The 64716-nt window shown below is 39.5% G+C and overlaps 7 protein-coding genes and 1 non-coding gene across 14 annotated transcripts; 6 read left to right on the top strand and 2 right to left on the bottom strand.

Moving 5' to 3' along the window:
- Window positions 1-10310: 10310 nt before the first annotated feature.
- LOC111783627 (zinc finger CCCH domain-containing protein 40-like) lies at window positions 10311-15142 on the top strand. Its single transcript, XM_023664544.1, has 4 exons — window positions 10311-10595; window positions 10898-11167; window positions 11346-11569; window positions 13963-15142. Exons 1-4 carry the CDS (start codon window positions 10491-10493, stop codon window positions 14879-14881), a joined length of 1518 nt encoding a protein of 505 aa, XP_023520312.1. The 5' UTR covers window positions 10311-10490; the 3' UTR covers window positions 14882-15142.
- A 2131-nt stretch (window positions 15143-17273) lies between these two features.
- Window positions 17274-18916, top strand: LOC111782951 (serine/arginine-rich splicing factor SR45a-like). The gene is made up of 3 exons (XM_023663809.1): window positions 17274-17373; window positions 17572-17638; window positions 17716-18916. Exons 1-3 carry the CDS (start codon window positions 17350-17352, stop codon window positions 18498-18500), a joined length of 876 nt encoding a protein of 291 aa, XP_023519577.1. The 5' UTR covers window positions 17274-17349; the 3' UTR covers window positions 18501-18916.
- A 230-nt stretch (window positions 18917-19146) lies between these two features.
- On the bottom strand, window positions 19147-23783 carry LOC111782950 (probable anion transporter 4, chloroplastic). The gene is made up of 8 exons (XM_023663808.1): window positions 23267-23783; window positions 22595-22821; window positions 22083-22446; window positions 21001-21045; window positions 20766-20912; window positions 19763-19900; window positions 19650-19683; window positions 19147-19492 (listed from the first exon to the last, which is right to left on the bottom strand). The coding sequence occupies exons 1-8, from the start codon at window positions 23717-23719 to the stop codon at window positions 19305-19307; spliced, it is 1596 nt and encodes a 531-aa protein (XP_023519576.1). The 5' UTR covers window positions 23720-23783; the 3' UTR covers window positions 19147-19304.
- Window positions 23784-24214: 431 nt separating this feature from the next.
- LOC111783736 lies at window positions 24215-24410 on the top strand. The gene has a single exon (XR_002813418.1). It is a non-coding gene; the product is annotated as a U2 spliceosomal RNA (small nuclear RNA).
- Window positions 24411-26012: 1602 nt separating this feature from the next.
- LOC111782637 lies at window positions 26013-28292 on the bottom strand. Of its 3 annotated transcripts, none has more exons than XM_023663421.1 (5): window positions 28093-28292; window positions 27495-27554; window positions 27230-27400; window positions 26871-27110; window positions 26013-26423 (listed from the first exon to the last, which is right to left on the bottom strand). In XM_023663421.1, exons 3-5 carry the CDS (start codon window positions 27261-27263, stop codon window positions 26209-26211), a joined length of 489 nt encoding a protein of 162 aa, XP_023519189.1. In that variant the 5' UTR covers window positions 27264-27400; window positions 27495-27554; window positions 28093-28292; the 3' UTR covers window positions 26013-26208. The 3 variants fall into 3 exon arrangements, with proteins under 3 accessions (XP_023519189.1, XP_023519190.1, XP_023519188.1); XM_023663422.1 differs by having other exon boundaries at window positions 27509-27554; XM_023663420.1 differs by lacking the exon at window positions 27495-27554.
- A 610-nt stretch (window positions 28293-28902) lies between these two features.
- On the top strand, window positions 28903-37035 carry LOC111782907 (AT-rich interactive domain-containing protein 1A-like). 4 transcript variants are annotated; one of them, XR_002813223.1, is made up of 8 exons: window positions 28903-29225; window positions 29639-29893; window positions 29983-30198; window positions 30319-30396; window positions 30504-34301; window positions 34393-34577; window positions 34669-34831; window positions 36792-37035. XR_002813223.1 is itself a non-coding variant. In XM_023663747.1 (7 exons), the coding sequence occupies exons 2-7, from the start codon at window positions 29687-29689 to the stop codon at window positions 34742-34744; spliced, it is 4560 nt and encodes a 1519-aa protein (XP_023519515.1). In that variant the 5' UTR covers window positions 28903-29225; window positions 29639-29686; the 3' UTR covers window positions 34745-35061. The 4 variants fall into 4 exon arrangements, 3 of the variants coding, with proteins under 3 accessions (XP_023519515.1, XP_023519517.1, XP_023519516.1); XM_023663747.1 differs by lacking the exon at window positions 36792-37035 and having other exon boundaries at window positions 34669-35061; XM_023663749.1 differs by lacking the exon at window positions 36792-37035 and having other exon boundaries at window positions 30319-30483; window positions 30591-34301; window positions 34669-35061.
- A 5687-nt stretch (window positions 37036-42722) lies between these two features.
- LOC111782910 (neutral ceramidase 2-like) lies at window positions 42723-51749 on the top strand. The gene is made up of 11 exons (XM_023663752.1): window positions 42723-42892; window positions 44326-44720; window positions 45829-46037; window positions 46672-47016; window positions 47711-47917; window positions 47953-48010; window positions 48280-48550; window positions 48643-48749; window positions 49461-49543; window positions 50348-50517; window positions 51087-51749. Exons 2-11 carry the CDS (start codon window positions 44377-44379, stop codon window positions 51633-51635), a joined length of 2343 nt encoding a protein of 780 aa, XP_023519520.1. The 5' UTR covers window positions 42723-42892; window positions 44326-44376; the 3' UTR covers window positions 51636-51749.
- Window positions 51750-52691: 942 nt separating this feature from the next.
- LOC111782909 lies at window positions 52692-59360 on the top strand. 2 transcript variants are annotated; one of them, XM_023663750.1, is made up of 5 exons: window positions 52692-52849; window positions 53044-53173; window positions 54147-54271; window positions 57428-57895; window positions 59007-59360. In XM_023663750.1, the coding sequence occupies exons 2-5, from the start codon at window positions 53108-53110 to the stop codon at window positions 59242-59244; spliced, it is 897 nt and encodes a 298-aa protein (XP_023519518.1). In that variant the 5' UTR covers window positions 52692-52849; window positions 53044-53107; the 3' UTR covers window positions 59245-59360. The 2 variants fall into 2 exon arrangements, with proteins under 2 accessions (XP_023519518.1, XP_023519519.1); XM_023663751.1 differs by lacking the exons at window positions 52692-52849; window positions 53044-53173; window positions 54147-54271 and adding an exon at window positions 57031-57240.
- The last annotated feature ends 5356 nt before the right edge of the window (window positions 59361-64716 follow it).

The raw sequence follows: 64716 nt of genomic DNA, 5'->3' as shown, positions 1-64716 counted from the left end.
ACCAGAGGTTTGATGAACACCTCAACAAAGTGTGGAGTCAGAAAGAAGTGAAGAGACCAACTGGGTATTCTATCTCCTCATATGGGGGCCTGCGGTGGCAAGATCGCCTGTGCGTTCCTCGAGACTAGAGAATCCTAAAGGATATTATGACCGAAGCCCATGATACATCTCTTATACATTTCACCTGGAAGTACTAAGATGTATGAGGATTTGAAAGGATGTAAGTTGATTTCGTAATAGCAGATTTCATAAGTTGAAGTTTAACCTGCTAGCAGGTAAAGGCCCCGAGACAACGTCCAGCAGGATTGCTATAGCCCTTGAATGTTCCTCAATGGAAATGGGAAGCAGTTTGTATGGACTTCATCTCAGGGTTGCCCAAGACTAAGCAGGGATATAATGTAATCTGGGTGGTTGTAGATTGACTAAGCAAGACAGATCACTTCATTTCAGGCAAGTCCACATATCGAGTGGATCGGTGGGCTCAGTTATATATCAGGGAGATAGTACGCCTACACGGGGTACCAGTGTCCATAGTCTCAGACTGGGGCATCAGGTTCACCTCTAGTTTTGTAAAAGTCTCCAAAAGCACTAGGAACCCAGTTGAGATTCAGTACAACATTCCACCCTCAAACAGACGGACAGACCAAAAGGCTAAATCTGATGTTAGAATATATTATGCGAGCCTGTGTCATAGATTTCTCTGGGAGCTGGGACGAACATTTGCCTTTGAGAGATTTTGCCTACAATAACAGTTACCAATCTGTTACGTTTTATGTTCTAAAACTCATAGTTTGTAAACAAAAACATATTTTATTTTCAATAAAGTTATTATTGATGTTTATTTAGTAAAGATCGTTATTGAATAAAGTACGATCATTAATCTAAATCTATTAAACTAAGAATACTCTGGCTATAGTATGATTACTTGAACTATATGTAAAGACATCAGAGTAATCAAGTTCAAGTATATANTGGGAGCCACCTTAAGGAATACTTTGTCTCCCACCTCAAACTCCAAATCCCATCGTCTCACATAGGCATAACTCTTTTGCCTGCTTTGGATCGTACGCATTCTAGTCCTTATTTTCTAGATAGTCTCATTAGTTGCTTGCACTAAGTCGGGGCCCAACAACTTGCGTTCTCCTACTTCATCCCAACACACTGGGGATCTACACTTCTTCCCGTATAAGGCCTCAAAATGTGTCATACCCAACGTCGCTTGATAACTGTTGTTATATGCGAACTCTATGAGATGTAAGTGTATGTCCCAGCTACTGGCAAAGTCCAACATACAGGCTCATAACATGTCTTCTAGAATTTGGTTTAAGCGTTCAGTTTGCCCATCCGTCTTTGGGTGGAATGCTGTACTAAACTTTAGCCATGTACCCAATGCTTGCTGAAGGCTTTTCCAAAACTTTGATGTGAAATGGGGATCCCTGTCTGACACAATGGATACCGGTACCCTGTGAAATCTTGTTACTTCCTTCAAGTACAACTGATCCCATTTATCCACGGAATAAGTGGATTTCCCTGGCAGGAAGTGAGCTGACTTGGTGAGCCTATCAACCACAACCCATATAACTCTGTAGCCTCTGGGCTTCCTCAGTAATCCCACGATAAAGCCCATGGCGATGTTCTCCCACTTTCATTCACGTACGCTAAGTGGTTGTAATAACCCCACTTTTTNATGGCGATGTTCTCCCACTTTCATTCACGTACGCTAAGTGGTTGTAATAACCCCACTTTTTTCTGCCTTGGGGCTTTGACTTGTTGACAAACCAGACACTTGCTCACAAACTCGACTACATCAAGTTTCATATTCCGCCACCAATAATGTCATTTTAAATCGTGATACATATTGGTACTGCCCGGATGTAGGGCGAATGGCGAGTGGTGAGCATCAGTTAGGATTTCTACCTTCAGCTCTTCATCATTTGGCACGCACAACCGTCCATGGTACAAGAGCCCCCCATCGACTATCAATGAAAACTCCTCTATCTGATTGACATCTATCAAACGTCTTTTTCCAACCAAATTTGGATCACCATGTTGTTTATCAATAATATGTTGCCTCAAGGTCGGTTGTACCGTTAACTGGGCCAATTGAGCTGCGACCTCCCCTACGGCCACCGCTACACCGGTGCGTTCCAGATCCTGCTGGATAGCTTTTTGTGTGGTAAATTAGAGGAGACGTGTATGCTGATTTTTGGCACAATGCATCAGCTACCACGTTCGCCTTTCTCGAGTGATAGAGTATATCCACGTCATAGTCTTTAACCAACTCCAACCACCGATGTTGTCTCATGTTTAACTCCTTCTGAGTAAAGAAGTATTTAAGGCTCTTGTGGCCAGTAAAAATTTGGGTCCTTTCTCCATAAAGGTAGTGTCTCCAAATCTTCAGTGCAAATACCACTGTTGTGAGCTCAAGGTCGTGGGTGGGATAGTTTCACTCGTATTCTTTTAGTTGACGTGAAGCATAGGCGATAACCTTCCCATGTTGCATGAGGACACACCCTAACCCCTTTTTTGAAGCATCATTATATACTACAAAAGTCTCCATCTCCTGACGACATAGTAAGTATCGGGGCTGTTACTAACCACTGTTTAAGTTCTTGGAAACTATCCTCGCACTGATCATTCCAGGTGAACGACTTTCCTTTCTTGGTCAACTCGGTGAGGGGGGTGGCGATCTTGGAGAAACCCTGCACAAACCGCCGATAATACCCTGCTAGACCAAGGAAACTTTGTACCTCCGTCACTGTGGTCGGGCGAGGCCAATTCGTCACCGCTTCAATCTTTGCTGGGTCTACGGTGATTCCCATATGTGAAACTACATGCCTAAGAAATCCTACCTGTTTTGCCCAAAATTCACACTTGCAGAACTTTGCAAACAACTTGTTCATTCTTAGAGTGGTCAACACCTACCTGAGATGTTTCTTGTGTTGTTCCCTAGTCTTGTAGTATACAAGGATATCATCGATGAAGACGATCATGAAGCTGTCTAAGAATTCTCTGAACACTTTGTTCATCAACCCCATAAATGCTGCTGAAGCGTTGGTCAAGCCAAACGACATTACCCTAAACTCGTAATGTCCATACCTTGTGCGAAAAGCTATTTTTGGGATATCACTCTCCTTAATCCTCAACTGATGGTAGCCTAATCGTAAGTTAATCTTTGAGAACACAATTGCTCCTTGCAAATGATCGAATAGGTCGTCGATGCGGGGTAAAGGATACTTGTTCTTAATTGTCACTTTGTTAAGCTCCCGATAGTCCATGCATAAGCGCATAGAGCCGTCCTTCTTTTTCACAAATATCACTTGGGTCCCCAAGGGGACACACTTGGACGTATAAAGCCTTTGTTTAGTAGCTCTTGGAGCTGCAAATTTCTTTCAGTTCAGCAGGGGTCATTCTGTACGGGCCTCTTGAAATAGAGTTTGTTCCTGGCTCAAGTACAATTTTGAATTTCACCTCCCACTCCGGGGGTAGGCTGGGGAGATCTTCTAGGAACACGTCGGTGAATTCTCTCACTACTGGCACTGAGTTAATGCTTGCCTTGGTTCGTACGAATTCCACCACATGAGCTAATATCCCCCAAGCACCCTGGGATAACATTCTCCTTGCCTTTAATGCCGAGATTATCTTCGGGACCATTTCTACCCTGGTCCCCTTGAATTCTAAACTTGGCTGACCAGGGGGTCTGAACACAACCTCCTTATTGAAGCAATCAATGGAAGCATGGTTTTTCGCTAACCACTTCATCCCTAAGATGACATCAAAATTGGTCATATCTAGGACTATCAACATCACATTCATCGTGTGGTTCAACACACACAACTGACTGTCCTTTACCCTCTCGAAGGCTTCCATACTTACCCCTGCCGGGGTACCCACAGACAACTCGTACCCTAGCGGTTCAACTTCTACTCTTGCATGTTTTACAAGGTTAGTAGAGATAAAGGTGTGGGTTGTCCCAGAATCAAACAAGACCCATGCGTAGTACCCAAGAATAGAGAGTGTACTTGTGACTGCCGTGTTGGAGTTTTCTGTCTCCTAGCGAGTGGTAGCATACATTTGCCCCTGTTGCGGAGCTGGCCTCGGGTTTGAGGTCGGTTGGTTACCAGGGGTTCTATTGGTACTAGTTGCTCTCTCTTGAGTGCAATGCGCGACAACGTGGCATTCTTGGTGACAGTTGAAACATACCCTATTCTTAAACTTGCACTGTCCTGCGTGACGTCTCCCACAGTTTGTGCAACGTGGTCTATCACGTGGCGTGTTCTGTGAGCGAGCCTTTGGTTGCCTACGCTCTTGGTTTAAATTTGTCTTGGCCTGGTGCCAAGGTACCTTTGAGGAGGTATGTGACGTCTGTTCTCTCTTTCTCTTCTGGTCAACCGTCGTGTTTAAGTGGGATTGGGTGTCTTCTGTCGGATACTCCCTATCGTCGAGCATCTCGACAAGTTAGAGTGTTGTTGCATAATCAGGTTGTAGGTGAGCTGACACCGCCGCTCGGACATCGGGCCTCAAGCCCATAACAAAACATTCTACTTTCAGCTCTTCTATTGAGACCATTATTGGGGCGAAACGGGACAGGCGGGACAAACTCTTATTCATATTCCTCTATTGACGTGTTTCCTTGCTCAATGCTTAGGAATTCACGTTGCTTCTTGTTTTGCACCACTGGTTTGAAGTATTTTCAGAGGAACGTTGCTCTAAACTGTGTCCAAGTGATATCTTCTTCGTCCGTAGCAATCGCCCTGGAGGCTGATTGCCACCACAGTTTAGCATTTTCGCGTAACAGGTAAGTCACGCAACTCAGTCTATGCTCCTCCGGAAACTTCATGCGTCGAAAAATTTCAACAATAGCCGACAACCATAATTCAGCTACGACAGGGTCCTGGGATTTTTCCTAGAATACTTCGGGATCACAACGTTTGAAAGCTCGAAAATACTTGCTTTCTTCTGTTGCGTCAGCGTCCCCCCGGTTGTGATGGGTCGTCTGCCTGGCACTTTACACTAAGGTCGGGATCAGTTATGCCAATTGCCAATTTGTCTATGCCATGGATTGCATTAGTCCCATCATCGCAGTCATATTAGGTACTTCCGGAGTATCAAGGTTTGCTCTCGGTAGATCAGATGGGGGAACTCCTATTCCCAGATTTGGGTTCGCATTTACTGACTGTTCTTGAAGTGGGGCCTCTAAAGGTGGCTTCTCCTGTACCCCTTGTCGGTCCGCTTCGAGCACGTTTACCTCCCCAATTTGTTACTTGGCCAGACATCCTTTTACTTGTTTCGTTCCTAATCCACAATTAATTACCTCGTAAAATTTCATTTTTTCAGCCGGGTATTATGCAATGTGTATTATCCACTACTTTATGACTTGCGAGTACATAAAACCACACATGATAGTCAATAAAAATATCAATATTTAACACGACATATTCACATATTATGCAACATGCATTATCCACTATTTTCGACTTACAAGTGTGCATAAAATCACCCATAATAGCCAATCAAAATATCAATACTCGACAATACATATTCGTACATTAAGCAACATGCATTATCCACTAATTTTGATTTACAAGCGTACATAAAATCATCCATGATAACCAACGTAATTTCAATATTCAACAATACATATTCCTCCATTTTATGGCCAAGCATACCTGGAAGTGACGAGGGTTTGCCGTTCAGTCATGGGCGACTCTTTGGCTTACGATGTAAGCAGTCTACAGAATCCCATAATTAGACTCTGATACCAACTGTAACAACCCGACTTATCATATGAGTAGCGGTCAGAGCCGTTACAAAAAATAATGTGATTTATTTGAAGATGATGAAAACCATGCAAAAACGATCATTTATTATAAATTAGGTGCGTGGTACCCCTTTAAAAAGCTAAAAATATGCCGCCTAAAGATATTCAAAACAAAGGAAATTAAAATCAAAAGGAAATATGGTGTGACCGCCTAGTTCCCATAAACTAGGCGTCCACAACATAGTTTAAATTAATAACAAAAGTGCGGAAACGTCTCCAACAAAATGAGACTACAAAAAGACATAAAAATTCTTGAATCGCCCCATGACTGACTTTGGCATCCTACTTGTCACCTCCGTGCCATAGCTTCGCGTCAAAAATCATTTTTAAAACAGGGTGAGTATTAAAATACTCAATAAGGAACTCCCTATTGGGGTCAAACATACAAATCGTCATAAGGCGATCAACCAAAACACGCAGCAGGTGATTATTGCCACTAGAACATCAACGCCACCTTTACTCCTTAAAATGTTTATTCCTGGCTGGTTACCCGAAACACACAGTGTGTAACTGTTACCACAAGAACATCACCTCCCTCCTTATTTCCTCTAAATGACTATTGAAGGCTGGTTACCCGAAACACACAGCGTGTAACCCTTACCTTGATAGTCATTTTCTACAATCACCCCAAAGGTGACTATTGGTGGCTAGTTACCTGAAACACACAACATGTAACTATTACCACAAGCCCCTTAACCGCTGCTACCTACAAGCATAATATGCAGGCAATAGGCCCCGCGTATATTGTGTCATACAACTCGCATCAAACTCAATCACCAAATACCACTAACCACAACACACAACCTAAACCAGATTACACAACAACACACAACCTAACCAGATTACACAACAGCACACAACCTAATCAGATTACACAACAACACACAACCTAATCAGATTACACACCCTAATCAGATTACACAACAGCACACAACCTAATCAAATTACACAGCACATAGCCTAATCAGATTACACAGCAGCACACAACCTAATCAAATTACACGGCACACAGCAATCAGATTACATGGCACACAACAATCAGATTACACAGCCTAATTAGATTACACAGCAGCACATAACCTAATCAAATTACACGGAAGACAGCAATCAGATTACATACCACATAGCCATATGACAAATTTGTTCGGCCCATTTTTAAAAAACAAAACGCTTAGTTTCAATAGGCGTGTCCCTTACCTGGGTAGCTGCTTTCTTAGCCTTTCCTAATCCACAATGGTCCAAATCCACTCAAGCCTTCTTCCTACATAAGGGTTGATTCCAATCCTACCATCCTAGAGGAAACCGCGTTGAATCTTTGTTGCGTTTACTCCTCTTGTTGTCGGTTCTGGCGACGACGATGGTGTTCCCTCATGGCAGCAATGTGGGTGTTGGGCGGCTGTTTTTCTGATGTGCGAAGGGCATGGGGTGGTGTGGGAAATATTCGGCTGCGGGACGGCGTGAGCATTGGGTGGTAGCGGTCTAAAGAAGAAAATGACGAAAAGGAGGAAGAAAGGCAACTGGCTTAAGGGTTTGGCCCCAATGGTTGAACCCTAGGGCTTATTTTTATAATTATTAAATTGTATTGGGCCATGGGCCCAAAACGTGGGCCTTACAGAGGGGACAGCCATACCAGCCGTCGCGAGGGGAGTAACTGGTGCTACAGTAGTCGGTCGACCAGCGACCGAAGATCCGACCAGGCATTGCGCAAATATTATCTGCTGGCGGAGGATCCGAGGCCCTAATCATTGACAGAACAACCAACGTCGATTCGCGCGGTAGTGACATGGAAGATTGTGGCGGCAATTCTGAAGCTGATGTGGGCACCAGGTTTTCTGCATCCAAAGAGTTAGTAGGCATAGATATATGCATGTGATCATTCTCCAAATTAGTATTGCTATTACCCAAACGCAAGGTGCACAAATGAGGGGCATTGTGCATTGGCTGCAAGGTTGGGGAAGAATTGGGTGGGGTTCTCTTGAACGGAAAAACATTCTCATCAAATATGATGTCTCTAGAAATATAGACACGACCAGAATCGGTGTCAAGACACTTATACCCTTTATGTAAAGAAATGAAGCCTAGAAAGACACATTCCTTGGATCGAAAAGAGAGCTTTTGTTTGTTATAAGGGCGAAGATGAGGCCAACAAGCACACCCAAAAACTTTTAATAAAGAGTAATTTGGTGGGGTGTGAAAAAGAAGCTCTAAGGGGCATTTGTTATCGATGACACGAGTAGAAAGACGATTGATGAAATATGTGGCTGTAAGAAACGCGTCATCCCAAAATTTAATAGGTACATCAGCATGAGCTAGAAGGGCTAGGTCAGTTTCAACAATATGACGGTGTTTGCGTTTAGTAGACCCATTTTGTTGATATGTGTGAGGGCACGAAACACGATGAGCGATTCCAAGGGAACGAAAGAATGTGTTATGAATTTTCTGAAATTCCCCACCCCAATCAGACTCGACACATTTGATTTTAGTATCTAGGAGGCGCTCAACATGAGCTTGGAACTGCAAAAATATACGAAGATTTTTTGTACGATCATGCATCAAATAGGTCCACGAAAATTTATTGAAATCATCAATGATGCTAATATAATATTTAAAACCCCCAACATATGGAGGTACAGGGCCCCAAACATCCAAAAAAAATAAGTTCCAAAGATGACGAAGACCTATGAGAAGAACTAGTATATAGTAACTGATGACTTTTTGCTGATTGACACGCATTACAAACTGGCAAAGATGACTCACTAGCACACGAAATGTTATTGAGACGTAAAATTGACTTTACTACTTGATGAAGGATGTCCAAGACGTGCATGCCATTGGGCGTGAGTAGTAGATCTGCTCACTAAGACGTGCTTGAGATCATCGACATCAGATTGCTTAATAGGATGGAGACCAGACTCACACCTCCCGTCTAGAAGACTTTTCCTCGACCGTCGATCCTTAATAGAAAAATGTCAAGGATGGTATTAAAAAAATACGTCATTATCACGAGAATTTATGAATCGAAAGAAGATGTTTGGAAATTTCAGGTACATGCAAAATATTACGCAATACAAGAGGACGAGCAGTATTAATTAAAGAATGATCAGTATGCAAAATACGCAAACCTGCTCAATTGCCGACTTGAACTTGTTCACCTCCATGATAGCGTTCACGCACAGTGAGACGATTCAGGTCACTGGTGATATGATCAGTGGCGCTTGTGTCGCTGTACCAATTTGGATCGATCTTGTAAGATGAAGTAGTTGCCAGTGCCGCAGAAGGAGCAAAAGGAGCAGAAGGAGGTTCATCTTGATAGGACTCATCCATCCTATGCCAGCAGCGAACATCAGTATGCCCCACTTTGCCGCAGATCTGACAGGAAGGATGAGCAGAAGGGTCACGACGATCACCAGCAGGACGAGAGGGCGCACCACCTTGAGAACGGCCACGACCACGATCCCTATGCCCACGGTTCTTCTGCTGATCACCACGACCAGCATAATTGGTAGAAGATCCAGAATTTAACTGAAGATCAGCCTGGTGTTGTAGTTGGCGAGCTTCAAACGCCATTAGATGTGCAAACACATTATCAAGCGCGAGGGTTTCACTCTTGGTAGTCATCCAAGTGACGAAGGGATCATGGTCATGGCCAAGACCAGTAAGAAGATAGTCAGGGCCAAGGCAGAGCCGGCGGCGGCCAGCTCGATGGCCAGCCCTTTGATCTTGCAAAAATAACTTGCAGCAGATCGCGTTTCTTGGACGTGGCGAGCTCAACACAAATCTGAATAGTGCGAGCACGAGTTGACGACGAAAACATCCGCTGCAAGGTATCCCACGCCTCCTTGGACGTAGTAGCGGCAACCACATCATGAAGAATCTCCTCAGACATGGAGGAGAGAAGACCAATGGAAATGGTGGATGAGGGAGGATGAAGAAGATATGATAGATTAATAAATAAACCTTGGCTTTGATACCATGTTAGTTGAATGGCACTGTGACCTATATGGTCACAACCTCATGTATTTATAGATGTGTATAATGAGAATTATATGGTAACAAATCATGAAATCATATAGATTTGTAACAAACCAGAAAATCATAGGTTTGGTAAGAAGACCAGGAAATCATAGGTTTGGTAACACACCAGAAATCATAGATTTTCCTTTGTGCTAACCAACAAGTAAATCAGTAGATTGTGTTATTATGTACATATATCATCTATTATAATATACTTATTTTTTATGAAGTATTATTGATACCAATTATTTTTAAATATTTAAATAAAATAAAAATGTTGTCAAATACCGATTAAAGAAAAATAAAAAAATAAAAAAATAAAAAAATATATATCTTATAAAAATTATGTTTTGAAAATAAATTAAAAAAGGAAAAGGAAAAGGGAATAGTCAAAGCGGGTTTGCACCGACCCATATTTAGACCTAACGGGAACACATGTGCATTCCTATTCACGANTTTTTTTTTTTTTTTTTTTTTTTTTTTTTTTTTTTTTTTTTTTTTTTTTTATAATCAGCCATTCTTCCCTTGGCTATGGCGGTCGTTGAGTTTGAAGGCTGAGTTACTGATTGGAGATTTCCGAAGACTTGATTGATTTCTTGAAAGTTCCTCTCAAGGTTGCGAGGAGAGAGTTGGTTGGGCTCGACTAGAATTTTTCATGGCGCATCGGTTACTGAGGGATCTGGAAGCTGATGGCTGGGAGCGCTCTGATTTTCCCATCATCTGCGAGTCTTGCCTCGGCGATAACCCCTACGTTCGCATGGTATGTTCGTTCTTCCTTCTCCTATCTTATTTAGCGAATCATGGAGATGGTGCGCTCAATAAGCTAGGGCAAAAACTTTTACGTTCAAAACACCACAATTAATCACTCGAATGTTCGAATAATTCCTTTTCGAATTGTCATGTTCCTGAAGATACTCTAAATTAATGTACGTGGTTGAATAAGGACCCAGATGGTTTCTGTTAACTGTTATGATTTTTATATGTGGGAAGAACAATGGATTTGTGGGTTAGTATTCACTCGAGACATGACTTTGATTTAATGAATGTGATTTCTGAATGCAGACGAAAGCTGATTATGATAAAGAATGCAAAATATGCACGCGCCCATTTACAGTTTTCAGGTGGAGGCCTGGACGTGATGCTAGATATAAGAAAACAGAGATTTGCCAGACATGTAGTAAGTTAAAAAATGTATGTCAAGTTTGCCTTTTGGACCTTGAATATGGCTTACCGGTTCAGGTTCGGGATATCGCCCTATCTATCAACTCCAATGATTCTATTCCGAAGAGCGATGTGAATAGGGAATATTTTGCTGAGGAGCATGATCGGAAGGTATGCACTTTCTGCTGGAGTATTTCCTTGGATTATAGGATAATTTCGCCTTGTAGTTGTTGGTGAAATAAATCCGGTGAACTTCAATTGTAATTTTTCTATTTGAAAGCTTTAGAAGGTCTTTGCAACTTCGTTGTTGCTTGCTTTATGCTAATTTTGTTCAATGTTGACCATGCAGGCTAGAGCTGGTATTGATTATGAGTCTTCATATGGAAAGGCACGGCCAAACGATACTATTCTGAAGCTTCAACGAACTACGCCGTATTACAAGAGGAACCGTGCACATGTTTGTAGTTTTTATATTAGGGGTGAATGCACCAGAGGTTCTGAATGCCCTTACAGACATGAGATGCCTGAAACTGGAGAGTTGTCCCAGCAAAATATAAAGGATCGTTATTACGGGTATGGTTGATCTATTTATTTTGAATGATTTGCTGTTATGTGTCCAATCTATTTATTTTGAATGATTTGCTATTTATTTTGATCTATCTATTTATTCTCTATGATTTTTTCACAGTCATCATCTTGCATTTGGTTGCATATTTTAAGCTTTTTTTGAGTTTATATCATATGATGTGTATAGTCTTCCAAAGTAATTATTTGTTGGAAAACAGGGATTATTGCTCAGTTATTCATATGCAAACAATTGATTGGTGGCCTTTTAAATTAGAATTTAGTACTTAGTGGGATATGAGTAGTATTTCCAAAGATGAGACATTGAAGTTGTAATAGCCCAAGCCCACAGCTAGTAGATATTATCCACTTTGTCCTGTTACGTATTGCCGTCAGCCTTATGGTTTTGAAACGCGTTTTGTAAGGAGAGATTTCCACCCCTTTATAAGGAATGTTTCGTTCCCCTCTCTAACTGATGTGGGATCTAACAATCCATCCCCCTTGGGGACCCAGCGTCCATGCTAGCATGCCACCTGATGTCTGGCTTTGATACCATTTGTAACAACCCAAGCCTACCACTAGTAGATAGTGTCCGTTGGCCCGTTACGTATCACCGTCAGCCTCTCACGGTTTTAAAATGCCTCTGCTAGGGAGAGGTTTCCACATTCTTATAAGAAAAATGTTTCGTTCCTCTCTCCAACCGATGTGGGATTTCACTGAAGTACAAATTCTATCACCCTTTGACAATCTCAACCTTGTAATCCCCTTGGCTTCGTTGGGTTGATTTCTCATCCCCATTATATCTTTTGTTCTATTTGTGGAGGTTTATCCTCCTATAAAAAAAATTTCCCCTTCTGAACTAAGGTTCTTACCTTATTGAAGGTGAAACTTCTGTTGCCTTCACTCAACTGCTTGACATAGTCGATTTCTCTTCTCTCTCTTTTATCTATTTCTCACATTTGATATCTTTCCTCCTCTATTTCTTTTTTATTAGAACACAAATCTGCAGTTCTCTTTCGATTGATACTGGATGGTACCACCTTTTCCTCAATCAAGCTACCATTGTTTTTCTCTATGAATAACCTTTTATTTGCAATTGTTTTCATGATTGTTTTTAGATCATAAACAATTGTATAGACTGAAATCATAAGATATGCAACTTTATTTTATTTTCGATTATGGCCTATTTTTTAGATATCCTAAAAATTGATAATTGTCCTATACCTGTTTATCAAATAATAATATATACTTCCTTGCTTAGAAACGTAGGAGTTATGATATTTACGTACTCATTATGGTGATTCCTTGTTTTAAATTGATGGCATGCAAAAGCGTAGTTCAATGTAGGAGTTAGTGCTTCTGTGTACAAGAGTTTGATGTCTCTGATTCAGAGTTGTAGAAGTCTCTTATTGAGTATAGGATTATAGTTGCCAACTGCTATGCACATTGGCAATTTTCAAGAAATCGAATGAAAGAATACAAAAAGGGCAAACATAAATTGGACCCTACAAAAAATAGCATCTCAAAAAGAGAGAAAGAGAGCTAAACTAGAACCTAACAAATGTACTCTAACATAACAAATGATTATACAAACGTCTCTACAGATTATACCCAAAGAGGGGCATTGTGTCTCGGTTGAGGATTGTTGGAGTCCTCACATTGGCTAACTAAGGGGAAGATCATAGGTATAATAAGTGACCCACATTGGCTAATTAGGGGGAATATCACGAGTATTTAAGTGAGGAATACTATCTCCATTGATATGATGCCTTTGGGAAAACCAAAAGAAACTCATGAGTGCTTATGTTCAAAGTGGACAATATCATATTAGTGTGGAGTTCGGTCGCTATTAACAGCCTCTAACAAAGGATCAAGCACTCTTGAGAATACTACTCTTCCTTATGATGAGAATCCCTGCTATGGGCCAAACTAACCTCAAAGGTCTCCAAAATACAGTTTCAAATTGAACGAGTGAACTGACATCTCCATAAAAAAAGGGCTCTTGTACATCTTCCCAAGTAAATGCACCAATTGGTCCAACAAAGAGGAGGAGGTATAAGTCGAGCATCTACGCTGGAACTGTGCTCGAAATGTTTCATTTATCAAAGGGTACACGTAAGCCATTTTGGAATTTGGAGGGAGTTAGCGTTGATACAGGTAGTTACCCTCACTTACCAAAGGAAGAGTACTCATTAGCAAGTATACGTGGGTTGTTGTGAGCGGTATCAAATTTAATTTGATGGTTACATTCCGATCATAATGACTGAAATAGATGGCGGAGATATATTTCATTCACATTTCGGTCTTCTATTTGCAAAAATGTTTAAAAACTGCTACATATTTTGTCATTTAGAATGTACGCAGATATATTGCTAACAAACCTTCTTTTCTAACCAACTCAGGGTTAATGATCCAGTTGCACTGAAGCTTCTTAACAAGGCTGGAGAGATGCCCTCTCTGGAGCCTCCAGAGGATGAGAGTATTAGAACCTTGTATGTGGGCGGACTTGATGCTCGAGTCACCGAGCAAGATCTTCGAGATAACTTTTACGCTCATGGTGAAATTGAATCCATCAGAATGGTGCTACAGAGAGCATGCGCTTTTGTAACTTACACCACCAGAGAAGGTGCAGAGAAGGCTGCAGAAGAGCTTTCCAACAAGCTGGTAATCAAGGGCCTTAGGTTGAAATTGATGTGGGGTAGACCTCAAGCACCAAAACCCGAGTCGGAAGGTTCCGATGAAGCGAAGCAAGCTGCGGTGGCTCACAGTGGAATGTTGCCTCGAGCAGTTATCTCGCAGCAGCATAACCACTTACACCCTTCAGGCAGTCATGATCAACCCCAAGCTATGCACTACTACAATATCCCACCACCACCACCGCAGCAGGAGAGGGCATTCTACCCTTCAATGGACCCTCAAAGGATGGGGGCTCTGGTTTCAACCCACGAAGCGGGGGGGCCTCCTAACGGACCTGCAGGTTCAACCGAAACTCGACCTGGTTCCGAGAAACAGCATCAACAAGGACATCAATTTCCCTATCACACAATGCACCCACCACCTCCTACACAATATCAACAGCAATTTTATCCGCCGTATGGGTACGTGCAACATTATCCCCCATACCCTCCTTATCATTCGAGCATGCCGCCCCAGCCCCAACCGTATCCTCCTTCAGGTACCCAGCAATATCAGCAGCATTCTGTACCACCAGGCTCAGCCCCTCCATCCCATGGAGGAGCATCCTCAGGTTCAGCACCACAGGGATCAACACCATCAGCGTCTGCCCCATCTGCAACACCTTCCGAACCTGCATCATCGTAGATCAACTCTCGAGGTGCCGAGGCTGGCTGTTGTCGATTCAGAAACTGAATATAGTCACTTGGACGAGGAGGTGCAGGACCTCTCTGAGTCGGGAAGGCGTTAGCCAGCCCCTGTTGTTGTCTTTGCCTTTGTTGTCATGACTTTATTATCTAATATGACACTCTTTTTACGCGACACAGGGTGAGCTGTTTGGATTTGTTGCTTCCATTTCCCAATCTTTTTTGAGGGGAAGTTTGGTTCTTGTGTTAGTTTGATCTAAAATGAAATGGAAGTTAAATTCGTTTATTACTATTTTTAATTTATTGATTATCCAACGTTATTGGTGTTTTTTTTTTTTTTTACAAATTATTAAATTTTTTTACAATTATAATTAATGAAAATTTAATACATTAANGTTTATTACTATTTTTAATTTATTGATTATCCAACGTTATTATTTTTACAAATTAGGAAATTTTTTTACAATTATAATTAATGAAAAGTTAATACATTAAATATTGTCTGGAAAATCAGAAATTAGAAAATAGCAAATTTTTGCACTATTTTTTCTGGTTCAAATTTACTCTTCCAAGGCTATCCTTTTTCCATTTTTATAGACCGTTGGATTATTTCTTCCGTCTGAAGATCGACAGGTGACATTCTACCACGCGCTTGATGCCCACGATAACATTGCGTGTGCTAGACTCTAGACTAGTATTTCCCGATTTGAAGAGGCATTTGTATACGGAAGCGAAACTTTTTTAATTGCGTTTTAAATTTTGATTTGATGTCCGATGCTCCAGAAACTTCTTTTGGCTTGGCGGGTATATATATCGCTTTTGCCTTTTTCGTACGCAAAACTCTCTGATGCTTTTACTATTGAGCTTGAGAGCCAGACGTTTTATTATTTTGCCGCGAATCGCCGTTCTGTAGGCCGCTGTGATTGAGTGAGAACTGAGAAGAACGCTCGGTTACCTTGTGCTTCGATTTAGGTTTTGCATTCGTTGATTTGTACGGTAGGTTCTTTCTTTTTCTTTCATTTGATGAATTTTCATGTCTTTTCCAACAGACTCTACTTTACAACCCCGAGACAAGATTTAAAAGTAAACTCCACGGATACTACTACAAATGCCCTTCTCAATCCAAGCCCAACATTAAGAGCAACAAAATACGCTAAACGTACCTATAAAATCCACCTTAATCTTAGTAAAGCCTCATGTATTACAAAATTCAGACGTCAAGAAGAGAAACAGACTCCTACTATACGAATCCCAAGACTAGGTGTACACGCAAACTAAGAAGAGTGATATTGTAAATATCCTTCTTAATCCAAACCTAATAATTCAGTAAGTAAAATTAGGATACTAATAATATCAGTACCCTTCGTTTACTTCACAAACGATATTAAAAGCACCTAAAAAAGATCAAATTTGTCTTAGCCTGGCCTCTTCCACAATCATTAATAGTGAGAAAGGTAACCTTCAGTACCTACAATATAAAAAGAAAGAAACTAACGCAAAGCTACTTAAAAGTTAACCGCCAAGGACAGATATGCGACAAGATAAGCTCTACTGTAAGTACGAGTTGTTATGATAGTAGCAAAGACAGAAACAACTGAGAACACGAACAAGTCATTTAGGGATAGTTTAAATCAAAAAAGTACAAACTAGACCAACGTCTACAGCATGAGGGCTTCCAGATCTATAAGGGCGAGGGGAAGTATATTTGCTAGCCAGAGTTCCAGGGACAGTTCCAGTTCCTCGGCAAGTTCCATAAAGAACGAGTATTGGTAGACGAACGAACCAAAAGGTAAGAGATTTAGCAATTCACACCACGTAAATAAAAAATAAAAAACCGATGAACTAAGCAAAAAGTCCTCAGGAAGTTCACTGCAACTTTTAGGACCCTTGTTAAATATGCAGTGGCCAAACAGTGGAGCTCACTGATTTTCTCTCGATCTCTTCGTAAAAAGACGGCTCCCTTGTCATGCAAGAACCGAAGAAGAAGAAAAAGAAAAAGAAAGAACCGAATATATGAATCACCGGCTCATATAGAAAACAGGAAAACACAACTACTAACTTTCATACCTGATAAAATAGTCAAGAACACTAAAAGAAAATTGAGAGGTCCACGATCTACAAGTAGAACACCGACTAGGCACCTGATCTCTTAGAGCACCTAAACCTAAGTAATGGTACAGATCATTACTGCTCCGACTTGCTACGTAGTTTATAGACTTAGCTAGACATGAACTTCCAGCATATTAATGACATCTTTTCCATTTGTAACTTGGTTCATAATAAAGAATCTGAATCCCACGAAGAGTAATAATGACAACAGAACAAGAAATTGAAACTTATAAATGTTTTAGAGACCTGGAGATTTGAATTTTGCTTCTATGCACTTGAAGTTTTTTTGACAGCAGGTTAGCTGTGTGTAGCAGCTCTTCATCAAACTCAAAACTACAACTAAACAATCGAAACAAACACATGAAGTCTCAGAACATTGGGGTTGTATGCCCTGCATCTCTTTATTTCTGCCAATTGAATCATGTGTTATCTCAGTATTTTAGCCCCTCTTTTTTTTTTTCTTTTTCTTTTTCTTTTTCTTTTTCCTGTTTGTCTCTCTACACTATGACTTCAGCCCCTGCTGGTACTTCTCTTAGATGGATGTTTGAGTTATCTCATTTTTTATCTTTAATAATTTGATAGGCTCGAAGACGGAGAGGTAGAACCCCAACTCCTGGGAAATATCTTGGACTTGTTAGAACAGTTAGTGGTGAGATTTTAATCTAATGCTGGCTTATTGCTGTGAAGTGTGTTGATATTTCTGTCTAATCCGTTTCATTCTAACAGAGAGACACAGGTCGTCGCACAGCTACTCTTCTCGGCGTTCTCCTAGCTACTCTCCATATAGAAGCTCGAGTTGCTCATCTCATTATTCATCTGATCGTAGCAGGAGTAGATCCTATTCTGTTGACCGACGCCAAAGATCGTTCTCCCCTTATAGCCGTCGAAGATATGATTCTCCGGACTATAGGCATCATAGGTCATATTCTCGATCCCGCACACCGTATAGGTTACCTACCAGGAGACGCGACAGGTCTTACTCACCTTATGACTGTTATTCGCCTGAACCTTACTATAGAAGGCACAGGCATTGGTCCCGGTCATATTCTCGATCCTGCTCACCGCATAGGACACCTACCAGGAGATGTGACAGGTCTTACTCACCTTATGATTGTTATTCCCCTGAACCTTACTATAGAAGGCACAGGCATCGGTCCCCTGAACCCTACTACAGAAGGCGCATGCATCGATCCCCTGAACCCTACTACAGAAGGCACAAGTATCGGTCAGTTTCTAGGAGCCTTTCACCGAGGAGGAGAACCTTAAGGAGTTACTCTCGCAGCCCCTCCCAGGAATCGAGGAGTAGTTACTCACGTAGTATTTCCTCTGAACGAAGCAGTAGATCAGGGAGCTATTCACGCAGTGTTTCTCCTGAATCAAGGGGCTCAAGGAGTCGCTCTTGCAGCCATACCCCGAGACGACATTATGAGAGTCCACGTAAGAGAGGGCATTCTGGTGGGAGTCAATCGAGAAGTCAAAGTGTGGTTTCAAGGTCTGTTAGTCCTGCTTGATTGACTGATCTACCGACATCCTCATATAGCCAAGATATGTTGGAATTGTTAATGGGAAGTGTCTTCAACAGCTTCATGGCCATGATTTATAACTATGAAGTGCCTGCCCGTGGACTTGTGAAGGTGAAAATGATGGGTCTAAAGTTTAATGTCGATTTCCAGCTCAAGCTCGTGGGTCGGTCGTTGGGTCTATTTTATGTACTTTTGAAGGCACCCGGTCTGCGGGTGGAATATCATATATTTATATTGTGATTTGGGACTTGAGCCTACTGTATTTGCTATTAATAGTTTGCTACCATTTTCTGCTAATATTTTGATTTATTTAGCATGTATTTCCTATTCTGTTGGCATTGGTAGCTTCTGATATTACAGGAGACTGATCATCTCTCATTAGTAAGATGAGCAGAGTTAATTTAGTTGGGTGAATTGATGGTCTCCGTAGTTATGATGTTCGAATTTTCAAAAAATTTACATTAAAAATTTCGAATTCGGTTGAGCTCTTGGTTTATCCATTCTCTTCAAATGATTGGATAATTTTGATCCGGTCGAAATCTGTGGTGGGGTCAGTTTCTAAGATCAAAGCCAGTTTGAAAATTCTATGCTATTTTACTAAGCTGTAACATATAATCTTCCAGACAAACTCCTCTAAATAAAGCACTTGTATGGTATGGTATAATTTGATCTCCACTTGATTTTGGCTGGTTGATGACTACAAAAATTGTAAGATTGTTCGTTAAGAAAAGATGGAGCTATACATTGTAAGATTGGTCTGATTTTTCACCCACACTGAAACTGCAGCCACTACTAATCAGTTTCTTCTTCGAAATTTACCCTCTTGCCCGTAGAAAACATGATGTAGAAAAGCGCAGCCATGAAATAGAGAGCAGAGGTTAGCAATAGAAATCCTTGGAAAGAGCCCACAAGCTCCACGAAGAAACCAACCCCAACTGTTCCCACAATAGCAGCAAGTGTCCCAGCAGTGTTGGAAATGCCTGTAATACAAGAATTTGGTGTCAATTTATCTAGAAAGGAGAATGAAATGGGCTGAGTTAAAATTTTGATTCAAGCTGGTATGATGCGATTATGTTTGACTTCTTTTTCACTATGCAGTCGTGGGTTGTAGAAGTTAGGTTACAAAAAATAACATACCGTGAAGCACACCAGAGTATTGCGGAGCAATTTCCTGTCAAAGATATGGAGGAAAAGTTCAGAAGTGCAAGAATTGAAGGTTAACTAGATATCTCACAGATTTGATATTCCACCTGAAGGTTCACAAGGAAACCTGAGTGGCTGAAAGATTTCAGTCCAACTGCCAAAGTTAGCCACGCGGATGCAATTGATGCACTTCTGGCTGAAGTGAGGCCGATCAGGGCAACCCCAGGGCCGATAAAGCCTATCGACTGGCGTACGAACAAAAAAAGAAGAGAAAAAAGGGCATGAATAGCTGAAATTACAAGAGGTAATTGAGGACAAATACAGATGTGGAGGGCAAATAGAAGAGAAAGAACGTAGTAGTTTTCAGTTTCTAGGTTGTTGCATTAGAACACTAGCTATTTTTCTCGGTGAATCACNCAAATAGAAGAGAAAGAACGTAGTAGTTTTCAGTTTCTAGGTATTTTTCTCGGTGAATCGCAACTGTATACAACAAGTAACTTCTTTCAATAGTCAATTAAAATAAATCCCATCATCCAATATCCCAAAACATGACCAATATCTGTTTGCTTCAACTCTTTTGCTAATCCTAGAGATTTGTCGATTTCAAGGGGAACGAAATCGATTAAATCCTAGTTTATATATGTGACAAATCTAAGAGTCCTGTCTTGCATAAAGAANTTTTGCTAATCCTAGAGATTTGTCGATTTCAAGGGGAACGAATCGATTAATCCTAGTTTATATATGTGACAAATCTAAGAGTCCTGTCTTGCATAAAGAAAATCCAATTTATGGAGAAAAAGATCACAAAGAGTAGCAGTAATCAGCGACAAGATGACATGATATTGCAAAAGAATGAGTAGCTATTACAATGCACCTATGACACTACTAAGAGCTAAGTATATCCTAAATGACTAACAATTCAAAAGTACATAAACAATGTAAGACTTATTGTTTCTTAGGAAGCCAGAGCAAAGTGCTGCTTGTACATGATCCCAATCCTCGGTTAAATATTTCATTTCTACTGATTTTTTTTTTCTTTTTTTCTGAAAACAAACGGATTTCCTAGAATTCAATGAAAGCTGGTTGTAAAGAAAAGTAAAAAATGTTCACCTGCATAATTTTTCGAGTCAAAGTGATAGATGTACCACTTCGTATTAACCCATCTGACCACAATCCACCAAAATATCCCATCAGTGCCATCACGCTCCACGGTACAGCACTAAACCATGCTGCTTGTCTGAGGTCAACATGATACACCTGTAGTGGAAAAACACCGTCCGGTCATAAATTTCACAGAGAATTTATAATGTAGAACTTATAAACAAGTTGGCTACGAGTTCCTCACTGAGTTGAAGTAGATAGGCATCCATGAAAGAATCACGAAGAATCCCTGTAGGAAAAGAAATGCCATTAAAGTAAATGTAGTACATAAGTTTCTTCTCCCACTTCCTACATACTCCATTCGCAAAATACAGTGAAAACTGAAATTATATGAAGATCATAAAGTGTATGGAGGCGGCATGAGTGTCTGTTATATAATATAGAGAGAGAGAGAGAAAAAAAAAAAGAAAAAGTCATCTTTAGAACTCATAAGATAGAACAAGTCCTTGTTCCAAGTAAGGTTGTAAAAAAGAGGCATCCATTGACCTAAGATGGGTTGAGGATTGTTGGGAGAGAGTCCCACATTGGCTAATTAAGGGAAAGATCATGAGTTTATAAGGAATACATCTCCACTGGTATGAGGCCCTTTGGGGAAACCAAAAGCAAAACATGAGAGCTTACCCTCAAAGTGGATAATATCATACCATTGTGGAGATCCGTAATTCCTAACATGGTATCAGAGTCATGCCCTTAACTAAATCATGTCAATAAAATCCTCAATTGTCGAACAAAGAAGTTGGGACTCTCATAAGTGTAGTCAAAAGTGACTCAAGTGTCGAACAAAGGGTGTACTTCGTTTGAGGGTTTCAGAAAAAGGAGGCGAGCCTCAATTAAGGGGAGACTGTTCGAGGCCTCCATAGGCCTCAGGGAAGGCTTTGTGGTGTACTTTGTTCGAGGGGAGGATTGTTGGGAGAGAGTCCCACATTGGCTAATTAAGAGAATGATCATAGATTTATAAGTAAGAAATACATCTCCACTGGTATGAGGCCCTTTGGGGAAGCTCAAAGCAAAGTCATGAGAGTTCATGCTCAAAGTGGACAATATCATACCATTGTGGAGAGTTGTGATTCCCAACAAGATGGATTTATCCATAAGGCTGTAAAAAAGAGGCATCTATTGAACTGAACTAAGATGGATTTGTCCATCTCTTTGTCATGTAAAAGCCACAGAAAATTTTGGCTAACAGATCAGTCAACATCTTCATTACAAAAGCCCACCAGAGAGGATCCTACGAATTAAATGGAAGGAAATGAGTTTGAGCAGTACCCAACTATGCATAGCATTTGCAACGATGAGAGACCATGTTGGCATTTTAGAAAGTAGCCGCTTGAAAGGAGGAATCACAGTGGTCCTGGGTACGTTCTCGACCACTAGAGGTTGTTGCCTCTTGTTCAGTACATATTCTAATTCGTATTTGGATATCTGAAGATTCCGATCAGGAGTACTGGATATTGCAGATAACCATACCAAAACCCATAAGAACCCTGACAACCCAAAAATAACAAATGGTCCAAATATACCAGCTTGAGACATTAGGATTGGAGAGAGCATGAGCCCTATGGCACTTCCTAACTGAAATCCAGCCATTGCTATACCAACGGCCCTGGCTCGTTCTGTTGGAGGAAACCATCTACACGGGAAAGAGAAGGGTTTATAACATAATTTGGTTTGTGGTCATCTAAAAGTACAAATCAGGAAGCTGATAATCAAATGATCCATCACTGGCCTTAACACCATTGTTATTTTAAATTAAGCAGAAAGTTCAAAATCAATATTACCTAGCAACCATGTTGTTCATACAAGGAAGGGCCACACCTTCAGCAACGCCAAGCAAAGCACGCATGGCAAGAAGTGCCCATAATGAAGTTTCAGCGGCCCAAGGAGTTAGAAATGTGGCCAGTGACCACAAAGCCACCCCCCAGGCCATGACCGTCTTGCCACCGTAGTAGTCCACCAGCGCTCCGCCGGCTATTGGTGAAACAAAATAACCCCAAAGGAACGATGACTGCATGAAGTCCAATTCGTTAAAAGTTGCAGGCGATAACATTGTTCAAATCATATACTGTTAGATTCCTAATAGTGCTAACTGAAGTCTAATCTAGAGAAAATAAAATCTCAAACTTGCANCATATACTGTTAGATTCCTAATAGTGCTAACTGAAGTCTAATATAGAGAGAATAAAATCTCAAACTTGAAATAAATAAGTGATAGAAAACCGATCAGCTAATGGTTAATTTGCGACGCCTGGGAAATTGTCATGAAATATCATACGAAGAATCATAAATAGTCACTACTTCCATCAATTCTATATCTTACACCTGCCTGTAGAACCTAAAACTCGCAGAAAAGATAATACTTCACTCCTAGAGGACTGTGTTGCGGAAACAAAACAGAGGAAGAAACCAGCTATTGTTCTGCCGCAAAAGTAATTAATGAGGAATACAGCTACCTGAACTATGCCGGCGAACGATCGACTCCAGCCATGGGATAAAGACAACGGAACAATAGCTACCGACATCACAACCCGATCGGCGTTACAAAGCGCAAGAGCCAAAGCAAGCATGGCCACTACCTTAACCCTCTCAGACGTGATAAACTCGAAGAAACTCGGCGCCTCGACATCCTTATCCTCAGCAAACGAACCGAACTGAGCATCGTTCGAGGAAACTCCAATTCGAGACGGAAGAACGAATCCAGAAACCAGCGACGAACCATTCCGAAGTCCAGAACCGGGGGGATATCCCCCCGACGAGAGGCTTCCGGTACAATTTCCCTTGGTCAATTGGAAAGACCTTGAAGGCAATTTGAATTTCGCCGGTTCATGTTTGATTGGCTTAGGGCTCCGGTCACCGGAGAAGCCCCGACAGCGTACCGGACCGCCGAGAGCGATTGCAAAGTTCATAGTGATCGAGAGACGGAACCACTGACCACCGCGCGACGACTGAGACAGGCCTGGATACTGCGAGTTTGAGGCGGACTCAGTATTTGCGTTGATTACCTANCAGCGTACCGGACCGCCGAGAGCGATTGCAAAGTTCATAGTGATCGAGAGACGGAACCACTGACCACCGCGCGACGACTGAGACAGGCCTGGATACTGCGAGTTTGAGAGCGGACTCCGCCCAGTATTTGCGTTGATTACCGAAAATACCCCTAAAATGTTTCAGACTTATATGGTAAAATGTGTAAATAAATGAATATTAGAGGGGTAAGACTGAGATTACGTGTTTCCATGGTCCAGTCCATCATATTGACCTTGACGGTTCCCCTTGGTTGTAATGTCGTTCGGGAAATGTAAATAGCACCTACTTAATTTAATTTGTCCCACATCGGAAATATTGCAGGAGGACTGCACCAAATGCCATTATAAAAGGCGCCCGAGATTAATTAATTAAGCATACCTTTCTCGGCCTTTTGGCTAAGATCAAGTGTAGTATCTGTTCTTATCAGTTTAATATCTGATACGTGGGCCATCGGCCCACATGATATTAAATTAATTTTTTATGGGGGAGGGCCCACCACGGTAGCTTGCTACTGGGGCCCTCGAGCGTCGCCCTTGCGTTGCACTATAGCATGGGCCTGGCGCACCTCCAAACCCAGTAATAAACATTACACACCTCTCTTCCAGTGTGTTTTGAGTTTACCTGGTCGTGTATTTATCTTAGATATTAGGAGGAAGAGTTCTATTCATGGTTACGGGTATTTCGTAATAAAATATGGTACTAAAGGGGGTAATAATTGAGGTTTGAAATCAATGTACCCTGATATTTCGACTTTCAAAAACAATTTTAAATTATGTAATGCTTTAAAAATACTTCGGCACTTTTTATAAATGGGCTACAAATGTTGGATGGAAGCCTATTTAAAATCATTATTTCGTTAATTATTTATTTTGTTAAATACCCAATGACATTGAACTACCTGTGTGGGCTACAAATGTTGGATGGAAGCCTATTTAAAATCATTATTTCGTTAATTATTTATTTTGTTAAATACCCAATGACATTGAACTACCTGTGTGGGCTACAAATGTTGGATGGAAGCCTATTTAAAATCATTATTTCGTTAATTATTTATTTTGTTAAATACCCAATGACATTGAACTACCTGTGATCGAGGGAATGATCATGGGTCGACTAATTTAGATCATGGGTTTATAAGTGAGGAATATTAACTCTATTGGGTCGACTAATTTAGATCATGGGTTTATAAGTGAGGAATATTAACTCTATTGGGTCGACTAATTTAGATCATGGGTTTATAAGTGAGGAATATTAACTCTATTGGGTCGACTAATTTAGATCATGGGTTTATAAGTGAGGAATATTAACTCTATTGGGTCGACTAATTTAGATCATGGGTTTATAAGTGAGGAATATTAACTCTATTGGGTCGACTAATTTAGATCATGGGTTTATAAGTGAGGAATATTAACTCTATTGGGTCGACTAATTTAGATCATGGGTTTATAAGTGAGGAATATTAACTCTATTGGGTCGACTAATTTAGATCATGGGTTTATAAGTGAGGAATATTAACTCTATTGGGTCGACTAATTTAGATCATGGGTTTATAAGTGAGGAATATTAACTCTATTGGGTCGACTAATTTAGATCATGGGTTTATAAGTGAGGAATATTAACTCTATTGGGTCGACTAATTTAGATCATGGGTTTATAAGTGAGGAATATTAACTCCATTGGAATGAGGCCTTTTGAGGAAGCCCAAAGCAAAACCATGAGAGATTATGCTCAAAGTGGACAATATCATACCATTGTGGAGAGTCGAGTCGTGTTCGTCTAACACTACCAATGTCAAATAGGTCCTCCAACATTTTATTATTATTTTTTTAGTAGATCCTTGTATTCAATATTTTTTGAAAAACCAATAATTTATTAAGCATAAAATTAATTAAAAATCAATAATTTATTAAGTACAAAATTAAATTAATAGGACCATAAATTTTATGAAAATCAATAATGGCATAAAATCAAATTAATAGGATCACAAATTTGAAACAATATTCGAATAAATAAACCAAAGAGTTATAGACACAAAATAAAAATATTGAATAAGTTACTAAACACAAAATAAAATAAAAAAATTGAAAAAATAAATATCGAATAAGCCAATGAGATTAAACGCAACATAAAAAATATTGAATAAGCCAAGGAGCTATTCAAAGACAAAATTAGTTTAGAGAATTATTACCGTACTTATTTCACACCCACTTAAATAAGGGAGACTGAATTTATGATTTAACTCGATTTTTGCAAGTAGTAGCTAAACTCTAAACCTTAAACCCTAAACATTTTTTTAGAAATTTGAAGGACTCAGGCATATGACTATTTCAGAACGTCTACACAAATTAAGACATTCAAGAGTGTTACCTCACTCAACATCGTAGCCCTTCTCCTGAAGCTCTGAAATAACCTCGTTTCTCATCCTGAACCATAGCTTCTGGGCCTCTTGCTCCAGCTTGTTCTTCTCTAATTCTTTCTCATAGTTATAAGAATCCTTATCAAAATCAACCATCCCCTTTGGACCGATCGCCGTTCCGATCATTCCTCCCTTCGCAATGAACTCCTCCATAGCTTCTTCATCACCTGGGTTTCATAATGAACTCAAATCTAGTTATTACAATCACATCATCCAACCTTTAATTTAAGCAATCACCCTCTAACTAATAAACTCATTGCAACTAAACATGGTTGTTGTAACTCCATACTTGGAGTTGTCGTCCAAGACTCGAAGATTGTTAAAGTTAAATCTAACACCACTCAAACTACGACTACGAGAGCTTTTAAACAATACCGATACCCAACTATCTATAGACCAGAGTTGAGTTTCAACAAACTCATACATCTATTGAAGTGATTGCTCAAATTACTAGTTTTGAAGTATCATGGCTGCAAACAGCCCTCAAGCTCAACTTGGTTTGTAGGACTTCCCCTAATTCTTTCATTAGCAATGAAAGTTATGCAACTTCCCAATTTCATACGATAATGAACTTGATATTTTTGGGGCACTGGCACTGTGGTGATTTAACAAACCTGGATATGGAAACTCCCGCCGCTCGTAGAGGTGAGCAAGATCTTTCTCTGCCTTGGACCGTGGCTTCAGCGTCCACCAACCAAATGGCGATGTTTCGTTGTAAAGCCATGCAGCGCCGATCAGAGTATATGTACACAGCAGAGCCTTTCCAATTTGCTTCCAGAAATAACCATCCTCTCTGCCAAGTCCAACTTTCTTCAAGAACTTCTCAGTTCTCATCGATTTCACCAGTTGCAGACCTGAGATCCCGTTCCAAGAAAACTAAACATTTTAACGATTTCAAGCATTTTATCCAACAGCAAGTTCATAAATCAAAGCTGAAATAGAAGAAACGACGCGTAAACGATTCCTAGGTTACCTGTTTTAGCCTCTTGGAAGCGTTTTCGAATCATTGAGATTTTCTGAACGCCAATGATTCGTCTTTGCCAACGTTTAAAACAAAGAGAACTTGAACGGGTCAGATATACCTCATTTCATAGCAATCTCACCCTCTAAGTAGTAAGGTCGCAGTACAATATCACCATTATATCTACCAACAATAAGAAACAAGCAAAATGATCAAAATAAAAGAAAAAGAAATCAGCGTAATGGAAAATTTAGGCCTTATTTGATGATTACTGAACCCATAAATTACTACAGCAATTGATTATGGTGCTGAAAGAAATGATTCCACTAGAATGAAGCTGCAATATAGAGTAATTGATTGATTAAATTCAATGTTCATCACCTTCGGAAAGAAAAAACATGGCTTGACAAGGAAAACAAATCATCACATAAGGGCTTACAAAATTGCATAATTGAAATCAACTAAACCTGCCACACCAAACTGATTCGATTCCGAGGATTGAACCCAGAGGCTTTCATCACCCCAAAATTAGCACAATGGGCGTTCGAAATTACAAAAAACCAGAAATGAACACTCAGTTTACAGAGCATACTTTTAACGTATAAATTAACAAAACAATCATAAAAAAAGTCATTTGAGATTGACTTCATTTGTTTACTATCGATAAGTGAGCGGAGGTTTGCAGTTCGCGCCTCTTCTTCTGGCAGTCTCTATAACGTTTCTAAATCATTCCTAGGGTAGAGTTGAACAGAGAAGAGAAGGAAATATTTCTAAATTTTGAATTCAAGAAATGAGAAGGATTATCATCGTTTCTTCAAATTTGAGATATATCTTGTTCTTTGTCTTTTGCCCTTTCAGTATCCTATCCGCGATACAGTTCAAAATCAACAACAGCAGAATTGCGAAAACTGATCTCAACCAAATTTCAAGAATTCGATCCCCCTTGTCCGCTACCGTCGTTGCAGAGGCGGAGGAGACGGCGGAGGGACTGATCTGCAATTAAATCGCAGTGACGAAGAAGATAAATGTGGTAGATACAAAAGTGCGCGATTCTCTCTCGATTGCCTTAGCTCGGGAAGAAAATTGGAAGGGTATCTTTGGTATTTTTCTTAAATATTTTTATTGCCTTTTAATTTCAAATGTAATATTGAAATTTAAAAATACAAATTTATTTGCATTTTTCAATTAACCTGCAATAAAGTAATAAAAATATAATATTTTATCTAAAAAATACCCAATTTTTTTTAATTTTTTTCTAAATTTTTAAAGATATTAATATTATTTTTGAAAGTTTATGTAGGGGTTTTTTGAAAATTACCGTGTCACTGTTACTGTAAATATATTTTTTAACTGTAAATAAACTTTTAAAAGAATAAGAATATTTTTTAAAATGTTTAAAGATTTTTAGTTTAAATAATAAAGTATGAGGTTGGTTTGATTTTTTATTTTATTTAATTTTTAAAAATTAAACTTTATAAATTAAATTGGGAGTGTAATTAAAATCTAGTCATAAATTATTTTCGATAATTTAAGCTCAAAGTTTTAAACAATAGCTACGTAGAATCTCAAAGCGTCGTTAAGCTGCTTAGTTTATTTGCAGCATTTTATCCAACGCCGTTAAGCTGGTTAGGTTATTTGCAGCGTTTCATCAAACGCCGTCAGCAGATAAAGAGGAAGTAGGCATCTAATTTCTACAGACCCATAGCCGAGTTTAGGGCTCAGGAGACTCAGCTTTCTTCTTTTTCACCGCCATAGCTTTTTCTTCGAAGTTCCTTCACTGGTGGTGCCGGTGCCAATCGCGAAGGAATCTTTTACCATTTGTAGCCATTTCGCTAATCTGAACTTGATTTCTTCATAATTTTCTTTGGATTTTTCTACCTCCAATTTGATAACTTGTTCGGTAATCCAAACCCTAAATATTTCTTCTTGCTAATTCGCGGCTTCAGCTGTGTCGGCGATGATTATAAGCGGTTGTCGAATCTGAAAGCTCGTGTCTTGTTTCTTGGAGGTACGAAATGGTGGCGTTTGAAATTTGTGCACGACTTCGTTGTTTGATCTCTGATCAGGCCCTTCCTCTCCTTTTGTTGGTTTTCGGGTTGTCAATCTCCATTTTCGGAGTTGTTCTTCGTTTCATGTTCATTTACCCGTCTTCTGGACTGATTAGCTTCTCCAGTATCTATTTTAAGTAAAAGTTTTGAAAATGTGGTTCGTAATTGATTTCAATCTGAAGTGTTCCTCCACAACAGACACTATGGGAGTACATTTTCGAAGCGTTTGGCTTAAATGGCTTTCGCTATCATATATCACATACGATCAATTGATTTTTTTTTTTTTTTCCTTTTGTGGATAATTCTTGCTTCTATCTCATTGTGTTTTGTAATGTTGTACAATGAAAACCACTGACTTCTCAGGTGAACTCAGGTCGAGAGGTTGATGCGGTAGGAATTGCATCAGAAAGTTAACTTCAGTATGGGGTTTGACAACGAGTGCATATTGAATATTCAGTCTCTTGCTGGGGAGTATTTCTGTCCAGTTTGCCGATTGCTTGTTTATCCACATGAAGCGTTGCAGTCACAGTGTACTCACTTGTATTGCAAGCCTTGTTTAACCTATGTAGTTAGCACTACCAGGGCTTGCCCATATGACGGCTACTTGGTTACAGAAGCTGATTCTAAGGTTGTATCTTCTATTTCTGTGGCCATGAACTCTTGTGCTCGTGTTACATCCATCTATATTTATGCGTACAATTTCACTATTTCTTGCAGCCACTCATTGAATCAAATAAAACTCTTGCTGATACCATCGGCAAAATAGCCGTTCATTGCCTGTATCATAGGAGTGGATGCACTTGGCAAGGGCCACTGTCGGATTGCGTAACTCATTGTTCTGGATGTGCATTCGGCAATTCCCCCGTCTTATGCAATCGATGTGGAATTCAGCTTGTACATCGGCAAGTACAGGAGCATGCACAAACTTGTCCGGTGAGTGCAATGTTGCTCTTGTTTTAAATTGCCATTCAGTTTGAGAAGTAAAGATAGAAGCGTATAGATTTTTATTTTTATTCTTGTTTGCTGATTTTCGTTTATATTGTTGAATGGCAGGGTGTACAGTCTCAAGCACAGCAAGCAGACGGTGCTCAGGGCACCACAACCAGTGGCACTGCAGCTGCTACTGATCAGGCTCAGTCTGCTGGAATGGCGAAGTCTCAAACCCAATCTTCGCAGAATGTAGCAGCTAGTGCTCCTGCACAAGATACCAATCAGCAGGCTAATGNGCTACTGATCAGGCTCAGTCTGCTGGAATGGCGAAGTCTCAAGCCCAATCTTCGCAGAATGTAGCAGCTAGTGCTCCTGCACAAGATACCAATCAGCAGGCTAACGCAAGTTCTCAGGGTCCGGCTGTTGCTGAAGCTGCTGTGCCGACTTCGGAGCAGTGGTATCAACAGCAGCAACAACAGTATCAGCAATACTATCAGCAGTATCCTGGATATGATTCTTATCAACAGCAGTACCAGCACTACTACCCTTACCAGCAACAAGGAGGTGTTCCGTATCAGCAGCCACAGCCATCTCAGGCTCTTCCTTCACACGTGGCTACCCAGCATCCATCTCAGGCATACATTCAGCCCCAGACTCAGCCACAGCCACAGCCTCAATCTCAAACCCAAGTTCCAGCCCATCCCCAACCTCAATCACAATCCCAACCCCAACCCCAACCGCAGCCCCAATCTCTGTCACAGCCTCAACCACCAACTCAGCCACATGGACAATCTCAAGTACACATGCATGTCCAAACGCCTGTGGTTGGCCAATCTCAAAACCAGGGACAAGTCAACCCTCAGCAGCAGATTTATCATGCTGCTGCAACTGCGCATTCTCAGATCCAACCGCAGGGTCACCCGCCAGCACATGGCCAAGCACAACCACAACCACAACCTCAACCTCAACCTCAGTCATATCCCCAAGTTCAGCCCAATTCGCAGCAACCTGTACACATGCCTCAGTATCAGCAGCCTCATTCCCAGATACCACATTCCCAGGCCCAAATTCAGCAACAGGTTCATCCTCCTTTCCATCCTCCGCACCATTCTGTTTCTCAGCCACAGTCCCAGTTGCAAGCCCCAGCTCAACACCATTCTCAGCTTCCTAACCCACAGATCAATCAGTCTCTATCAATGACACCTAATGCACAACCCCAAATGCAGAATCAACCAACATATGCTGCAACAGGCTATCCTTCTTATCCCCAGCCACAGCATCACCAGCAAATGCAGTTGGGAGTTCCTCAAAATGTCCTACCGGCGCATGCGCAAGGTGGGGCTCACCAACAATCCCAATCGCTAGTTCAAATGCAGTCTCAATTGCCGCAGCCACCTCCCATGCGCCCACCCCAACCTCCTCTGTACCAAAACCAGCAACAGCCACCGATGTTGCCGTCCTCCAATCAGGTACAAAATGTTTCCGCAGCACAACAACTACATATACACTCCCACGCCCAACAGCCTGGAGGCCCTGGACAACCAGCCAGCCAGCGTCCTGTCATGCCGCTAGTGCAACAGTCTGCATCCCAGCAAGTTGTGCATCAACACCAGCATTTTGGACAGCAAGGGCAGTTTATACAGAATCAACTGCATATGACTCCCCAAATGCGTCCACCTGGACCTCCTAATTCTTTGTCACAACCTAATCATGGCTATGCGCATTTGCAGCACAACATCAATTTACCTCATGGCATGCAACACAATCCTTCTCTAAACACTGAAGGAAGGTCTCTAGTGCCTAACCAAGGAGTACAATCTATTCCTTATTCACAGTCCATGGTTGGTGTTCCAATGAGGCCATTACAGCCTGGTGCTAACCAGCCAACTATGAAACAGGGACACGTATTTGGTAATAATGGTAACCAGGTGCAGTTGCCAGATGGATTTGCTGAACGCAAATTAGAAAAAGGCCCGGATGGACGAGACAGTGGATCATCTTCTCAAAAGGATGCCAAAAGAGCTGGAAATCATTTGGATGTGGCATCGAATCTGGGGGCAGATGTTGGTGGGTTAAAGACTGAAAAATCTTTAGCTAGCTTGAAGGTGCCCGATGATAAAGGTAGATATGCTATTGGGGATAAATCTATTCAGGCTGATGCATCTACCGAAAGTACTCCACAAAATGGGGTTACGGACTCTAATTTGCATGTAGGTGACAGTGGTAAGGCCAAGCAGGTTGAGGTAAAGGTAGAGGCAACAGAAAGTACTTTTGATCATTCGAGCAATGATAAATTGGGAGAAGTCGGTATTCAGGACCAGAAAGATCTTAGCACTGAACCGAAGAAAATGGAGGATCATGTTATTGAGAATAAAGGAAATCAGGAAGGTTTTCTTCAGAAGGTTCCATCACAAGACACTGAACTACGTAGCAAGAGGATTCCGACTGACACTAGTGGAACTCTTCACCCTTCCTCTGGTGCAGATGAGGGCCAACAGGGTGCTACTACTACATCATCTTTAATACTTGGTAGTCCTGATATGTTGAATCAGCATGGCTATCAAGATAAAAATCCGCCTCAAACTGGTGGTACTCAAATTGGCGCAGCACAGACTTCTCATCCAGCTTCTCTAGTTGCCCATACAAGACATCAGACACCACCGAGTAGTTACGTGTCATCTTCACTTCAACAAGGTGCGCTAGCACCTTTGTTACAGGCACCTCCTCCAGGACCCTATCATCAGGCGCAGGTTTCAAATAATCCATCCATGCAAGTTAGGCCACGGGCTCCTGGCTTGGGGGCTCATCCTGGACAACCTTTCAATCCATCTGAACCGTTTCCTCCGGGTGGCATTCCAGAATCTGGTTCTGCTCCATCTTTTGGTAGAGGGCCAGGTCACTATGGTCCTCAGCAAGCTTTGGAGCGATCCGTTGGTTCCCAAGCAACCTATAGTCTAAGCCAACCATCTGCTTCTCAAGGGGGCTCAAAGATGTCTCTAGGTGATCCTGTTGGGGCGCACTTCCGTTCAAAGCTTCCTGGGGCTTTCGATACAAGGGGACAGCTGCATTCTCAGCGTCCCATTCATCCTTCGGAGGCTGAGATATTTTCAAATCAAAGGCCAAGACCTGATTCTCATCTTCCTGGGACCATGGAACATCGGCCACCACATCTCACAGGGATTCCTCCTAGTGTGTTGTCTTTGAATGGTGCCCCAGGTCTGGACTCCTCTTCCAAACTTGGCTTGAGGGATGAAAGGTTCAAGCTGATGCATGAAGAACAGTTGAACCCTTTCCCGCAAGATACAGCTCGCCGTCCTATTAATCAGACAGATGCTGAAGATGTTCTCAGGCAATTTCCCAGGCCTTCTCATTTAGAAACTGATCTTGCTCAGAGAATTGGAAATTACTCTTTGAGACCCTTTGACAGAGGAGTGCATGGCCACAATTATGATACTGGTTTAACCATTGATGGTGCTGCTGCTTCAAGAATCTTGCCTCCTCGTCATATGGGTGGTGCATTACATCCTACAGATGCTGAAAGACCAATTGGTTTTTATGAAGATTCTATTGGACCAGCAGACCGATCTCGTGGGCATTCTGACTTCCCTGTACCAGGTAGTTATGGTCGGCGTTTTGTAGATGGATTTGGTCCAAGAAGTCCTCTTCATGAGTATCACGGACGTGGGTTTGGAGGTCATCCTGGGTTTCCAGGTGTGGAGGAAATTGATGGTCAAGAATTTCCTCGTCATTTTGGTGATCCACTTTCATTCCGTGAGTCTAGATTTCCTATTTTTCGAAGCCATCTGCAAAGAGGTGATTTTGAGGGCCCTGGTAACTTTAGGATTAGTGAACATATGAGAACTGGTGATTTGATTGGACAAGATAGACATTTTGGACCTCGAAGCATGCCTGGGCATTTACGTTTGGGTGAGCCATCTGCTTTTGGCTCACATCCCGGTCATTCACGAATAGGAGATCTGTCTGTGCTTGGTAACTTTGAGCCATTTGGTGGGGGGCATAGGACAAATCATCCACGACTTGGCGAACCTGGGTTTAGAAGCAGTTTTTCTCGTCAGGGGCTTGCAGAGGATGGTAGATTTTTTGCAGTTAAGTTTCATGTTCACATTTATAGATATTTATTATTTCTTTCTGCATTTCTATTTCTATTTCTTGTTTTCTGAAAATAAGAATTTTCAGGGAGACGTTGAATCTTTTGATAACTCAAGGAAGCGGAAACCAACCAGCACGGGATGGTGTAGGATTTGTAAAGTTGATTGTGAAACAGTTGAAGGCTTGGAGCTGCATTCACAGACTAGAGAGCACCAGAAGATGGCTATGGATATGGTGCAGAGCATCAAACAAAATGCAAAGAAACATAAAATGTAAATACGCCATCTTATTTTTTAAGTTGCTGCTGTCTTATTCTTCTGAGTTTATGTTGATTAGAATTTGATGCATATTACTTCCTTGTAGCACTCCAAATGATCATTCCTCCGAAGATGGCAAGTCAAAGAATGTTGGTCATGAGAGCCGTGGGAAAAAACATTAAACTTGCAACTCTTCTCATCACACTCATGGACTACGTTTTACTGGGGCCAATTTTGTTTCCCTGGTCTTGTTGCATCTAGTGATATAGGTGATTCCTCATCTATACTTTTCTATTCGGGTGGTTTATTCTAGTTTTGTTATTTCAGGTTGATCTGCCATGTATGAAGATGGTTTTTGAGGATGAAGTTTTGTGGCAGTTCAGTTTGTGGTTTTGTCTCTAAATTTTAATATTTGGCTCTGGGATGGGTTCATGTAGACATCAACATTATGTAGTAGAAGTTTAGTTTATGGTTATCACTTCGTTGTGTTTTTTGTTCTGGTTGCGTATTCCATTCGTCTTCCGGCCTTTAAATGCCATTTCATCTGAAACCATAATGTTCCGTTAATCAACATTATTGGAAACATATTTTGTTTTTCACTTAGGTTTTGTGTTCAGTGCTGAAACGAAATAAAATTCTCCTATTTAAAATAAATTATATCAAAAGAAACTAAGCATTAGGGTATGTGAGCAATGGACATAGCTATTCTTGATGCAACTCTTCATGTTTTGTATGCCAAGTTTACCTTGTTCAGACCAAAATTTCACTAGGAAAGTGCTTCCAATAATTTCTGTACTTCAATTTTAATTTTTTTTTTTTATTAACTGGTGGTAAGAAAGAAAAAGAAAAACTAGGGAGGCTTGAAGTGCCTTGCTTCATAACAGATTGGGCATCTTTGAGTTTGGTTAATCTGAGTGACATAGGGCTATTTACAAATTGGCAAGCCCATAATAATGATTGAACTTATTGTAAGCATAAGCATGTTTCTAAACCGCGTATCATTTTAACCAGTTTTCTATTGTTTGTTTATTTAATTATAGGGGTTGGTCAGTTCTTAGTTTAAAGTAGACACTCGNCCGCGTATCATTTTAACCAGTTTTCTATTGTTTGTTTATTTAATTATAGGGGTTGGTCAGTTCTTAGTTTAAAGTAGACACTTGTTCTCTTTGCTGATATATCTAAGATAAGATACTAGTTTCTTTTGAAACTGTGAGCACTTGCCCTTAGATATCTGCACTACTGTGTTTTAGTGATTAGATCTGAGTGACGTATGAATGTAGAATTTACATCAAAAGGAACATTTTCTTTTGTGATAGTTATATATTTAGAAATATTAGCTGATATTGTGATTAACACAAGGGATGAATGGAGGCAGATATTCAAGAAAACAGTTCTTTTTTTGTTTGTTTGTTCTCTTGATAAGAAATTATGTATTAGTAATAAAGGGTCAACAATTTTGGGGCGTGGATAGAAACCCTTCCCAAAGACTAAAAGATTACAAAAGGTCCTTTCAGTTAATGGTCTTAAGGTGACGATAATTACAAAAGACTTTTTTAGGGTTAGAGGGTGTAGTTGTATGCTGTACACTACTACAAAAAAAAATCCTATGGTTTCTCTCCTTCCAAATGTCCAAACCGCACAACTCCAAAGAATATTTGCTTTGCCTTTGAAAAACAGACTCCAAAGAAAACCTATAACTCTCCTCTTTTCATTTTTAATGAAAAGTTGCAACGGAAAGAAGGATTCATGCATAGTAGTTTAGTCAAGTTATTAAGAACTGCATCTAAAAGAAAAGCTAGTAGGACGTCTGTCAAGCATGCAATACTAGTTGAAATACTGTATTAGATGTATTAGTGGCTTCTTATGTATAGACTGAACAGCCTACAGTACTATGTCAGAATTGGTGATTGCTAAAATGGATTTTTTGGCTCTTACGAGAAATCACCTACATGCTATATGACCTAGTGACTGTTTCTCTCGTCCAGCAGAAAGTATAAACTGTTATTTTTCATCTTCTCAAGTGTGGATGAGGGAATTCTTTTCTGTTCTTAATTAATGTTGGATTTATGGGTTGAGCTTGTGTATGATTTCGTTGTTGAAATTCATTTCCATTTCAAATTTTATTTTCTTATTGAAGATCTGATAATTATTTAAGCTTCCAAGCTCAATATTTAGAGTTGATTTTCTATTTTCTATTTTTTTTTTGGTGAAATTTGTTTTTCATAATAGATATTTCAATTCAACCTGTACTTTTCTGGGCGAAGAAGTCTACCAAAATGCTGAAAGTTCAGTGGAAAGGTTATCAAGTCATCTTTGTTTGAGGTGGTAAGAACGTGTTTGATGTAAAGATGCATTAGTTGCAAATTTCTTTGCTATGTTTCTATTTATTAACCTTACACTGTTGCTTAAATTCTCTTTCTTGCACTATTGACTCTTCTTTCACAGTAATGTCATAAAGTTTAGGTTCCAGCCATTTTTATTCGTAGGAGAACCCATGGAGTTTAGAAACTTTTTTGTTCTTAGTTGAGCATCATGTAATTCTGCCTCTCGTCTGTTGCTATTAGCATACTGTTGCTTCATAGGTTAAACTACCAGTCCCAGAACTCAATCTTATTAACTAAACAAAGTGTACACCTGGAATAAGATAAAATTCTACAGTACTCCCCACATTTCTTCTGAATCCATAGCCTTGTCCTAAAAAATTGTTTGGTTTCTTATTAACTAAACAAACCAAAAGACTGCATACATATCACTTTCTTCTTATACTGGAAGGACGGTCATACAACAACTGCTACAGTGAGAACTATGGAATGCACCCTAACAAATGATAACTAGCAGAATTCTAGGACATCTTCCCAGCCCCCATTTATTTTCCATAAAATAGCCTTCTATATCTTTTTAACCATAGTCACACATAACCATATTTAGATACATATTCTTTTTTCTTTTCCTTTTTGTCCTTTTTTTGTCTTTTGCTTCTCCTCCTCCTCTTCTTTTTCTCTCCAAAGTAAGTGGAGCCGGCTTCGTCTTCTTCTTCTTACAACTCCTTTGCTTTCACACAAAGTAGATAACAATTGAGATACATGGTACATTCCTTTTGCATCCTATCAAATAAGAAACAATCTCTTGGGGCTTTTTTTTCTTGAACCAGAGACAACTTTTCATCGAACAGATTAAAAGAGAGATTATTGCAATCTCTTGGACATTTTGAATTCTAGTTAGCTTGCACTCGCTAAAAAATTTACTGTGATGATAATTAAATTTATAAAAAAAAGATTAAATATGGGAGAAAGCATGTAGGGATTATTTGTGAGAGAAATTGTATGTATAGAGAGAGACTATGTTGTTATTAGTGTGAGAAAGTGTCCATATTGTGATGGGAGAAAGTTCAGCGGGAAATTGATGAGTTTGTTATGAGAAGTTAGTGAGAGAAAAGATGCGTGAAGAGAGATGAGTGAGAAAAAGTGGGAAGTGAGAAATTAACGAGAGAAAAATGTGTGTAGAGTGTAATCAAGGAAAAATGTGTGTAGTGTGTAATCGAGGAAAAAAGTGAATCATGGAGATTGTGTAAACTTAAAGGCACTTGATTAGAGCACCAGTGATTTGTTACTTCAAAAAGCAATTCTAAGTGTGCTCTTGGATTTTTTGATAGGTGCTTTCAAATTGTATTTAAAAAACAAACTTTCTAGGTAGGAATTACTTTTAACTCTTAAAGTTCTCTTGCCATGGTGAAAAGCACTCCCAAATGGACCCTTTCCCCATATTTTCCAGCATTTATATATTTCTAGGCTCTTCATATCCCAAGTTAGTTAGTTGGTTCCATCACAAAAAGTAGGAAATGTAACAAGTAATTTACTGTCGTTCCAGGCATCTTCCCAAGTATCTGCTTTCCATATCCTACTTTGATGTGAGAATGTTTTGAGATATTTCCGAAGCAACAAGAATGGTCTGAGATATAGCAACATTTCTCTTTTGGAGGTAGTAGCGAAGGTTTTTTCTTGGTGGAATAACTCATTATTTTGAGGTGTTTCTTTGAGAAATAGTCTCGTTTTACAGTGTGAAGTGTTTTTCTCAGTTTCCAAATATTTTTGGATGGTTTCCAGCATTCTTTGTATAATTCATGATGCCCTGGATAGAACTATTGGAAGTTAGTTTCTAGAAGAAATCTCAGTCGGAAATTTAGGAATTTAGTTCCTTGCTTTGCTGGAAGGGTTACCAAATTTTCTATTAGTATAAGAAGCAAGTATTTCAGGTGTCTTCTCGCTGCTTTCCTTAGTCACCTAGCTTATTAGCTTTCTCTTGTTATTAAGTCTTTGTGCAAGGTTTGCTGGAAATCTAGAATTCTGAAGAAGTTCAATGTGTTTATTTAGATCATGCTAAAGGTTTAACAACTCAAAAAATTTATTAACGCAAGTGCCTTTGCCTGCTTTACGAGCAGCTGTTCGAAGATCAAAGCCGCATCTTATTCTCATTGCTCGTTATTCTGGAAATCTGGCAACACTTGTGTAATTTTTTAGAGTTTCTGAGGTTTCTGACAGATATTCCAAATACTATATGCAAGCTCTGTTAGAGAAGTGAAGTTAAAGAGTTGATTAAGTGAATGCTATTAAAGCAATTATTTAAAAGTTTGGTTTGAAGGTAATCAAAGGATCTTCACAGACAAATCTCTTGAATGGTTTGAAGGATTTGATGTGGCTAAACATAAATCCTCATTTTAGTGTATTTTAGGGCTTGTTTGGTATCCAAATAAGATTCAGTTTCTTGTTTTTGGATTAATTGAATCACTGATTCAGTGACATTCTTTTTGGGTTACTTTCGAAAAACTATTTTTGGATTATTTGACTATGAAAATGAAAAGTTGAAGGTGTACTATAAGATTCTGAATCTGCGACCAAATACATTCATAATGAGTGAAAACATGGAATACAAACTCTATTTTCCATTGAATCCCTGGTTTCCAAATACCTGATTTAGATCACCAATTAAATAGTACACTTTCCTTCATTCTTTTCTTCCAGTTTGCTTTTTTGTTGTGTTTGGGCAAAAATATTCTATCATGTATATTTCTTTGTATGAGGGATTATTCTTTTTTTATCATTGCGGTAACTTATCAGAAATTTTTTTTCTTTGAATTATCTGACCCATTTTGATATAAGGTCTTCATTCCTTTTGTTCAAATGCACAATTCTTGCAGACCTCCATTTTCTATAGGCCTGATCACACGTGAATCTTTAACTGATAGCTCAGGCATGGGAAATTAGATGAGATAGGTTGGGANTTCCTTTTGTTCAAATGCACAATTCTTGCAGACCTCCATTTTCTATAGGCCTGATCACACGTGAATCTTTAACTAATAGCTCAGGCATGGGAAATTAGATGAGATAGGTTGGGAATATGCCAGAAAAGCTTTGCATAATATCAAGTTTAGACTTCTAGAAAAAGTATCTTTTTAACTCTCAAGCTTGCACATCTCTTTTCCTCCGTTGGTTTTCAGAAAGAAGTCCTTTGCTTGCCTTCCTCTATTTATCTATAGGCAGATTTTGGGTATCCTGAACATTTTGAGTAAGGTAAGATTTGCATGTTGGATGGAAACAATGTAACTCAAGCCAGTCTGAGCATTGCTCAGGTTAGAGATTTGAATTCCATTTCCAGATGTTAGAACTAAAAACAAAAAAAGAAAAAACAATTATAAACCTCTTCCAAAGTTTCTAATAACTAAACCTTCCCAACTGCCCTCATTGACTTATTCAAACAGTTTACCTAGGTAAAGGATCTATGGGACATGTACTTAACATACCACCCTTTCAAGAATGTAGAAGTCCTACTATATAAAAATCTCATCATGATTTTTTTTTGAAATCTGTTGAAAGAAAGAAATTAAAGAATATTCACGAAAAAGACACAGAATTACATAATACTCTTCAACAATGTTGTTTACAGAGCTATATCTTGGTGTAAAATGTTTAATATTTTACTTTGTATAGTTATACCTCCCTCATTGTAAATTGTGACATCTCTTTTGTAAATTTTAATCATCAATAAAATTCTCTTATAAAAATAAAATAAAATCAGTCTACCCTAGCATATCACCCACAAGAAGTGGAATGAGAGTGGGACCCTGCCTGCCATGCATTTATTTGCATCCTTGGTTTTTTAAATTATTTAACGGCTTAACTAGCTTCTCCTCTAACACCCTCGAAAGGCCTATCTCCATTGCAAACATAGTTTCTGAAGATCTAATATAGCTTATTGGCCTAACAACTGTAAACAGGCATCAATGATGGACGAGATTGACATTGAGCATATCTAGTATGTATGGATGTTATGCCTACTTACATTGGCATTGGAACCATAATGAGTAAAATTGAACCATATTTAGTAAAATTGAAATCATAATGTTTTGTTGGCTTTTGTAGAGGCCCCAAGATGGAAGTTTAGTTCGATAACGAGTGAGTTGCAGTGTTCTTATTTCTGTTGTCTGAATTAGTTAATTTTTTATTTTTATTTTCTTTTTTATTTTTAGCTGTCTAGTATATATTGCAGAAAATATTACAGAAACGTTATGTGGGCTTTAGCATCTAGGAGCTTTTTCTTTTAGGAGGATATCATAAGAATGTTAAAGAGGTGCCCTCAGTGCGCGTTTTTTAACAGTGGAGGAATGTTAATGATCTTTTTTAAATAAAAAATTTCATCTGTGGAACTTCGTTTTTGGACACCCTTACACCATGATAATATTAGCAATGTTTCTTCTCCGTAGGGAAGTTCTTATTTCTTTACTTTCTTAAATATTTATGAGCCTTTTTCATCATCATGATTCAGCTTGCTGATTGCAGCTCCGAGTGAATCTACAATTGATATTTTGTTTGAGCCTTAAATCGTTACATTTTTATTATATTTCCTGAGCTTCATGCTATTTATTTCCTTGGCTTTAGCAAACTTCTTTTGTGTGAGGGGTCTGAGTTTCTTGGTGATTGGTTTAGCTCGGTTTCTGGGCAAAATCAAAGCCAAACCTTTTATTTATTTGAGGAAATGAAAAACTGAGCCAAACCACCCCCCTGTTATAACCGTGCCAATCAAACTGCATATATCGTCAATTCGATTAGCAGTTTGTCACCCAATGAATGGGGCGCTTAGGGAGAAGGGGCAGATTTGAAAACTGGTTGGGTTTAAAGAGTAAAGAAAGAAGGAGATGGTAATGCCCTCTGCCACCGTGAGGGACTGGTCACTGATGTTCTACATCGTTATGCTTACAAGTTATTTTTTGATATTTTGAAATTAGGTTATTTATTGGATAAAATTTTTCGTAATGTATTGTAGTCCTAGTTTTATTGGAAAGGAAGATATAAGAACTGTCAAGGTATTTAAAAAAATAAATAAATAAATAAAAATTGGTCGTATTAAAGTTTTGTATTTCTAATGATACTTTTACCTAATTAATTATTGAACATCAATATATTATTTAGACTAATAAAAATTAACTAACGCAATTAGGTTAATATTTTATATTATCTTAAAATATTGTTTTATACTTGTTTATAGTGCGTAGCAATTATTAAATACAAATATTAATTAAAAGACAAACATTAATTATTTCAAATATTTAATAAATATATCCATGAATGAATGTAGGAATGTAAATGCTTATCATGATGAGCCCCAGATGATAATTTTGTTGACATTTCTGTCCCATGAGTTCACACTTTTGTTGTCGTGTTTTCTGATTCAATTATATTTTTTTAACTATTTGGGAAATAATTTTTAAAATTGAGTCCCAAAATTTAATTAATGTATAAAAATAAATAAATAGAGGGTGGGATTTGAACTAAGCTAGGCCTAAAACACCTGTAACGGGCGTAGGTGAGAATGAGGAAAATTCTTCTCCCAATTTTTTGCGGGAAATTCTCACTCCCAAAAATACAAATCAGATAGTCTTGGTAAGTTTGAATGCTGAAGAAAGTTGTTGAATTTCTTCCTTTTTCGTTACTTTTTATTAATTGCATTTCCAACGAACAACTTAGGCCCAATGCGTCGATCGTAATCCTGTACAGACCCCATTAACTGTCAGCTTAGTTGTTCAATGTGAAACCTCCCGTGGGTCCCTCTCTGATTCTTCTGCAATTTTTCTTCTTACTTATTGATTAATCTTTCACACTCACCATTGAGTTCATCGTGTGCTTGCTTTTCGCTTCTTCTTCCTTCATTCCCACTCCACTTATAAGCTTCGCGTGTGTTCTATCCATCTTCATCATTCTGCAAGGAACACTCCCAGTTTCATCGATTTGATTCTTCGTGGGATTTGAGAACTTTCTTCTTCATCCGATTAGCTTGAGGTACTGTAATTACTGCTCTCATTCGATCTTAGTTTCTAGGTTTGATTTGGAGTTTTGTTGCGATTTCTTGTTTCTCATTGAATCTAAGTTCGGTATGCCGATCCATTGCCGATTGGAGTGGATAGGGGCTTCTTCAATGATAAGCTCTGGAGTAATGGCGTTGAAGAGACTTGGTGAAGTTTGAAATGGTGTGATTGTTCGTTTTAGGTTTTGAATGTGTGGGTTTGTTGCAAATACTATTGTTGTTTTAGATCAGAAATGGTACCCATTTCTTGATTTCATGTTTTATTTTGAGGTGTTCGCTTATGTCTTTGTGATATTGTGAGATCCCTCGTACCATTTCTTATATGGTCGTGGAACCCTCTCCCTGATAGACGCATTTTAGAAATTGTGAGGCTAACGACGATACATAACGGGCCAAACTGGACAATATCTGTTAGCAGTAGGCTTAGGCTGTTACAAATGGTATTAGAGCCAGGCACCGAGTGGTGTACCAGCGAGGACGCTGGCTCCTAAGGGAGGTGGATTGTGAGATCCACATCGGTTGGAGAGAGGAACAAAGCATTTCTTACAAGGGTGTGTAAATCTCTCACTAATAGATGTGTTTTAAAAACCGTGAGGTTGACGACGATATGTAGCGGGCCAAAGCAGACAATATCTGTTAGCGGTGGGTTTGGACTATTATAAAATGGCATTAGAGCCAGACACTGAGTGGTATACCAGCGAGGACGCTAGCCCTCCAAGGGGGTGGATTTTGAGATCCCACATCGATTGGAGAGGGGAACAAAGCATTTCTTATAAGGGTGTGGAAACCTCTCCCTAATAGACATGTTTAAAAACCGTGAGGCTAACGACGATACGTAGTGGGCCAAAGCAGGCAATATCTGTTAGCGATGGGTTTAGGCTGTTACAAATGGCATTAGAGCCCGACCCTGAGTGGTGTACCAGCGAGGACGCTGGACCCCAAGGGGGGTGGATTGTGAGATCCCACATCTATTGGAGAGGGGAACGAAGCATTTCTTATAAGGGTGTGGAAACCTTTCCCTAATAGATGCGTTTTAAAAACCGTGAGGCTGAAAACGATACGTAATGGGCCAAAACGTACAATACCTGTTAGCGGTGGGGTTGTTCTGTTACAGTTATGGTCTATATTGTATACACTTTCCATGGCTGCTTGATGGCTCTTTAAGAGGTAAAGAGTTGTAAACGTACAAGGAAATGTGCATAGTACTTTAATACGTTAAGGAATGAACATAGCAGACAAACATTTCAACCGCATGCATATATGTGCTTTATATTGTTTGCCTTTCTCTTTCTGCCACTTTATATTTCTCTTCAAAAGTTTTGTTTTTTTCATTAGTTGAAGGTGGCTTATTGTGGCTGAGATTTTGAGTTATGTTTATGAAATGACCTGTAATATACATGTTGTGAAGGATGATCAAAATAACGGATTAAGGGCAGATCGATCGATTTGGTAGAGTTCGATGGGGCTATCTTCTCTGTTCGATCGTACCGTTCGAAGATCATTGGGATCTATCTGGTTGTGTGTTTATATGTTAGTGATTCTACAAAGTAATAGAAGAGTGCTATCAGAATCCAAGTATCTAATTGGTCTTGGAAGCCATGACATCACTGGACCAGCAGCAGATGTCAACATGATGGGATATGCAAACACGGAACAAATAGCATCTGGAGTTCACTTTAGATTACGAGCTCGTGCATTCATCGTTGCGGAGCCTCAAGGAAAGCGGGTCGTTTTTGTAAATCTTGATGCTTGTATGGCCTCACAGATTGTGACAATTAAGGTGCTTGAGAGACTGAAGGCAAGGTAGTGTTTCTTCCCCTTCATCGTGCTGCCGAACACGTTTCTTGAGTTCTAAGTTCTAACTCCGTTTGTACGTTGTTACCGAGCGTTTTTCGTTAGGATGCATAAGTTTCTATGTAGGCAAAAGGTTTTGACAAAAGGGGAGCCAAATTATCTAAAAAATGTAAACCTTGAAGAATTTTGACTAAACTATTCATCCTAATGTTTGTAGGTTTGGGGACTTATACACTGAAGAGAATGTTGCTATTAGTGGAATCCATACTCATGCTGGCCCAGGTGGGTATCTCCAGTATGTTGTGTACATTGTGACATCTCTTGGATTCGTGCGCCAGTCGTTCGACGTCCTTGTGGACGGTATCGAGAAGAGCATCATACAAGCTCACGAAAATCTCTTGCCAGGATCAATCTTAGTAAACAAATTGTTTTTTTCATTAGTTGAAGGTGGCTTATTGTGGCTGAGATTTTGAGTTATGTTTATGAAATGACCTGTAATATACATGTTGTGAAGGATGATCAAAATAACGGATTAAGGGCAGATCGATCGATTTGGTAGAGTTCGATGGGGCTATCTTCTCTGTTCGATCGTACCGTTCGAAGATCATTGGGATCTATCTGGTTGTGTGTTTATATGTTAGTGATTCTACAAAGTAATAGAAGAGTGCTATCAGAATCCAAGTATCTAATTGGTCTTGGAAGCCATGACATCACTGGACCAGCAGCAGATGTCAACATGATGGGATATGCAAACACGGAACAAATAGCATCTGGAGTTCACTTTAGATTACGAGCTCGTGCATTCATCGTTGCGGAGCCTCAAGGAAAGCGGGTCGTTTTTGTAAATCTTGATGCTTGTATGGCCTCACAGATTGTGACAATTAAGGTGCTTGAGAGACTGAAGGCAAGGTAGTGTTTCTTCCCCTTCATCGTGCTGCCGAACACGTTTCTTGAGTTCTAAGTTCTAACTCCGTTTGTACGTTGTTACCGAGCGTTTTTCGTTAGGATGCATAAGTTTCTATGTAGGCAAAAGGTTTTGACAAAAGGGGAGCCAAATTATCTAAAAAATGTAAACCTTGAAGAATTTTGACTAAACTATTCATCCTAATGTTTGTAGGTTTGGGGACTTATACACTGAAGAGAATGTTGCTATTAGTGGAATCCATACTCATGCTGGCCCAGGTGGGTATCTCCAGTATGTTGTGTACATTGTGACATCTCTTGGATTCGTGCGCCAGTCGTTCGACGTCCTTGTGGACGGTATCGAGAAGAGCATCATACAAGCTCACGAAAATCTCTTGCCAGGATCAATCTTAGTAAACAAGGGTAAGCTCATCACTTTCTTTTGGTGCATAAAATTTACCGCTAACAGTTATTGTTCTATTTAGGCTTTCCCTTTCGAACTTCCCTTCAAGATTTTTAAAACGCATCTGCTAGGGAGAAGTTTACATACCCTTATAAAGAATGCTTCATTCTCTTCCCCAACCGATGTGGGATCTCAAAATCCACCCCTTTTGGAGTCCAGTGTCCTCGTTGACACACCGCCTAGTATGCACCCCCTTCGGGGTTCAGCCTTCTCTCTGTCACATTGCTAGTGTCTGGCTCTAATACTATTTGTAACAGCCCAAGTCCACCGTTAATAGATATTGTTTTCTTTGGACTTTCCCTTTTGGGCTTTCCCTCAATATTTTTAAAACACCGTTAATAGAATGTTTCGTTCTCCTCCCCAACTGACGTGGGATCTCACACTAATGCGTGCAATAAAGTATTCAAACGCTAGTTAATTTCCTGCTAAAGATAGATTCTATATCTCTTTGTGATCCTAAAAGAATTTGCATTTTGAATAAAAAGGTTTATTTAGTTTATAACTCATCACTTGTATGATCACAACCTTTTGGAATACTTAGAAACTTGTTATTTAAATCTTTAACCTTTTGGAATGGGATTAATATTCTTACAGGAGAACTCATTGATGCTGGCGTGAACCGCAGCCCGAGTGCTTACCTAAATAATCCTGCCTCGGAGCGTGGCAGATACGAATATGATGTTGACAAAGAGATGACACTTTTGAAGTTCATAGATGATCAATGGGGTCCTGTGGGTAGCTTCAATTGGTTTGCGACTCATGGAACGTCTATGAGTCGTACGAACTCGCTAATTAGTGGCGATAACAAGGGCGCTGCTGCAAGATTTATGGAAGATTGGTTTGTGCAGAAGGGTATTGGAACCTTGCAAACTGGTAAATCTGAAGCTGATAGTATTCCACGCAGAGTCTCAAACATTATTCCTGAAGCATATAAAGATGGTAAGTTGCTAAACTCTCGAAGATTGATTCTTGAACTTTAACGAGTTTCGTTTATAAACTCTTGAAATTGTATTTAGTAGGTTACTTTAAAAGTTTCTAATGAGTCTTTGAAACTTCAATTTTATCTAATAAGGTACCTACACTTTCAATAGATTTTTGACTTATTCCCACCTCGATTGGAGGGAGGAACGAGTGCCAACGAGGATGCTGGTCTCGAAGGGAGGTGGATTGTGAGATCCCACATCGGTTGGAGAGGGGAACGAAACATTTTTTATAAAAGTGTGGAAGCCTCTCCCTAGACGCTAGACCTCGAAAGAGGCGGATTGTGAGATCCCACATTGGTTGTAGAGGGGGACGAAACATTGTTTATAAGGGTGTGGAAACCTCTCCCTAGCAGACGCGTTTTAAAAACCTTGAGGGGAAAGCCCGGAAGATAAAGTACAAAGAAGACAATATCTGTTAGCGGTGGGCTTAGACTGTTACATTATGAGACACTTTTTAAAATTGAAGGATCTATTGGATACAAAGCTGCATAGACGTGTTGGACAGTTTTTATATTTTAGAGACCTATTAGACATAACTCGTAAGTTTAGAGACCTGTTAGTTTGTTTATAAACTCCACGAGTTTATTAGACATAACCTTCAAAGTTTAAGGACCAAACTTGTAGATTTACCGATTTTATTCCGTTTTCAGAGCAGGAGTTGTTGGAACGTGCTGCCTCTTTTCAGTCACGACCTGGTAGACCAGCAACCAGGATTCTAAGCGTTTCAAGGCGTGTTAGAAATGTTCTAAGGCAGGCAGATAGGCCTCAGTTTGTATCTGCCTTTTGTCAATCAAACTGTGGTGATGTTAGCCCAAATACTCTTGGGGCATTCTGCATAGACACTGGACTGCCATGTGACTTTAATCACAGTACGTGCGGTGGAAAGAACGANACTTTAATCACAGTACGTGCGGTGGAAAGAACGAGTTATGTTATGGACGTGGACCGGGGTACATTTCTCTCTACCATCGAACATTTATTTTCCCTTTTCATGATTCATTTGTGAACCAAGTTGTTAAGAATCACGACTCTCCACAATGGTATGATATTTGTCCACTTTGAGCATAAGCTCTCGTGGCTTTACTTTAGGCTTCCCAAAAGGCCTCGTTCCAATGGAGATGTATTTCTTACCTATAAACTTATGACCATTCCCTAAATTAGCCAATGTGGGATTCCCTCCCAACAATCCTCAACCGTTGTCATGTACTTTAACTTGCAGCTACCCTGATGAGTTCGAAAGTACACGTATTATCGGTGAGAGGCAATTCAGAAAAGCCGTGGATTTGTTCAGTAAAGCGTCGGAACAGCTCAAGGGAACGGTGGATTATCGTCACTCTTACGTAGACTTTTCCCAGCTCGAAGTGTCTGTTACTAAACCGGGAGGAGCTACCGAGGTCGTAAAAACTTGTCCTGCAGCTATGGGGTTTGCATTTGCAGCTGGGACAACTGATGGACCTGGAGCATTTGATTTTAAGCAAGGAGATGACAAGGTTTCTATGATTTATTCATATATTTTGGAAAGCAGTTCTTCACACAAATATCCTGATATTTCATTTTTTTTTGCCTTTTCTAATCATTCGAGGGCAATGCTTTTTGGAAGTTGGTACGGAATTTACTTAAAACACCAGGCAGCAAACAAATTGCTTGTCAAAGTCCCAAGCCCATTCTGCTTGACACTGGCGAAATGANTTTTTTTTTTTTTTTTTTTTTTTTTTTTTTTTTTTTTTTTTTTTTTTTTTTTTTTAGGAATAACGACTCTTCACAATGGTAGGATATTGTCCACTTTTAGCATGAGCTCTCGTCGCTTTCTTTGCTTTGGGCTTACCCAAAAGGCCTCGTACCAATGAAGATGTATTCATTACTTATAAACCCATGATTAACTCCTTAATTAGCCGATGTGGGACTCCTCTCCCAACAATCCTCCCCTCAAATAAAGTACACTATAGAGCCTCCTCTGAGGCTTATGGAGCCCTCGAACAACCTTCCCATAATCGAGACTCGACTCCTTCTTTAGAGCCTTTAAACAAAATACACCCTTTGTTCGACACTTGAGTCACTTTTGACTACATCTTTGAGCTCACAACTTTTTTGTTCGATATTTGAGGATTCTATTGACATGGCTAAGTTAAGGGTATGACTCTGATACTATGTTAGGAACTACGGACCCCAGAGTGGTATGATATGTCCACTTTGAGCATAAGCTCTCGTGGCTTTGCTTTTGGTTTCACCAAAAGGTCTCATGCCAATGGAAATGTATTCTTTACTTATAAACCCATGATGAATCCCTTAATTAGCCGATGTCGGACTCCTCTAGAGTCTCCCAATAATCCTCAACAAACACTAACCCTGCATATTACAATTTTCTTGTAATGGACCCTTACATTTTACTTACAATTTTCTTTCTCAAATAACTTTTCAGCCCTCAATACTTCCAATTCAAATTCTCCGCATTGGGCAGCTTGTCATTCTTGGTGTACCTGGAGGTATAGTAACAATTACTCATCTTTAAGTTCACTTCATTTTATAATGAAAAGACTAATCCACTTAGTGTAATTTAGTGGGCACTGACTCTTAAGTCTTAGACGTAACCATGATTACTAGGCCCATTTAGCCTTTGATCTGACCTCAGTTGGAGACAGGTGGGGCTTCGATATAAGAAACTCAGTGGGAAGTTATCATTTAAACCTCTTATTATAATTCGTTTTAAGAAATGCTTAATGACAAATCATGCTAGATTTTACTTCTACACTGTTAATAGTGTCTTTAAATGTCTTTTATTTAAATGCTTCTTTATCTAGGTGATTAGTAAATATTGTCTTTTTAGACTTTTCCTTGAAGTTTTTAAAACGGTCTTCTAAAAAGAGGTTTCCATACCCTTATAAAGAATGCTTCGTTCCCCTTTCCAATCGATGTAGGATTTCACAATTCACCCCATTCGAGGTCGAGCGTCGTCCTTGGCACTCGTTCCCCTCTCCAATCAACGTGGGATCTCACAATTCGCCCTCCATCGGGGCCCAGTGTCCTCGCTAACACACCATAAGGTGTTTGGCTCTGATACCATTTGTAACACCGAAGGGGGGTGGATTGTGAGATCCCATATTGGTTGGAGAGGGAATGTAACATTCTTTATAAGGGCGTGGAAACCTCTCCCTAGAAGACGTTTTAAAAACCTTAAGGAGAAGCCTTAAAGGAAAAGCCCAAAGAGAACAATATCTGCTAGCGGTGGGCTTGAGCTACACTCTCGGTATTTAACTATTTTTACTTAACTTCTTAAAAATGTTTAATAGAATTCACAACAATGGCTGGGAGACGGCTTCGGGATGCTGTAAAAACGGTGTTAACTACTGGAGGCAAGAGAGAGTTCAATGGTAATGTTCATGTTGTCATAGCTGGCCTGACTAATACCTATTCTCAGTACGTCACCACCTTTGAAGAATATGAGATGCAAAGATACGAGGTTAGCATCTATACTAATGTTTTATTTTTCGTCTCTAAACTTTTAAAAGTAATAATTTTTTCGTTCTTCCCGACTATCTCATAGGATACCAACTATAGCTATGTATATGACTTTAATGGATGTCCATCTCGACATGTTAAAATACATATTCAAGAATTACAATGTAACGGCCCAAGCCCAGCGCTAACCGATGTTGTCCTCTTTGAGCTTTCCCTTCCGGACTTCCCCTCAAAGTTTTAAAACGTGTCTGCTAGGGAGAGGCTTTCACACCTTTATAAAGAAGATTTTTTCACTATAAAGAATGTTTCGTTCCCCTCTCCAACCGATGTGGGATCTCACAATCTACCCCTCTTCGGGGCGTAGCGTCCTCACTGGCACACCGGTGTCTGGCTTTGATACCATTTGTAACGGCTCAAGCCCACTCCTAATAAATATTGTCCTTTTTAGGTTTTTCCTTACGAATCTTCCCTTAATATTTTAAAATGCATCTTCTAGAGATTTCCGCACCTTTTTTTTTTTTAACTTTTTGGAGTTAAATGCACTAAAATAAGATCTTGATTGGTTGTCAGGGTGCCTCCACATTATACGGTCCACATACATTGGATGCCTACATACAAGAGTTCAGGAAGCTTGCTCAATCCCTCATTGATGGCAGGCCTGTTGAGCCAGGGCCACAGCCCCCTGATCTCCTTGCTAAGCAAATAAGCCTGCTCACACCGGTTGTCATGGATGCGACCCCGTTTGGAGTGAGTTTCGGGGACGTGAAATCCGATGTTCCCCTTAACTCCATCTTCAAGAGAGGTGACCTGGTGACAGTAACCTTCTGGTCGGGATGCCCTCGAAACGATCTGATGACCGAAGGTACATTTGCTCTTGTTGAAATCCTCCAAAAGAAGGATACTTGGGTTCCAAGTTACGACGACGACGACTTCTGCTTACGCTTTAAGTGGTCGAGACCTTCTCGACTTAGTCCTCAAAGTCTCGCAACCATAGAATGGCGAATACCGCAGACCGCAGTGTCGGGTGTGTACAGAATCAGGCATTTTGGGGCAGCCAAAAATCTCTTAAGATCGATTCGACATTTCACGGGATCGTCGAGTGCATTTGTTGTAGCATGAGAGTTTATGAATAATATGTATGCTGGTAGGGAGGGATGTTGATTATCTGTTGCCTAAATTATTCAAGAGTAAAAGTTTATTTGCTAGAACTTTGAATCACAGGGTTATTTGGAAGTTAGATTTTAAAAGCTGTTATAAATTTTTATAAGACTAGAAATTAAATATGATTGGTTATTCATTTTTCAAAAAATATTTTATTTTTAAAACATTAATTAAGGATAATACTCTTAAATTTTGATATTTATTTAAAAAATATCCATAAATTTTCAATATTTTCAAATAATATCTTTGAAGTTAATAAATAAATAAATAAATAAATATATATATATATAAAACACCCTTAAATGTTAAAAAGTTTCATGAGCATTCAATTTCTTTAAAAAATTCAAATTTCAAAAATATTTTTGAAGTTTTTTTTTTTTTTTTTAATTTAGGGTACTAATAAAATTTTAGAAAACTTAAAAGGTATTTTTTTAAACCCTTAAAATTAAAGGTATTTTAAAACTAAATATTAACCATTTTTAATAAATTCACGAAATATTAACATTTTTTTAGACCCAAAATAAAAAATTTAGAAATTTATTAGGCACAAAATCTAAAATTTATAGGAATTTATTGATAATTTTCAAAGCTCAAAAACTCATTCAATATTAAAATAGAGACGTTCAAAAAAGTATTATTTTAAACGGACTTAACTAAATTTATTGTAATTTTTAAAGTATATATTTTTGCTTTATAAAATAATTATAATTATATTTTTAAAATTATTTCTAACCATTTATAAAACTTAATTAAACGTTTAAAAATAAATAAATAAATATTTTATGACTTTACATTATTAAAAACAAAATTTTGAATAAAACACGTAAAAGTTGTATATATGAAACGTCCTCAACGGTCAGAATTTTTCCCAACGACTATATATATCTATAGACTGCGGAATCATTAAAGCGGAGTGGCTGTGTGCAGTGGGCGATATCATGGAGGTCTCTGTAGTATACAGAAGGTCGCATCGATCGATGTCCAATGGTAGCAAGTTAGCGTGATGTGCTAGTTTTCAGAGAGAGTACACTTTGTGCTTTGAAGGCGAAATCTCTGTATTTTCTCCATGATTTTGAGATGAACAAGAAGCATGAATACAAAGCGCAAGCTCTTCTGCAAAATCGCGGATGCGATGGATGCTGCTGCTAGGGCCAAAATTTTAGAAAATGCCGGTATAACATCTATTTACTTACTTCGTCTTGACGTCGAATTCATGATTGCGGTTTCCAAATGCTTCGCGATGTGACTAGGGATCTTGGAACCATGATTTCAATTACTTTTAGTTGATCAATTGTAATTGTTTGAAATTTGTTATATCTTTTCCATCTAATCGCTTATCTGTTTCTGTTGTTCTTTAATCAAGCAGTTGAATCATGTAAGGAAATTCGTTCCTTCAGTCATCATGAAGGTTGAAGCCCGATAAGTTCTTGATGGTCGAGGAAGTTCGACTGCTGAAGCGGACTTGTATTATTCGTCTGCATCAATTCTACAGGCATGTAAGGTTCCCTGGAAATTCAAATTAATTTGTCTGCTAAGAAACATAATTATCGTTAAAGCATGGCATCAAATTGTTCTGGAATTGAATTAACCTAATTTTATCGTGAAATTTGAAGTCTAGGCTACCCGTAAGGTTCTCTGAACTAAGTTTTTGTTTATGTTGTTTTTAGTAATCTGAATTCATTTGGATAATCAACTCTGAGTTGAACATTATACATACCCTTGGTTCTTAGTAGAAGAACAATAGTAAAATTACCCTGAATCGGACTCGTCCGATGATTATTGATTAAACGCATAAGATTGGAGTGTCGATTCTCTTCTCAATATCAAAGGACAACTCTTAATGTATACTGATTTGAGTCAGAAACTCGTTGCCATCTATCCGGCTCTCCGCTCTTGAAATTTTGCTCAACGATAATGGTAGTTTGTCTTGGACAGTTTTGGTTGGAATAGTATCATGCCTGGAGACATTCATGATTTATTTTCCTTGATTTTAATGAAAGGAGATGCCAGAGCATTGTGACTAGCCTTTAACCATTAGTATCCTTATGAAGATTATAATCTTTCTTTTTATATAATTGGAGATGTTTTTGGCTATATTACTAGGTTTGGGGCGGTTGCAAATGGTATTATAGAACTAGACGCTGGTTGATGTGCCAGCGAGGAGGCTGATCCTCAAAGGGGTTGGACACGAGGCAGTGTGTCAACGCTGGACCCCAAAAGGGGTGAACTATGAGATCTCACATTTGTTGGAGAGCTGAACGAAATATTCTTTATAAAGGTGTAGAAACCTCGTTTTAAAAACCTTGAGTGAAAGCTCAAATATGACAATATCTGCTAGCATTAAACTTGAGTCGTGAAAGCTCAAATATGACACATATCTGGCTTGTTTCTCAGTCGTGATTGGATTCTTGAAACTTAGGACATCCATTATATCATTTAGCATTTTTCATATGCTTTGATGGTTAACAGTTTTTGGCCTACTCTCGAGAAATTTTTTTGAAAACAAGGATATGGTGTTTTGACCGTGTTCGAGCTGAACCGAAAAAGAAGGTGGAATGCGAAAGACATGATGTAGGCGCTGCTGTAACACACAGGTATCCCCTTTTCTTATTTGCTCTTTTTGATTTCCAAATCTAAATGTTAAAAAGGGTTTCTAAGATTGTTTTTCTTTCCGTGTGATTTAAAACCTTACACAACAAAAAACGTTTTTCTTCAAGTTATTGGTAGTAGGTGCACTGAGAGTCTAGGATAACCCAATTAGATTGGCATAATGCACCTGTTGGGACATGATATAAAAATGATATGAAATAAGTAATGGTACAAGATATGTGATAAATTGACATATTTATGATATGATATATTGTGATGCAATATGGTATGTTATGATATGTATATGATGAAATGTTATGTTAGAAGCATCTCCTAGATTGTATATGATATGAATAACATAAAACCACGATAAATGACATGAAATATAACTTCGTTAGAATTATGTATGATATGAGGACTGAAAAAATGAGAAATGATATAATATAAATGAGAAACGATAACGGGGTTATATTTAATAATGTTGAAAATGGAAAAATATTAGGATCTCATGCATTATTTGTACTCATGCATCGGGGATACTCCTATTCCATCACGAGGGTACGGCCGTGTACACCACTAGGCAGGTGAAGTATCATTATGTTTTACATAATGCTGCCGTGACGGTTACTAATTCTAATGGGTATCTAAGCATAAGGAGCTACCAGAGAAGGCTTGCCCGACAAAAAAAAAGGGGAAAGTGGTGTGCGAACTGTTTATTCGGACATATTTGACCCTTTGAGCTAATTGATAGGATGCACCTTTACAAGATAAGGTTTGAAGGTCTACTTTCAACTCTTTTGGTGATACCTTCCCTTTATTTTAGGAACATAATATTTTGCTACTTTTGGGTTGATTCTTGTTGGCACTCTTTCCAACCTATACTGCTTCGGGCTAAAGATTCACTGTGTGCTTCTATTCCAACCCACTTTACAGCCAAATTTACTTTCTTGAGCAGATTCTTGTGAAAACTAACCATAACTTCATTCACTCTCATTTACTTAAGTGGCAATCTTGAATCCCTACTTTTTGGATTTGGTTCAAGGATTTGAAGCTGAAGGTACCTTTTTCGGATGATTTGTTATGTATCACTGTCGGCCTCACAATTTTAAAACACCTCTATTAGGGAGAGGTTTCTACACTTTTGTAAGGAATGTTTTATTTCCCTCTCCAACTGACGTGAGATCTCACAATACATTCCCTTGAGAGCCCAGAAGTTTCCATACCATTATAAGAAATGTTTTATTCTCCTCTCCAACTAACGTGAGATCTCACAATCCACCCCCTTGAGAGCCCAGGAGTTTACATACCATTATAAGAAATGTTTCGTTCTCGTCTCCAACTGACGTGGAATCTCACAATCCACCCTCTTGAGGGCCTAGAGATTTCCACACTCTTATAAGAAATGTTTTGTTTCCCTCTCCAACCAACGTGGGCTCTCACAGTCCACCCCTTGGGGGCTCAATGTCCTTGCTGAGTTGCTTTCGTTGTCAGCCTCGCGATTTTAAACGCGTCCGGTAGGAAGAGGTTTCCATACCCTTATAAAGATTGCTTCGTTTTCATACTCTTAAATCTCACATAAATGATAACATCTTCATCGATAAGAAAAAACCTTTGGATGAAATAAAATCAAATTCATATGAATGTGAAGGACCTTTTGTTCAAACTTTGAAGAGGATGTTGTCTGTCTTTGTTCTTAGAGGCACATGGGGCTTCACAAATATTGCTTTTTCTTTGATAGCAAAATTGCCTTTGTTATCCACTATTTAGCCCTTTCTTTTAATCAGTCTCAGAGCTGTTGAGTTGCTTTCGGCAGCTCCACGCTAAAGTAGCACTAACTTCTCCCAAACACCCTAAATTGTTCCTCGTACTACATGATGCAAAAAAGATTTCCCAACACTTGTTGAAATCGCCTATGATAACTTCATTTTAATATGATGTGATGTGTTAATATATATATATATATATATATATATATATATATAGTATATATATATATATAGTTTAGGCACACCCACAAAGTGAGATGATTGAATCTCAATAGATTCTCAATAGGTTTTGATTCCATGTTGAATACACATTTGTCCTCATTCTTAGGTGCACTCAAAACAACTTGTATTTGGGACCCTCTGCCCTAGTGCCCATTGATTGATATATATAGTATAGTATGTTGCTATATTTGATTGTCAAGGTGTAGTTGTCGTAGAGAAATAATTTTTATCGAATGTTTTGAAATAGAAAAGAAAAATAAGGAAGGTCATATTTGATCTAAATAGCGTTATCTATGGTATGGTTGAGGTATGACTTTGTGTCTCACGTGATGAATGTGTTGTATTGGTCTTATTATATAGATTTTATGAATTTAATGCATGAAATTTTAATTTTTTTAATACAAATAAATAAAACTTAGAGGTTGAAAAACCTATCAACCCGTATAATTAACAATTTAGCTCTTATATTTTCAATTTTACGTAATAATTTAATTTTTTATTTTAAAATTTGTAACATTTTAGTGTCTATTATAAAAAAAATTTGGGTAATTTAGTTATTTAGTTTTAATATTTTCAATTTTTCACTATGCGATTAAATTTTTAAAAAAATTTATGGTTTATAGATATTATAAAAATTTAAAGAATTAGAATTAATCGGAAAAGGCTGCAAATTCTGTCACTCCCCACAGGGTACCTCCTTCAATAATCAGTGTTCATAACGTTTCTTTTTTTCAAAAAAATTTAATTTTCTTTTCTCTTTGAATAACAGCAATCGCAACTGACACGCCGAAAAAGAGTTTCAGTGTATGTCCCTATTCATATTTTCTTTGATAGAGATAGAGAATCACTGATCAACAAACAAACAAAACCCCATGACCCCACGTTTCCTCTCTCTCTCTCTCTCTCTCTCTCTCTTGATTAATCTTTGAAGCTGGCTGAGCGTTTGATTTCCTGGGTGTTATGAAAATTTCGTGTTCTTCTTTGTGGTAAGTTTTCCTAATTTTTGATTTCGTGTTCTAATTGTACGTTTTGAAATGTTTATGGAAACTGTTCATGATTAGAGTAAAAAGGAAGGGGGGGAAAATGGGTCTGTTCATCTTGCTACTGTTTGTGTTAATACATATCTTTTGGCTTTCTTTAGTCGAATGCGATTTCCCCATCTGGGTTTCTCAGGATGTCCGCAGTTCTAGCTCCTCGTGGTGACCCGATCCTTGCAGATCCGAGTTCCCTGCCTTATCGCGATGCTCGTTCAGCAGCTGGTAGCAGCAGTAGCAGCAGTGACCTGTCGGTTCTTGATGATTCCGATGACCAGTCGTGGCACTCGGTTTTCGACTCCACGGCTTGGGGATCTCATGGCGACGGCCTGTTTTCCGGCGAGATTGAGGGCGTTCCGGACGCTGAGACGGGTGGTTTCATCTCGGGAAGCTCGTCGGAGGTGGATTTGGAGAGTGGGGATTTGGAGGTGAAGGTGCATTTGGGGAAGATCGAAAGGGATTGCAGAATTTGTCACTTGGAACTGGAAAGCGGCGGCGGAAGAGATCATAATGATACTCCGATTCTGCTTGGTTGTTGCTGTCGTGGTGATTTGGGTACCGCTCACAAGCATTGTGCTGAGACTTGGTTCAAAATCAAAGGAAATACGTAAGTAATAAACTCTCATTTGTTCTTAATCTTTTGATCATCAATGGTTTTGTTTAAGTTTTGCCTCTTGCTAGCAGTTTAGATGGAAATTTATCGAAAATCTTAGCTAATTTGTTGGATCCTCTGCTTCTCTCTGAGTTTTCTGCCATGAATCTTCCCCAAATAGTTAATCTCTATGTTGAATTCAGTAAATTCATTCAGATCTTCTGCAGACAGTATTTGGTGTTCTTCATAGTTCTTACTGAAGTATTCAGCTCAATTTGATTGGATTCTTCGAATTCTTGTTTTGAAACCTTTAATCAACTAGATTCTGTGTGTAAAGCTTCACTATTGTCTCATGAGTATGCAAGGTGTTCTTCAGACATAAACAAGGTAAAAACTGAAGTGGCTCCTTGTATGTTTGAGCATGACTGTTCTTGAGTATAGAATTATCTTTTCTGTATATCTTGAATGAATCAGATTGTTTAACACTCTAGATAGGGTACTTTCAGTGTGAAATCCTACATCGGTTGGAGAGGGGAACAGGGAACGGGGAACGAAGCATTCTTTATAAGGGTGTGGAAACCTCTCTCTAATAGACGTGTTTTAAAACTGTGGAGGCTTACGGCAATGCGTAACGAGCCAAAACGGACAAAATCTACTAGTGGTGAGCTTAGGGTGTTACAAATGGTATTAGAGCTAGACACCGAGCAGTGTGCCAGCAAGGACGCTGGCTCCCAAAGGGGGTGGATTGTGAGATCTCACATCAGTTGGAGAAGGGAACGAAACATTCCTTATAAGGGTGTGGAAACCTCTCCATAACATACGTGTTTTAAAACTGTGAGACTGACAACATAACGGGCCAAAGAGGATAATACTACAAGCGATGAGCTTAGGCTGTTACAACTTGTATCAGAGCTAGACACCGAGCAATGTGTCAGCGAAGATGTTGAGTTCACAAGGGGGTGGATTGTGAGATCTTATATTGATTGGAGAGGTGAACGAAACATTTCTTATAAGGGTGTAGAAACCCCTCCCTAATAAATGCGTTTTAAAAACTGCACAAAATGTGAGTATTAACGTTATCGTTATGAGTATTAACTCGACAAGCAATATGATATGTTTCTTGCAGAATTTGTGAGATATGTGGAGCAACTGCACAAAATGTTGCAAGTCAACAAATAAATGAACCGAGCAATGCGGCTGCTGCTGCTGCTGCTGCAGTAGCATCCTCAGCTATGACAGCACCCCTAACTCTCGTCGAGACTCGAACGATCTTTCATGGTCGACGCATTATGAACTTCCTGCTTGCTTGCATGCTCCTTGCATTTGCAATGTCCTGGCTTTTTCACTTCAAGTTAATGTCATAGGCTTAGGAAGATCGCCAGTAGAAGAAAACTGGGGGAATTCCAAGTTCTGTAGGCCTTTGTACATATAATTACACTTTGTTTAGTTAATTTTGATGAGGTTGGTTTCATTAGAGGCATTCCTTTGTTGTGGTTTTGGTGATTGAATAAACAGGCAACTCCACAAGAACAGAGGATTCACTGAAGAGGATTCGATCAAAAAGTCGAAAATTCAAAAATTCAAAAAGATCGAGAGATTTCTCATATAAACATCCAATCAAATCCGATCATACATGTTTCTTTTAATTTTCTCACGGATTATACAATAATTAACGTGAAATCCTTGCATAGGCATCTCAACAGTAAAAGTTAAGCAAAATTCAACGAAATGAATCTATTCTAGAAGCTATTTGTAACAGTCCAAACCCATCATTAATAGATATTGTTCACTCTTGCCAGCGTATCGTCGTAACCTCACGGTTTTAAAACGCGTCTACTATTTCCACACCTTTATAAGGAATGTTCCTTCCCCTCTCCAACCAATGTGGGATCTCACAACCTACCCTTTGAAGGCCTAGTGTCCTCGTTGGCACATCGCCCAATGTCTAACTCTAATCCCATTTGTAACAGCTCAGACCCACCGCTAGCAAATATTGTCTGCAATCCCATTACGTATCGCCTTCAGCCTCACGGTTTTAAAACGCGTTTACTAGGAAGAGGTTTTCACGCTCTTATAAGAAATGGTCCGTTCCCCTCTCCAACTGATGTAAACCTCACGGTTTTAAAACGCGTCTACTATTTCCACACCTTTATAAGGAATGTTCCTTCCCCTCTCCAACCAATGTGGGATCTCACAACCTACCCTTTGAAGGCCTAGTGTCCTCGTTGGCATATCGCCCAATGTCTAACTCTAATCCCATTTGTAACAGCTCAGACCCACCGCTAGCAAATATTGTCTGCAATCCCATTACGTATCGCCTTCAGCCTCACGGTTTTAAAACGCGTTTACTAGGAAGAGGTTTTCACGCTCTTATAAGAAATGGTCCGTTCCCCTCTCCAACTGATGTAAACCTCATGGTTTTAAAACGCGTCTACTATTTCCACACCTTTATAAGGAATGTTCCTTCCCCTCTCCAACCAATGTGGGATCTCACAACCTACCCTTTGAAGGCCTAGTGTCCTCGTTGGCATATCGCCCAATGTCTAACTCTAATCCCATTTGTAACAGCTCAGACCCACCGCTAGCAAATATTGTCTGCAATCCCATTACGTATCGCCTTCAGCCTCACGGTTTTAAAACGCGTTTACTAGGAAGAGGTTTTCACGCTCTTATAAGAAATGGTCCGTTCCCCTCTCCAACTGATGTAAACCTCATGGTTTTAAAACGCGTCTACTATTTCCACACCTTTATAAGGAATGTTCCTTCCCCTCTCCAACCAATGTGGGATCTCACAACCTACCCTTTGAAGGCCTAGTGTCCTCGTTGGCATATCGCCCAATGTCTAACTCTAATCCCATTTGTAACAGCTCAGACCCACCGCTAGCAAATATTGTCTGCAATCCCATTACGTATCGCCTTCAGCCTCACGGTTTTAAAACGCGTTTACTAGGAAGAGGTTTTCACGCTCTTATAAGAAATGGTCCGTTCCCCTCTCCAACTGATGTAAACCTCATGGTTTTAAAACGCGTCTACTATTTCCACACCTTTATAAGGAATGTTCCTTCCCCTCTCCAACCAATGTGGGATCTCACAACCTACCCTTTGAAGGCCTAGTGTCCTCGTTGGCATATCGCCCAATGTCTAACTCTAATCCCATTTGTAACAGCTCAGACCCACCGCTAGCAAATATTGTCTGCAATCCCATTACGTATCGCCTTCAGCCTCACGGTTTTAAAACGCGTTTACTAGGAAGAGGTTTTCACGCTCTTATAAGAAATGGTCCGTTCCCCTCTCCAACTGATGTAAACCTCATGGTTTTAAAACGCGTCTACTATTTCCACACCTTTATAAGGAATGTTCCTTCCCCTCTCCAACCAATGTGGGATCTCACAACCTACCCTTTGAAGGCCTAGTGTCCTCGTTGGCATATCGCCCAATGTCTAACTCTAATCCCATTTGTAACAGCTCAGACCCACCGCTAGCAAATATTGTCTGCAATCCCATTACGTATCGCCTTCAGCCTCACGGTTTTAAAACGCGTTTACTAGGAAGAGGTTTTCACGCTCTTATAAGAAATGGTCCGTTCCCCTCTCCAACTGATGTAAACCTCATGGTTTTAAAACGCGTCTACTATTTCCACACCTTTATAAGGAATGTTCCTTCCCCTCTCCAACCAATGTGGGATCTCACAACCTACCCTTTGAAGGCCTAGTGTCCTCGTTGGCATATCGCCCAATGTCTAACTCTAATCCCATTTGTAACAGCTCAGACCCACCGCTAGCAAATATTGTCTGCAATCCCATTACGTATCGCCTTCAGCCTCACGGTTTTAAAACGCGTTTACTAGGAAGAGGTTTTCACGCTCTTATAAGAAATGGTCCGTTCCCCTCTCCAACTGATGTAAACCTCATGGTTTTAAAACGCGTCTACTATTTCCACACCTTTATAAGGAATGTTCCTTCCCCTCTCCAACCAATGTGGGATCTCACAACCTACCCTTTGAAGGCCTAGTGTCCTCGTTGGCATATCGCCCAATGTCTAACTCTAATCCCATTTGTAACAGCTCAGACCCACCGCTAGCAAATATTGTCTGCAATCCCATTACGTATCGCCTTCAGCCTCACGGTTTTAAAACGCGTTTACTAGGAAGAGGTTTTCACGCTCTTATAAGAAATGGTCCGTTCCCCTCTCCAACTGATGTAAACCTCATGGTTTTAAAACGCGTCTACTATTTCCACACCTTTATAAGGAATGTTCCTTCCCCTCTCCAACCAATGTGGGATCTCACAACCTACCCTTTGAAGGCCTAGTGTCCTCGTTGGCATATCGCCCAATGTCTAACTCTAATCCCATTTGTAACAGCTCAGACCCACCGCTAGCAAATATTGTCTGCAATCCCATTACGTATCGCCTTCAGCCTCACGGTTTTAAAACGCGTTTACTAGGAAGAGGTTTTCACGCTCTTATAAGAAATGGTCCGTTCCCCTCTCCAACTGATGTAAACCTCATGGTTTTAAAACGCGTCTACTATTTCCACACCTTTATAAGGAATGTTCCTTCCCCTCTCCAACCAATGTGGGATCTCACAACCTACCCTTTGAAGGCCTAGTGTCCTCGTTGGCATATCGCCCAATGTCTAACTCTAATCCCATTTGTAACAGCTCAGACCCACCGCTAGCAAATATTGTCTGCAATCCCATTACGTATCGCCTTCAGCCTCACGGTTTTAAAACGCGTTTACTAGGAAGAGGTTTTCACGCTCTTATAAGAAATGGTCCGTTCCCCTCTCCAACTGATGTAAACCTCATGGTTTTAAAACGCGTCTACTATTTCCACACCTTTATAAGGAATGTTCCTTCCCCTCTCCAACCAATGTGGGATCTCACAACCTACCCTTTGAAGGCCTAGTGTCCTCGTTGGCATATCGCCCAATGTCTAACTCTAATCCCATTTGTAACAGCTCAGACCCACCGCTAGCAAATATTGTCTGCAATCCCATTACGTATCGCCTTCAGCCTCACGGTTTTAAAACGCGTTTACTAGGAAGAGGTTTTCACGCTCTTATAAGAAATGGTTCGTTCCCCTCTCCAACCGATGTAGAATCTCATTAGCTAACCAACAATGACCTGTAAACTGCAATATAGATGAGACTAAGAAAGAAAGTTACAAGCTGAAAGAGAAAAAGGGTCCCATTCTAATTGATATTAATGTTCCCCACAGGATTGGTGGGTTTGAAATCAAGCACAACCTTGTCGAATGTGTTCCTCACATGGTGGCAGACCACCATGAAGTTCTGACACGCATCTTTCAAAACCTCTCTTGCAGGATCACCTGTCATGTTCCATCAAAACCCTTCTCATCAGTATCTCTAATGCTAATGCGTGGTCACTTCCAACTATTTTGCTATCGTCAAATCAAACTAATGTTTATCTAATACGCACGTCACATCAATATTGAGATGCTAGTATCCATAGTAAGAACAAGATAGTCACCTTATACATCTTGTTTGAGTTATGAACTAAATAGTCACGATCCATAAATCAAGTACCAAGATGGGTGGGGTTCTAGCAAAGCTACATGGATCCAACTTATGTTCTTAGAAGGATCACATTTCACATAGAGCCATAGACTATATTCCTCGTGAATGCATAAATTGGACATGTATAAAGAAGAAAAACCAAACAAGAACAAATCTAATCATTAAAAACACTAAAAATGGAAACCGATCTCTTGCACTTTAGAGAGTTAAATTACTTCAAAATATTACTTGTTGTCTGGATTCTAATATTAACTCGATTATCTTACCGATGAGGGATGTTGTACCCACAAAATGTCACTCTTAGACTATGAGATGATGTAACAAGTCATTTAAAAGTATACAAAACCATCAGTACCCTTATTCCGGGGCAAGGGGTGGAAGGACCCCTAGATCTACTTACCGCTGCTCAAGAAGAAAAACGTCGTCTAGGCATTCCCTCTTGCACCAATCTCTCCTATGTCTAGGACGTTATCTAGGTCGAGAGCCATAGTTGAAGTGTTAAGCTTTAAGTAAATAGCCTTTAGAGCATACCTTCCTATCAATTGCACTTGTGGGGTGAATTGAGTACAACTCTCTTACACGGTAAGGATTTGAATTTAGAGATACACTACAACGCCTACTTTCATTGGGCACCTCATTTCATTGGGCACCTCGAGAAATGATCATAGTAAGAAGAGAAGATTGACATGATTAAATTTGCACCAATCTTAACTTAGGAGATCTAAAGCTAACTCTTAAAGTATCATCACCCCAGCTAACATTTAAATCTTGTGAATCAATCCCAATACTTGAGCTCACACACTAGGGGAGTGCACAGTTCGGGCGGGAACAAGAAAAAATCGTAACCATACCGCATTCAATTCAGTCTTCAGGTCCTGGGTGTTACGGTCATGCTTGTCCAAGGCGTGTTGTCCATGGCCGCATGCTCATGGCATGCCAAAACCCTTGCCTTGTATCACCTTACTGCTTTCATGATGTATAGTTTCCTTATTGTCTTTTTTAAATGTATGACTGCCTGATAGACATGAAATATCCCAAAATATACTTATAGGGAGATTCGATCCGTCGTCAACTCCTCCCACCTAGATTTTGTATGACTGTTCGGCGAAATCACATCTAGTCCTACTAGACCTGAATCACCTCAAAATATACTATCGGGGATGCGACTAGTTGTCAAATTCTCCCTACCCGAAAAGTTATATGTTATTTAAGCCGTTGTGTTGTCTTTTGCTTGTAGTTGTATAACATTGTTTTCAATCTTCCTTTCAAACTCTCCTACAAAATCTCTCTACCCTCA

This window comes from Cucurbita pepo, chromosome LG20 (genome assembly GCF_002806865.2).
Source record: "Cucurbita pepo subsp. pepo cultivar mu-cu-16 chromosome LG20, ASM280686v2, whole genome shotgun sequence".
NCBI lineage: Eukaryota > Viridiplantae > Streptophyta > Magnoliopsida > Cucurbitales > Cucurbitaceae > Cucurbita > Cucurbita pepo.
The sequence above is the reverse complement of the archived record's forward strand: the minus strand, read 5'-3'. Positions and strand labels throughout refer to the sequence as shown.

Coding starts and splice junctions, on each gene's coding strand:
- LOC111782907 (XM_023663747.1), top strand. CDS start 29,687: ATGGGGTTTGACAACGAGTGCATATTGAATATTCAGTCTCTTGCTGGG. Junction 30,199..30,318: donor AGCATGCACAAACTTGTCCG/GTGAGTGCAATG, acceptor GTTGAATGGCAG/GGTGTACAGTCTCAAGCACA. Junction 30,397..30,503: donor CTGCAGCTGCTACTGATCAG/GCTCAGTCTGCT, acceptor GCTACTGATCAG/GCTCAGTCTGCTGGAATGGC.
- LOC111782951 (XM_023663809.1), top strand. CDS start 17,350: ATGAAGTCTCAGAACATTGGGGTT. Junction 17,374..17,571: donor AGTCTCAGAACATTGGGGTT/GTATGCCCTGCA, acceptor ATAATTTGATAG/GCTCGAAGACGGAGAGGTAG. Junction 17,639..17,715: donor ACTTGTTAGAACAGTTAGTG/GTGAGATTTTAA, acceptor TCATTCTAACAG/AGAGACACAGGTCGTCGCAC.
- LOC111782637 (XM_023663421.1), bottom strand. CDS start 27,263: ATGATTCGAAAACGCTTCCAAGAGGCTAAAACAG. Junction 27,111..27,229: donor CTTCCAAGAGGCTAAAACAG/GTAACCTAGGAA, acceptor ACGGGATCTCAG/GTCTGCAACTGGTGAAATCG. Junction 26,424..26,870: donor GCGGGAGTTTCCATATCCAG/GTTTGTTAAATC, acceptor TATGAAACCCAG/GTGATGAAGAAGCTATGGAG.
- LOC111782909 (XM_023663750.1), top strand. CDS start 53,108: ATGGTCGAGGAAGTTCGACTGCTGAAGCGGACTTGTATTATTCGTCTG. Junction 54,272..57,427: donor GGCGCTGCTGTAACACACAG/GTATCCCCTTTT, acceptor TGGGTTTCTCAG/GATGTCCGCAGTTCTAGCTC. Junction 57,896..59,006: donor TTCAAAATCAAAGGAAATAC/GTAAGTAATAAA, acceptor TGTTTCTTGCAG/AATTTGTGAGATATGTGGAG.
- LOC111783627 (XM_023664544.1), top strand. CDS start 10,491: ATGGCGCATCGGTTACTGAGGGATCTGGAAGCTGATGGCTGGGAGCGC. Junction 10,596..10,897: donor ATAACCCCTACGTTCGCATG/GTATGTTCGTTC, acceptor TTCTGAATGCAG/ACGAAAGCTGATTATGATAA. Junction 11,570..13,962: donor ATAAAGGATCGTTATTACGG/GTATGGTTGATC, acceptor TAACCAACTCAG/GGTTAATGATCCAGTTGCAC.
- LOC111782950 (XM_023663808.1), bottom strand. CDS start 23,719: ATGAACTTTGCAATCGCTCTCGGCGGTCCGGTACGCTGTCGGGGCTTC. Junction 22,822..23,266: donor CGTTCGCCGGCATAGTTCAG/GTAGCTGTATTC, acceptor GACTTCATGCAG/TCATCGTTCCTTTGGGGTTA. Junction 22,447..22,594: donor ATGAACAACATGGTTGCTAG/GTAATATTGATT, acceptor TTTCCCGTGTAG/ATGGTTTCCTCCAACAGAAC.